The sequence below is a fragment of the Panicum virgatum genome, chromosome 9N, assembly GCF_016808335.1.
Source record: "Panicum virgatum strain AP13 chromosome 9N, P.virgatum_v5, whole genome shotgun sequence".
Taxonomy (NCBI): domain Eukaryota; kingdom Viridiplantae; phylum Streptophyta; class Magnoliopsida; order Poales; family Poaceae; genus Panicum; species Panicum virgatum.
Window position 1 is genome coordinate 55,235,644 of NC_053153.1, and position 70,954 is coordinate 55,306,597.

At 50.8% G+C, this 70,954-nt stretch overlaps 4 protein-coding genes across 5 annotated transcripts; all 4 read right to left on the minus strand.

Annotated features, from left to right (window-relative positions):
* Nucleotides 1–1,531: 1,531 nt before the first annotated feature.
* LOC120687815 (serine/threonine-protein kinase BSK1-2-like) lies at nt 1,532–6,514 on the minus strand. The gene is made up of 9 exons (XM_039969837.1): nt 6,107–6,514; nt 5,888–6,023; nt 5,364–5,497; nt 4,843–4,948; nt 3,531–3,616; nt 3,077–3,265; nt 2,456–2,629; nt 2,263–2,376; nt 1,532–2,139 (listed from the first exon to the last, which is right to left on the minus strand). Exons 1-9 carry the CDS (start codon nt 6,482–6,484, stop codon nt 1,885–1,887), a joined length of 1,572 nt encoding a protein of 523 aa, XP_039825771.1. The 5' UTR covers nt 6,485–6,514; the 3' UTR covers nt 1,532–1,884.
* Nucleotides 6,515–13,108: 6,594 nt separating this feature from the next.
* LOC120687816 (L-type lectin-domain containing receptor kinase SIT2-like) lies at nt 13,109–21,564 on the minus strand. Of its 2 annotated transcripts, none has more exons than XM_039969838.1 (2): nt 18,340–21,564; nt 13,109–17,538 (listed from the first exon to the last, which is right to left on the minus strand). In XM_039969838.1, the coding sequence occupies exon 2, from the start codon at nt 15,344–15,346 to the stop codon at nt 13,307–13,309; it is 2,040 nt and encodes a 679-aa protein (XP_039825772.1). In that variant the 5' UTR covers nt 15,347–17,538; nt 18,340–21,564; the 3' UTR covers nt 13,109–13,306. The 2 variants fall into 2 exon arrangements, with proteins under 2 accessions (XP_039825772.1, XP_039825773.1); XM_039969839.1 differs by having other exon boundaries at nt 18,344–19,166.
* Nucleotides 21,565–40,626: 19,062 nt separating this feature from the next.
* On the minus strand, nt 40,627–41,855 carry LOC120687524. The gene has a single exon (XM_039969539.1). It carries the CDS (start codon nt 41,741–41,743, stop codon nt 40,805–40,807), a length of 939 nt encoding a protein of 312 aa, XP_039825473.1. The 5' UTR covers nt 41,744–41,855; the 3' UTR covers nt 40,627–40,804.
* Nucleotides 41,856–67,489: 25,634 nt separating this feature from the next.
* On the minus strand, nt 67,490–69,283 carry LOC120692614 (expansin-like A2). The gene is made up of 5 exons (XM_039975982.1): nt 68,809–69,283; nt 68,613–68,722; nt 68,336–68,517; nt 67,999–68,131; nt 67,490–67,872 (listed from the first exon to the last, which is right to left on the minus strand). Exons 1-5 carry the CDS (start codon nt 68,939–68,941, stop codon nt 67,624–67,626), a joined length of 807 nt encoding a protein of 268 aa, XP_039831916.1. The 5' UTR covers nt 68,942–69,283; the 3' UTR covers nt 67,490–67,623.
* Nucleotides 69,284–70,954: the final 1,671 nt, after the last annotated feature.

A 70,954-nucleotide genomic window follows, 5' to 3' on the forward strand; every position in this document is an offset into this window, starting at 1 on the left:
GCTTTTCAGTATCTATTCAGGTTGGTGAAACCAACTAGAAAGCTGGTGTACTCTGTGGTTGCACCATATTTATCGCAAGTTTGTATTTAACAAGCAGTCTCCTCCTAGATATCTATGATCATGACTATGCGGCTTAAATTCCTATCGCCTCCGTAGGCAGTTCCACCGAAAAGAACACTTCTATACATCAACAGCTTTCTCTCAACTGCCAATCACGAGCTTTGAAGGAGAATTACCAAAGAGATTTCTCTTATAGAGTCCTTAGCACTGAGATTTAAAACGCACAACCAGACCAGCAGATGCAAAACTACTTTATTAAACCAAACAACCTTACATATGGTTTTTCCTTCCGAACCCCAAACTCTTGAAGAAGGAAAGGAAGATTGTCTTACACTGGATATTTTAGAACGGGCTTGGTGGCTATTTATAGGGATACTACTTAGGATTTTATTGGCATGGTTGCTTTGCAGGTTTCTTCGCTGTGAGCATCCAGCTTCCCTCCGATGCCTTTGTTCTGCGCAGCAACACCTCCTTTTATAGTGTTGCAGAGAACACTCTTGTCTTCATTGTTCTTATCTTCTTCACTGATCTTATCGTTTGAGGTATGGCACAAACTTCCGTTGCATGGGCTTAACTGTTCTTAACTGAAGCTGCTAGTCCGTGTATGGATTCTTTTTGGAACAAGTTCCCGTATGGAGTTTTCTGAACAACATACTGAAGACTTTATTTTATTTTTATTATTTTTTATTTTTGGAACAAGTTCCCTCTCTCTCGGTCAGGGCCGTGGCGATCAGTCAGGACTGCAATGACTTCCGGAGTCGTTAGAATTTTCCGGTGGCGAAGACGACGCGTGGTTTTGAGTACCGCGGCGAGTCGCGCTTTCTCGCCGTCCATCTGGATGGCGGTGTCCCGTTGGGCTGACAACCTTCTGGCTTCTGGGTGGTAGTGACCTCCTCCGTAGACCATCGTAGCCGCAAACATGATCATGCAAGCTTTCTCATTTCTTAGCGCGCGCGACGGCGAGAGATGATCAGATGAACAAAAACCAACCCAGCTCAGACCGACACGTCTGTGCTTGATGAGAATGAGAGGATGGAATGCAACCCAATTCCAAACTATTTTGAGTTCTTGCGCTGTTTACTGAATTCTGAACTTTAGTCTGACACCCAACTGAACTACAACCAATTCCTCGGCTGGTCTCCTTGGACAGTTTGACCTTTTCAGACCAATAACACTGGATTACTGTTGCATATCCTCGCGGCCGCCACACAGTGAAGCACAGGGCTACGACAGGATACCTCCTGGGCAAGTCGGCTCCTGTTCCAGACCAACCACGTAGATGGTCGCTAAGGCAGCTATGCAACATCAGCGCAGCAACTTTGTTCCCCTAAACCATAAGTGGGACATCAGTAATGCACATTTTTGCGCAAAACATGCAAGGGCATCATCCTATTAATGGAATCTGTATTAATGCAAGGGCATCATAGTAACACATCAACTTACTCATATCTGTATTAATGGAATCGTTTCATAGATAAATAGTTTTGCACAAACGAAGGCATGTTTATTAGCTTCGGCTACAGGGGCCCACCTGACAACCAGTACCTATATCAAGTTTCAAACTCAGGCAACAGATCTTATATACATGGGCCCAAAAAAATGCAGAACCTAACACGGAAATGTCGTCAAACCAAATAAGTTATTCTGACCACAAGGCTCTTCTGTAGAGAGCCTCTTCTCTACAGAGGTTTCCTAACATCTAAATTTTAACCATCTAAGATTTAACCACGCAATATGCTAATCACTTTCTACAAGGGAAAGGGTTGGGGAATTTACTACATAGCGTGAATCTATGTTATATACTTATATAAGGGATGCCACTTCTCAAGGACCCTTTGTGCTCTTTTGCCTTTTCTCTTCTAGCTCTGAAGCCTCGTTCAGCATGTCCACAGCATCACTCTGCATGTTCAGCTTGGATAGTGCGACAGACTGCATGTAGAATGCTGTTGGCCAATCAGGGGAGACGATCTGTGCTTGCATGGCATCACGGAGGGCAGCATCAGGTTGGTCACACATAAGGTAGCACAAGCTTCGTCTGGCAAACACAGTTGGTGACACCATTGTCCCCACATCAACAAACTGTGAAACACGGGGGAAGGATGAATCAGCTACATTGGGTTGATATATCAGGACACTGTTTCCAAAAAAATGTATCTGAGGACACTAATAAGGGCTTTCATGAACAATAAGCACATTTCCCACCTGACTATAACAATCGATTGCTGTCTTAAAATCTTTGTCTTTAAAGGCAAAGTCGCCACGTTTCCTTGCATCCAACATATCCCTCATCTGCTGCGTCCATTCTTGAAAAGATAGCTGCAGCATGGAGAATGACAGTGGGTGTCACATATCATACAGAAAAGGACGATTGGCAGAACGCGCTGATTTCTTTTACCTCATTGGACCCTTCATCATCTCTGTAATGTGTCGTGAATAGGATCTGATGGATGGCAGTTAGGTCCATCCTGGAACAGGCTTCTCCCATGGCAGAAAGAGGGTGCTGTGGAGTAGGAGGTGCCTGTGGTTCTTCCACAGGCTTTGGAATTCCAAGCATCACATAGGATGGTACCTGTTCCATATTTTGTAAAGGAACAGCAGCAACCATCAGGCGCTTTAAAATTGTGTGGTAAACCGTACACTTTTGTAAGAGATATAATATACCTAACAACAATAGTAGTAAAACAAATATTTGTGCATTTTGATCTAAATACTTGCAATGTACTATACGAAGGCAAGCTGGTAACATAATCTATCTGTGCAGTGGTGCAGGACAGCATCTACTATACAGAGTCTGGCAAATTGGACATATACTGAAGATTTCTCTGTTCTCTATTTTAACTTTTACTATCGCATCATGCCAAATATTGCTTTTACAGGGCAAAAAAAATAAGGCAACATCACACAGTAGTTCTGGAGCACAGTCATTAGCATAAGATGTGTGATGCTAGGACATTAAATATAATCCTTTCAGAAAGACTTAATCAAACATGAAATACAGAAGAACAAATATGGTTACCTCCAATTTTGTCTGCAAAGGCTCCAGTATGGAAACCAACTTTTTTATGTCAGGACGATCTCTTGGCTCATACTGTAGACATTGAGAAGCAAGGTTCACCAGTGTAGTAGCCACCTCTGTCGAGTAGTTCCCCTCCAAATGTGAATCCATTATTGCTTCGATGTTTCTGCCTCTCATGATATCTAGTGCCTGAGTGCAACGAATGCATATATACATTATTACCAGTGGCACAATTCTACAGTACGTCTTTTTGGTTTATGCTTGGATAAAGAATTATGCAGGATGCAATTTCCACAGTGCAGAAGATGTGTCAGAGATTCAATTTGAGAAACAATTTCAGTGCAATTTGCAAGCATGGGTGTTCACTGGCATCCAACTGGCATGTGTATTTCTGTATTTGCCAAAACGGCCTTGTATTTAAGAAAGCGTAAGACATTTCTTGCAAGAAACTTACATGTGAAGGAGGTATACGTTTTCCACTGAGAAGGTCGAGAAGTACAGTGCCAAAACTGAATATGACACTTTCTGGAGTAACCCTTCCTGAAAGAACATAAGTTGGCTCAAAAAAAAAGCTTCAAAAGTTTCTTGCTGTTTTGTTTTGTCATTACTTAGTTACTTCAGTAATACGAAGAGGAAATAATAGATATGGCCCACTGACCACACCATCTCCTGGCACTTGGTAATTGCCTTACCAAGGGTGCAGTATGCTCAATTTGAATAGCGCTTATGAAATGGATCAGAAAACCATAAACCAAGTCACTAGTCCTTCTAAAAAGTTAAATTCCAGATGTACACTGTATTTTGTCTTTCAAAAGAAAAGGATAAACACTATTTATAGAACTTAACTTCGGGAAATATTGCCAATTTACATCATCAACAATAGGGTTGAAAACAAAAACAAAAATTTTCGATTACCGGGAACCGTTTTCGAGATTTTACCGAGATTCTGGTGTAAATGAAAATGAAAACGGCTACCGAAAATACAAAAATGAAAATGGTATTTTATCCGAAACTGAAAGTGAAAATGATTTTAGCCTCTATCGACCGTTTTCGAAAATTACCGTATTTATTCGGTAATTTACCGCCGGTATTACCATATTTTAGGAATCCTACCGTATTTTAATGATCATGTATAACTATGTCACGTATGTTGTGTGCAACTTTGTGCCATACTATCGTGCATGCTACTATATGTCAGTTATCACGGATTGGTTCGATATTTGGATTAATATCTTAATTGAATCTTCACTACTTGCATATGAGATGTGTCAAGTCATATAGTTAATGTAATGCTCCATTGTTGATATGTTTATCGTTTTTTAAATACCGTTTTGATGGGTTTCGACCGTTATCGATGTGTTCTCGACCGTATATTTCCGTTTTCGAAATTACCGGAATACCGGCGCCGTTTTCGTTTCCGAAAATACCGTACCGCTTTCGTTTCTGATGAAAAAATATGAAAGTAAAAGTGGTGGTCTTTCGCCGACCGTTTCCGACCGTTTTCATCCCTAATCAACAACAACAAAAAGGCTTCTCTGCTGGAATCTATCAGTTCTACTTAGTGTTGAGAAAGCGGAGAAAAAAGTAATTCCCCTTGTAAGTGTAGAAGAAGAATTGCAGTCAGAAAAATAGTACTATAAAAAGAACAAAGTTTCAGATAAACTGCTGAAATACCTAAAACTACATGAAAGATTTCATTACTGAACATGAAACCGAAAAGGCGAAAACTTCTTTCAGGAAAAACATCGAAGTGAAGAGATAGATACCATTTCTGAGATATTCTGGAGGTGTATATGCTAGGTTCGTGCTATAGCTTTTGCCATCCCTGCTGTTTTTCATCAGACCAAAGCATGACAGACGAGGGTCACCATTCTGCAATCAGAAAGTTCATTGTAACTATAAGCTTTTGCTTGAAAATAAGATAATTGGTATAAAACGACATATTCAACTGCTGGATAAGTCAGTAGAGCGGATAAGTCAGTTGGCATTTTTAACTTCTAGCCCATTCTTCCAACAACTGGAGCAAGCAAATGGCTAACAAGATGGCTAGGGGGGCTCAACTTTTAATTTTTGGTTTAGTGAGAGGCAGAGATCAAGATTTGCAAGTCTCCATCCCAGTATATACTAATGATATTGCCAGACACAATGAATGTAACTTGTGAAAATGTAATCGATAAAATTATCAAGGACATATGTCACATGGTCATCAGCACAACACAATAATCAGGCTTTATACACCACTTGCAGTACTCTACGTCCAAACAAACTCCACAGATTGCCCGTTTACCTCATCAAAGAGGACCCTGTATGCATTTAAGTCATGATATAAAGGCCTTCCCTTGATACTACAATATTCCAATGCTTGGGAGATGTAGTATGCAACTCTCAGACGCATAGCCCATTCTATAGTCTGGTTTTCCCCTGCACATGAGGAAAATCACGGTGACGAATGAATCAGAAGAAGTCAACTGTTGCTTCTAATGCCTTGCTTGTTCATATATATGTATCAAATAAAGTCATCTGGTAAATGCAATCAATATCCGTCGCCTTAGTAAAGATAATAAAAACAAGTGATCAAACTCCACATCAACTCCTAAGCTCACGAATTTCAATTTGTTTTCACATTTGAACTGATACAATAATCTGAACCAGAATATCTGGCACAGACAACCGCATCATTAGTACAATCAAAGCATAACAATTCGTGTGCCTTTGGTCGAGTATCCACTTGCTTACCATTTCACCAGAACTGCACAACACTCGTGATCAAATGCTACAGGTAACGGTTTGCAGAGGAAGTGAGGGACTCACAGTGAAACAGGTGCTTGGCGAGGGTGTCGTTGGGCATGAACTCGGCGACGAGCAGGCGCTCGTCGCCGTCGCAGCAGTAGCCGATCAGGTTCGCCATCCTCCGGTGGCGCAGGCCCCCCACCCCCTTGGCCTCCTCCTGCAGCCAAATCAACCGCCCGTCAGAAACCCACGCGTCCCGAAGCCCCCAATTCCGTAGATTAGGCGGCCGTGCTCGCCCACCGCGAACTGCTTGGGGTCGGGCCACGCGAGCTTGGCGAACTTCTTCACGGCAATCGCGCGCGGCGGCGCGCCGCCGCTGCCCTCGAGCTGGCCCCTGTAGACGAGGTTGGGCGCCTTCTCGCCGCTCTCGGAGACGATGTTCTCGGCCGCGAACCCGCCCGTGGCCGCGCGGAGGTCCGCCAGGGAGAACTCCGCGAACGCCGGGACATCCCTGCCGCCGCCGCCGCCGCTCGCGCGGGCCGAGGGCGCGGTCCGGTGCGCGTTCGTGGACGGGCGGTTCGTCGTCGGTGGCGGCGGCGGGCGGTGCCGGGGCGGCTTCCCCGCCGCGTGGGTCCCCGCCCCCGCCCCCGGCCGGAGCGAGGAGCGGCAGCAACCCATCAAGTGTGAAAGGCGTGCGGGCTCGCGGTCCGGGCTTGGTCCCCTCCCTTTCCGCTGCTGGTGTGTGCGCGTGGGGTTGGTTGGTTGGGAAATCCAAACCAGGCTTTCTTTGAGCCTGGTTTGTTCGGTCCGGTCCGGTCCGGGGTTTGGGGATTTCCACGCCGTGCGCGGCTCGTGTTCGTGGACCGACCCGTGCGTGGCACAAGCACGCAGCTTGGATTGGTGAGATTCGTGGCCAATTGGCCATGTGGGAAGGGTGGGTAAGGTTTACTAATCTTCGACCCAGATAGGTTCACACGACAGATAAGAATATAAGATAGGAGCGGTGGAAATGATCGATGCAATCTGTTGCCCTCCCACCGGTGCTTGCTCCTCACTGTATTCAGAATTTTCGTGTCTCGCAATCTACACGCTCAAAGTCAACGCGAAAGCAAAATGGACGGGGAGGCACGTCGCGAACACAGCAGCAGGCCCAAGCCCAATTGCGGGAGACTCGCCGCACGTCACAGTACGAAGACAGAGACCACGAGTGGCGTCCAAGCGAACACGTTTCGTAGGCGACGGCCGACAGGCCGTCTTCTTCTATTCACGGCTCTCGCCTTCTCGGTAGGTGGGTAGCTTGGAACTGAGGCTATCTGCACCGGCATACTGGACCGGTTCCTGCAGGAGGCATATAACGTTTTGGGTGCTGCAGCGGCATCCGCTACGCCTCCTCTAAACCAAGCTGCCGGTCGCGCTCCCTCCAAATTAAGCGCAGTAGCGGGCGGACGCTATCGCCGCGCCGGCCCCACCTTGGCTCCACTCGCGCCGCGCGCAACTGCCTAGCCACGCAGCTGCAGCTCCGCCGCTGCTTGCCGCCGCCGGACCTTGCGCAAACTGAGCCTGCCGCGCCGCCGCAGGCCATGGAGATGGAGGCCGGCGCAGACCGGCGCGGCCATGGCGAGGGAGCAGGGGCCGCTGCCGTTCCGCCCTGGCGCTGCGCGTCGAGGAAGTAGCAGCAGAGTGGGGGGTGAGGATGCTCGGCTCGAGATTGAAGGTGTTGCAGAGGAGGACGTCCGCCTTGGCGAAGCGAGCTCGCCGCCGCCGGCCACCTCCGCTCCACCATGCTCCGCCGAGGAGGCGAGGCCGGCGGAGAGGGGGGCTGCAGGCCGGGAAGGATGACGAGCTCACGGGGGCCCGGCCACCTCCACCCACCCCTGTGCACCGGCCACCAGAGCCGTGCCCGCCCGCCGCAGGGGGTGGCCAGAGCTCAAGGTCCCCACCGCGCCATGGCCGCCGGAGCGCGAGGAAGGGGCGCCGACTAGATCCAAGCCGGAGAGGGAGGTAGGAGGCCGCGGCCGGCGGGGAGGGAGGAGGCCGCGGCCGGCGCGCAGGGGCCGGGGCGGGGAGGGAGGAGCTCGCGGCCGGCCTGCAGAGGAGGGTGGCCTCGCCGCGCATCCGCCTTCGTCGCGCCTCTGACCCCGCCACATGCCGCCTCCACCAAACGCCATGGTCGCCGCGCCGCCGCAAGCCGCCGGGGCCGCTGTTCCGCGCGCGCTCGGCCGCCATCCTGCGCGCGCTCGTGCCGTCCCGCACGAATCCGGCGAGCGGCCCAGGTGCACCGTGGCGCAGAGCGGCCCGCTCCAGGCCGCCACCGACCCAGGCGGCGAAGGACGTCGCCCCGCGGCGTCGGCTCGCCGTGGTGCTGGGGGAACGACGCGTGCGAGGGTCCGTGGCGCGGCGCAGGGGTGAGAGCGGGTTCTGAGAGGGAGGAGGAGGTGGGGCGTCGCCGGGTCGGAACGGAGGGACGAGCGGCGCCGGCGAGGGGGTGGGAGGAGCGGCGCCGGCGACGGGGGTAGGGATGAAAACGGTCGGGAAAACATCTTAACCATTCCCGCAACCACATATTTTGGCCGGGACGGGAATGGAAACGGGCAAGTCGGACGGGAATACGAAACCGATATTACGGTATATCGGAAACAGAATAATTCGATCGGGAACAAGCCGAATACGATCGGGAATCGAAAACTCAAAACGGGAACACCGCCGCGTGTTACCGCTTCAAACATTTAGCTCAACAAAATAGTTACAACTATACATAACTTATACATACACATGCAAAATAAAAGGAAAGAATTGTAAAAAGATAAAAGGAAAATAAAGGGAAGAAAAATGATCAAACCTGCTGCTCTGTGCTCCTTCGTGAATGCTTGGGCCATTGTGGGCCGCGTCCCTGTCCGTTGCGTGGTGGGCAGTAGCAACCCAAGCAGCTAGCAACGCAGCCACGCAGCAGTTGAGCAGCATCACTTTAGTACCACCTCGCCAAACTATGGAAGAGGGTCACTGCTGGTGCCCCATAAAATGGGACAGAGTGGAGGGTGAATTTAGGAATATTGTGAACCATCCCCTTGATGGGCTGGACCAAATTAACATTTAGGTGCTTGCCTGTTGTGCATGAGACAAAACGGGATTCCTGACGGGAACTTCCCGGATCCGTTAAAACGGTCGGGAGAATGGCTCAACTGTTCCTGTTCCCGCTACCAACTGATTTCCTAAAATTTTTTCCTGTTTCTGTTTTTTTCCAAAAATATGGTATGTGGTCGATATATACAGGATATGGTCGGTACGGGATCTTTCTGTTCTTGTTTTCATCCCTAGACTTTCATCCCTAGACGGGGGAGGGAGCTCCGCGGGGGGTGCACCGGGTAGAGCAGAAAGAAAGAGAGGAAGAGGTTTTGGGTGGATGTGACGGTGGGTGGGAGGAAGAGGTTTTGGGTGGATAAAAAAATCTGATTTGTGGGTCCGAGGGTGGGTACTTGGGATAGAGTATGAGATATAGAGGATGGTGAATGCAGCGAAATTGAATATAGAGGAGAAAATCTCGATGACCAGGTAGGAATATTCTCTTTAGAGGATAGATATAGAGGAATACCAGTGTGGACAGCCTGAAGAACCTTTTGGAACTTCCTTGCGTCGATATCGTGCCCAGCAGCCAGTTCAACGGAGTTGCTGCGCTCAGCTGCTGTTATCGCCATAAATTAACAGGATTAATAAATGGGCCGCAAGTGAGTTGGGCTTAATGTAGAAATTAAAGTAGGCTTACGAATCGGCTCCTGCGTGGGCATTCGGGCCATCTGGACCATGTACCTTTAGGTTTAAGTTCAGTTTGAGTTAGAGATAGAGTCCAATATGGACACGTTAGTTTAGATTGTTTTCCAAATCTTTGGACTATAAATATGTACTCTATGATATTTGTAAAGGAAGAACGTCATCACGTCTCGCAACAACAATTCTCGGCGCACTGCCACCCCTAATCCTAAGGTTTCATCCAAGTAAGCGCCATGCTGCCCTGATCACTTCTTGCGATCAGGGCAGCATTGTTCTTACTTTTACCTTGGTATTACTCGTACTGAAGCGTTTTTTATGGCGAGTAGTGATAGTTATTCTGATGTTCGTAGCATGACCTTTAGTAGATCTATCATGCTCTTGTTGTTTATCATCTACGAATATCATGTTATCTCCACGTGATCATGTATTAATCTTACGCTAATTCTCGTTGCATAGGAATTAGTTGCGTTAAGATAACACTCTGCTTCTTTTTTATCTAGTAGATCTAATCTGTTATGGTTTGTTCTTATACTTAAGAATCGGCTTAATATCTGCTAGGTTAGACCTTGCAGACGGGTTAGATGATCCGGCGACGTATTAGATGCTTTGCTTTGATCTTAATAGGGATTGATCCGGGAATCGGCTTTCACTTATTCTTAGGCCTCTTTTCTGGTTAAGGTTTGGTTATCTATTACGCTCGTTAGGCCTAATTACGTGTAGGATGTTCCGATCTAGCAGTGAAGCTTTTATCGTCGTGGATTGGATTAACTACATCTAATTGAAGCAGTTTTTGTAGTTATTTGCTTTATCTGTTAACATCCAGATATGCTGATCTGATCTGACACCGGGACTCGATCGGCTCTTTAAAGCCGATGCAAGAGTCGTCCCGGGGAGCCGACCACGGCTCGGACTAATATTTACATATGTTTGTGCATGCAGGCAAACCATCGAAACCACGTTTGCACCTTGCTGATCGGGTATAGGTCAGGTGGCACGCTCTGCATCTCCGGAAGCATCGGCTTGTGCCAGGATTTGGGCCGCTGACCGAGGGACCGGTGCCAGCCAGCGCCCCGGCAGTCTCCCGGCTCTTCGTGTTGCCTGTCGCTACTCGCCGGTGGGTTTTGACCGACAACAGCTGCAAAGCCTGCAACGGCAGCAGGCGCGCATGCCGTGGCCTTGTTTGGCATTCTACAAAAATAGCGCGCACATTTTTCGAAAAAAAAAATCTTGCATGCATGAAGTACTAAATGAAGTCTTTTTTGTAAAAAAAAATTAGGGATGGGTGTAACTTTTCGTGACGAATCTAATGACGGTAATTAATCGATGATTAGCTACAGTGATGCTGCAGTAACCATCATCTAATCGCGTGGTGAAAGGCATTATTAGTTTTCTTCAAGGTCACTAGTGCGGGGTTCTGAAGTTGGTTTTGTAAACTGGCTTTGTTTGACACTGTAATTAGCAGTCAAAATATTATTATTCATTAGCACACAAAAATCCTAACACGAACCAAACCCACCGACGCCTGGACCATTTCAGCCAAAGGCAGCCTTCCAGCAGCCCGCGTCCAGCAACCGTCCAGCCAGCCGAACGATGCAATTGCGACCGAGATTGATCCATCCGGAGTGGACGGCGTCCCCCAGGCTCACCGCCCTCCGTAGCCGCCGGCGGCGTCCAGATGGCCGCGCTCGCCGGCCCAGGCGGCCACCCCGGGAGCCCGGACGATCCGCGGCAACCTCCGTGAAAAGGACATGCCCTCGCACCCAGATCACAGTTCAACTGGCCGTTGCTCGTACCTCGCACTCGCAGTTTGGCAGCGGAAGCATGGAATCTGTGGCCGGCAATGGGTGATCGCTTGATCTTTATCTGCGAGTCCTAGCCGGTGACACCAAGTTAATTGTGGTTGAGCTCGCGAGATTTATCAGAAAAAGCTATCTGACGTGTTGCGCTAAACTAGCAAGATTTACCTGAAATCTTGATGTAAACCTTGCCTCTGAAATTTGAGCCTCTTCTGAACTATAGATAGAATCCCGGGACACCAAAATGGTAGAACTTATACTAATAAAATATTTTTTAGATAAAGGAATATTGAACAATATACACAAACTTTGAGAGATAAACAGTAAGCAAATTACAAGCCACAAAGTCTATTACTAAACTGCCACCCGTTCCGCACAAAGATGTTCATCGCCGTCACTTCCATGGCACGGCATGCATCTGCAATCACACCTCTGTCCTCCTCCTTTTGCAAAATCGCTCATGTTCTGGTAAGAAAAGTGGCCCTGAAAAGGATCTAGAGAATAATTTGTTTTTTAATATTATGAAAAACTACATCAGAATTCTGGATAACCAAATTGACCAGAGAAGCGCACATAAGCCCGTGAACATAACTTTTTTCTTTTCCCACATAAAACCCTGCAGCCAAGACCCGAATAAATGCACAATATTATTAGATTTTGTAAGACCGAAGGTAATGAAAATTATCCTCCAAAATAACCTAGCCATATCACACCCGAAGAAGAGATGCGCTATTGTTTCGTCATCTATGCAAAAACAACATTGTTTGCTCCCCTTCCAATTGTGCTTGGCTAAATTATCCTTTGTTCGGATAACCCCACGGTGGAGTAGCCAAATAAATATTTTAACTTTCAAAGGAATTTTTAATTTCCATAAAGGCTTATTTATGGGTAGAACTCGAACATCTAATAGAGCTGAGTACATAGAACAAACTGAAAATTGACCACTTTTGTGAAGTTGCCAGATTCCAATATCCTCATTATCTCCCAGTTGGATGTTAGCAATGCGATGTACCAAATCCATCTAGCCTCTCAGTTTAATTCCCATAAGGTGTCTCCTAAACGAGATATTCAAAGAACCTCCATTAAGCACAGTGTGAATTGTAGCATGTTTGCGATGAACCAGATTGAACAAATTCAGATATTGATCTTTAAGGGCCGAGTTTCCCAACCACTTGTCTTTCCAAAATCTGGTTTGTTTCCCATTATATACCTTAAACGTCATCCATTTAAGAAAATCTTGTTTTACTGACATAAGCCCTGATCAAAACTGTGAATCACCATATTTTTTTCTCAACCTGGGTGAGAGTTTTGGATTTAAGGTATTTATTCCTAAGTATCTGTTGCCAAATGCCATCTTCATTAGTAAGTTTAAATAACCATTTACTTAAAAGGCATTTGTTTTGTACTTTTAAATCCATAATTCCCAGTCCGCCTTGTTCTTTTGATCTACATAGTATATCTCATTTGGATAATCTATATTTTCTTTTGTGACCATCCCCTTGCCAGAAGAATCTAGATCTATAAAAATTAAGTTTTTTTAGGACTTCTTTAGGAATTTCAAAGAAAGAAAGCATATATACAGATAGGTTGCTTAAAACTGAGTTTATGAGAGTAAGCCTGCCACCATAGGAGAGCAATTTGCCTTTCCATATACTCAGTTTATGTTCAAACCTGTGTTCTATGATCTTTAAGTTTTTATTATTTATTCTCTTATAGTGTAACAGTATACCCAAATAAAATATGAAACTTGAAGCCCAAAGTATGGTAGAACTTTTAGTTTTAGCTGGCAACTTGTAACCAGTATTATACAGGCAGGAAGTACACGCGTGGTGCGTGGTACACATAACTAACATAACACCAATTTCGTTCAAAAAGCATCAGGGAAACAAAACGGTAGAGGCTCGCGAAGGAGGAGCAGATAACCGTTAACCGAGCATGATCACCGGCCGCCTAGGAGTGATCCCACTGACATTGTATTGCAGGACGACCACGTCAGGGTCGGCAACGACGCGAAGTCGAAGGAGCCGGCGTCCGAGAAGACGACCACGGCCTCCTCCTGCATCTCCGCCTCGCCGTCCAGATACTGGCAGACCTGCCGCATGCTGGGCCTCGCTTCCGGCCGCGACTGGCTGCACATGAGACCCAGCCACAGCACCAGCCTCGCCTCCTCCTCGTCGTAGCGCCCGTCGAGCCTCTCGTCCACGGCGCGCACCAGGTTGCCCCTGGCGCCGTGGTCCCGGACCCACCGCGGTAGGTTGACGCCGGTGACGGGGTCGATCGGCCGACGGCCGCAGGCGACCTCGAGGAGCAGCGCGCCGAACGCGAACACGTCGGTTTCCTTGGTGGCCCTGGCGGTCACGGTGAGCTCCGGTGCCATGTACCCCAGCGTCCCGACGACGCGCGTCGTCGCGGGTGCCGCGCCGTGCTCGTAGAGGCGCGCGAGGCCGAAGTCGCCGAGCCGCGGGGCCATGTCGGCGCCGAGGAGCACGTTGCTGGCCTTGACGTCGCGGTGCACCACCACCTGCTCCCACTCCTCGTGCAGGTACACCAGCCCGGACGCGACGCCCCTGAGGATCATGGCTCGCTGCTCCCACGTCAGCAGCGCCGCCGCCGGTGACGATCCCCGGTGCTTGCCGGCGCCGGTACCGGCGCGGTCGCCGAACAGGTGCGTGTCCAGGCTGCCGTTGGGCATGAACTCGTAGACCAGGAGCAGGTCTTGCCCTCGCTTGCACCACCCGCGCAGATCGACCAGGTTCCGGTGCCGCATGCGCCCGAGGCTCGCGACCTCGGCGACGAATTCGCGCATCCCCTGCGTGCCGTTGCTCGAGATCCGCTTGATGGCTACGACGTCGCCGGAGCGCCGGAGCACGCCTTTGTACACCTGGCCGAAACCACCGGCGCCGAGGAGCCCGCTGTTCTTGAACCCCTTGGTGGCCTTGTAAAGCTCTTTGTACGGCAACCTGTGAGGGTGGTCCAGCTCCCACTCCTCCAGCTTCTCGGCGAGGACGGCCCTCCGCCGCAGCCAAAGTGTGAAAGCAATCGCCAAGAGGATCGTGGTGAGCGTGACCACGGAGGATACAGCCACGATCCTGATGACGGTGGACATGGAAGGTGGGGGAGCTGGAGGCTTTGGAACTTTCGGGAGCCGGGAGAGATCGATGGCTTGGGCCGCAGCTCCTCCGGTACGAAAGCTCCATGCGAGGATGTAATGCGAGCTCGCCAACTTCCCGGTCGCTGCCGAGAATCCGATATACATGTCTTGCTTAAAGATCGGCAGGAGGTCGATGACGCGCGAGATGAGCGGCCGGTGAGGCCGGCTTGCCACGGACACCGGAGCTATGGTCACATTGAGAACCTTGGTGCTGCCGTCGTAGTCGACCCACGCCTGAATTCGCTGGGCGCTCTCGAGCGTCACGGAGATGTTCTTGCCGTCGTCGGTGAAGAACCCGGCCGGCTCCGACACGTTAGACACAAGGCTGTTCAGGTCGACGCCGACGTGGTTGCCGTTCGTCTCGTTCAGCAGCCCGTTTGCCTGCACCGTGTCGAACTCCACGGCGAAGACATGGTTGCTGGAGTTGCCCTGATTGTTCTTGCCGAGGAGGCCAAGGTACTGCTCGGCAGTTGCACCGGGCAGCACCTTGGAAGCCGCAACCACGAAGGCCAGGCCGTGGCCACCGCCCTGGCCGACGGTCACTATGTCAAAAACGAAGGCCGTGCTGAAGGAGACGACGGCGTTGTCGCTGACAGCTTGCACCGGCGAATTGAAGAAGGCGTGGCCCATGAGGTTGTTGCTGTCGTTGGTGAGCTGGAGCGCGCCGCCGCGCAAGATCGACGCCGAGCCGTTTAGGATCAGGTCGGGGGCGTGCTGGAAGCCGTTGTAGAGTAAGTCGACGTCGGCGGTAACAGAATAAAGAAGGGAATTGTGGAGGAGGCCGATCATGGCGAGGTAGCCAATAAGGCAAACGCGAGATGAAGACATGGATGGAACTCGAACGAACTCGGAGATGTGGCTCAGTGGCTGTGGCCTGTGGTCTGTGGACCTTAGGTTCTATGGTGATTGGTGATGGGACTATAAACATCGGGGTTCAGTTGATCTCTGTACTGGCATGTACTTAAAGTTACAAAAACGACATAAGTATAGCTGATAAGCATTGGAGGGGGAGTGTCTAATTCTCAAATCACTTAAATTTTGTTACTTTTCAGTACTCCACACACACAACGACCCAAGTACAGTTTTTAGCTAACGAAAATCAAGCACGTCCAAGGATTGACACCGAGAGAATCCATGACTCGCTTGATATGCAGCTTGATGTGCGAACCAAACTTTAGTTCCTGTAGCCAATAAACTTGTTGCCACAATAATTGGACAAACCAAATATCGACACCTGTATGGGGAAAGATAGAATCTAGTACTAGTAGACTGTGGGGCAAGCAGCAAGACTTGCAATATGATGAGTGAGCACGGATGGATCGATGCCGACAAGGCTGTATTAGATAGATTGGACATCCTTCCCGTTGAACACGGCACTCACCCATCAGCAAATAATGTCCACCTAAACAAGACAAGGTGCTGATTTGTTATGAGAGAAAAATACTGCTAACTGGCTGGTGGCTGGTGTGACAGAACCGTCAAATTAAACGACTTAATTAAGCATAATGGTCATCATTTGAACGCAACATGCGCATTAGCTTAATTAGGTGTAACTTGACAGCCTGTTTCCAACCCTCAGGCCGATCGAAACACACCAGAAGTCTCGCGCGACGGCGAGCACAGACGGTACCAGCATAATATAATTTCACGAAAATAGATAATAACATAAATATTTACAAAACAACTTTAAATTTAGAATTTACATAAAATAAATAACAGCAGCGGAAGAGAATATGACCTGAGAGAAAGAAATTTGATTGAGAACCAATAAAACAAAGCGATAACTATGAACACGTGAGGATGTCACATCGAGCCCACAAATGCGAATCCTGGTTAACTTCTATACCTGAAACAGGGTAAACAACAAACCCTGAGTATACTAATACTCAGCAAGATTTACCCGACTATGGGTATACATAGCCCACTAGCTAGACATGCACGGCTTTCTGGCTGTGGTTATTTTGCGGAAAAGCAGATAAGAGTGAGTCCTTACTTTCAATATTTTAGCTCAAGATTAGGAATGGTTACCTATTTTCTACGGTTTGCATTTCTATACCAACTAGTGTGGAAAAACAATTGATTAGGTACCACTATACTGATCATTTCATTCCCTTCCATATTCTTACTACGATGTGACTCGGAGATCAAGGTGCTCATGTCCGAGAGCGACTGACGGCGAATCGATCCGATTTAACCTTGCAAGGTGAACCTAACCAACACGGCACATATTTGCCCCGTCGGATAATACGAACCAACCATTCCCCTCCCCGCCTCGAACTACAGAACCGCCCCACCTGCATATAGTCAACCGAGCCCTACGAGAGACCACCAAAAGTAAACATATGCATCCCAATTCTCCGCGGCCACTCGACTGCCCTAAGAGGTGGGTAGAAGTTCTGTGCTTTCTAAACAAGGCAGTACTCGGCTTACCGGTTTCGACTACCTCCTACTCCCGGCATGCAGTTAGTACAATTCAAACATGATCAGCAGGGCCAACAACGATACGGTCCTCAATCGACACAGACGGGGCTAAGACACCCAGGAACCCTATCCTGCTGCCATACCTATACATCATCATCATTCCCCGCCCAGTCTCTTATTTCCATGTCAATTTCAACAACTCAGGTACTGTATATAAGTATATAACCTATATCTCGCGAGTAACCGGAAATTACTCGACTTCTAAGTATCCTATATCTCGCGAGTGCAAAAAGTCACTCGTCTTCTATCGAGAAGTATTAAGCATAGCATTTCTATCGTTCTATACATGCTAGTATAATTCAAAGAAATCTAGGGATCATGAAACTAGGGTTCTAATCAACTCCTGAAACGTAATGCATAAGTAATAAATACATATATAGATGTCATAATTTCAAATAATAGGATGTGCACCGGGGCATGCCTTAATTGCAAGTTAAGTTAGTTTGCTTGACGCCGAGCTTGATCCATGGCGATTCCACCTGGGTGAACTCCAGATTGATCAACCGCAACTTCGTGAACGATAAGTGCATATTCTGGCTCTACATGAATGATAAAATGCTATGCATGAGTGCAATGGATGAATGCATGCATTTATGAAATAAACATAAACTACACAGTGAAGTGCGATGACTACTCGATAACCAACGGTTAGGGCAATCAGTTACCGAACCACTAACTATTTACTAAACCACTATAAGAGGCAACACTAGTATATCTACTAACAACAAGAAAACTATTTTAATTAACTATGTCCTAATTAAATTCAACTAGTTTATCAAGCATAAAATAATTATTAGCAACTAACTAAATTATTTTGGCATGAACCCCAAAAATATGTTTTTAATACAAACTACCTAAATTCACCATGAGCAAAATAGATTTACTAAAGTAGATCATGAGTACATTCTAGTGATGAGCAAAATCGAGCATGAAACAGCTACTAATACAGTGTTCTAATTTAAATTAACAAGATTTTTCTTACATATAATTTATTCCTTAATTTATAGATATACTAAGATATGGAGAACCCAATTAACATATCAAACTATGTTTTCTGGACATAAAATTTTTATAGTGGACTACACATGCATAAAAAGAAGTACCGCAAAAATTTCATAATTTTTGGACTAGCAGATTTGCAGAAATTAATTAATTAAGCCTAAACACCATTTAAATTTTTGCAAGGGTAAAAAGATCATTTTGTAAGAGTTAATATTTTTCCCTTATAGATACAGATGTAACCACTCTAACAAAACTAATTTTGTATTTTTACTATTTTTCCTTGATTTATTATGCAGTCTATAATTTTCGTTAAATGAATAAAAGTCAGAAAATCTTACCCACCGGTAAGACAGGTCACGGCCGGACCATGGCCGGCGGCGAGGACGTCCGGCGACGGGGCATGGTGGCGCGGCGGCTAGCACAGTCGGGTGGCGTCGATTGGAGAAGCAAGCAAATAAGGAAATGATTATTCTTGAGCTACTGTTCGGTGAAGGAAAGGTGGCTGCTGCTGTTGCACATCTTGGTGGAGTAAAAGAAATAAGAGATCGAGAGAGGGAGCTCCCCTGGTGCTTGCGGTGGACAAGGAAATCAGACGAGATAGAAAGCAGGGTGCATGTGAGTGGGAGACTGTGTGCATGTGTGCTGGGAGTGAGACGTGTGAGAGTTAATGTTGTGTTGTGTGTGTACGTGAGTGTGCAGGGAGTGAGAGAGAGAAGAGAGAGTGACCGACAGAGAGAGAATATCAGAGAAGGAAGGGTGCGCTTGGCTTGCTGGATTGCTCACGCAGAGGAGGGAAAAGAATGGAGGGAGCTGCCGTTTGCTTGCTGCGGTGGAGTGAGGAACAGAGAAGAGTGCAGCAGGGTGCATGGCACGGGAGAGAGAAAAAATAAATAAATGCTGCTGCTGGCGTCTTAGTAGAGGATAAGGCCGCGAAGAAGGGAGTGAGGCGCCGGGATGAGCACAGCAGAGCGATCAGCAGCGTGGCGATGCTTCGAGGGAGGGGACGAGCTGGCCAGTAGGTTTCCGGGGGGATAGTGAGGAGGATGACAGGTGGGGTCGATGAACAGTGACCGCAAGGAAATATCTACTCCAAACAAGTTACTTCGAATTAAACCAAGACTTCACCATGTCATGATTTAGATGCCTAAACAAAAATTTGAATTTGGTTCTTTTTGGAACTTGTTCAAGGATAATAGATATGTTAATTTGGTATTTAAAATAAATTTTTAACATCAATTTGCTACTTTTCATGTTTATTCATTTTTTAATATTACGTAACTGTGGAATTACATAACTCTTACTAGGAAACATTTTAAAAGAAAATTCACATCACATGTATTAAAATGCTAGAAAAAATTGTTTAATAGCTTTATACATGAACGGTTAGTGCTAATGATCATATTAAGCAGGTGATTAACACCTGGGGTGTTACAATCATACCCCCTTAAAAAAATCTCGTCCCGAGATTTAAATGGGGAACAAGTAATGGAGAACAATCGATAAACTAAAGACAAGGATCGGCCGATGTGGGTGCTAGTCTCTAGACTAATCAATGTAGCTGATTTTAATGGTATAAATATTGCCAGCTGATTTGCTAATTTCTTGCTCGATATGGTTCTGGAAGACATAAGTTTCATAGCAACTCTACTGTCATTATCCAACTGGAGATTAATCGTGCCACTGTTCGAACTAATCAATTGTTTTTCCACACTAAAAAGCCCCAGAGCTTCAGCTTTTGCAGTGAATGACTGTGGATAATATATGTGGATACAATCACCATCAAAGTCGGTTGAAAAGTGCCGGTTGACTATTTTGATGCTAGCACACAGTAGGATTTTACGAAGAAGAGAGGTTCTAAGCTTCTCAACGATCATGAATCAAGGAGGTTTTTGAGAAGACTCGAATTCTCAATTTGGTGAGGAATCTTAGATAGAAAAGACATCCAAGTGAGTTTTAAGGAACTCAGGGAAACTGAAAAAAAGGGCATCAAGGCAAGTTTTTCTCAAGAACATTCTCGCTCGATATTGTTGATTAATGAAGTTGCATGATGTGTAATGCACATTATGCCATGCCAGTTAGTGTACTACTATCCCAGAAACTCAAACCTAAAACTACCCATTTGCATCGTTATTCGTCTAGGGCCTACCCCTTAAAAATGGACAGAGTAGAGAAAAACATTTTAAGAGTTGCATGAAAAGATAGTCGTTGCAAATCATACACACACGCACTTAAGCACCAGCGCGCACCCAGTGGCTCAACGTATGGCTGCAGTCCACACGAGGCCCTATGTCCCGTCGCGACACTATAGTTCGAGGGACAATCACCACCACGTACGGAATCACAGAGAGCAACTCAAATAACACAAGTAATTAGAAAAGATTTACAGATTTTGAGATCAATATAAGTTCTACAATTAGTTAGTCGGCCACCCATATTTCCCATGTTAAACCCATACCTATGCACCGTGGAATTATGCCATGCAACAAATATGCGACCTTATTCATGTTTATTGAGCAAGAATGTAAGCGGATCGGAGTTAGGTGTATGAATCAAGACGATTAGAAATGAACGAATATGAACGCTAGAAGAACAACATGATGCTTTTGATCATCAAGAATAGCCGGAGGTGCGCTGTGGAACAAATGGATCACAACTAGAGTCATTGATGAGCGAAGCGAGACCGTCAGTCTCAGACATGGCAATGAGCTTTTGGTCCTTGACAGCTGGGCCTGAGCCCACGTATCAAGTACAAGTATCTACATAAGCATAAACTACCTACTACATCCCAAGAGATAATAATAATACTAAATACTAGTACTCTACTACTCAGTTATTAGAATTACTAGCTCATTCTTTCGTGTTGACCTTGAGGCTGAGGCCTGACCTACATTCAAATAAATAAAACTAGGGCACCAGAAGTTGGTCGAACATATGGTCCAGAGATGAGGACATACGATTCCCAACTAACATAGACCAAATGTAGAAAACACCAATATTTGAATAAATTGGAAAGGTCATTGAGTCATGGCTAGGAAAAATTTTGCTCGTACGATAGTATATTAAGAAAATCGACTAGGAGATTCTTGTTTGGATAATATCCTCATTTGGGCTTTCAAAGATAATAAGAATGTTAAGAAAGACCTGACCATTACTACTGAGTCGTAACTATAAGCATAGAAGGCACTAGATCAAGGGCCCAAGTTTAGTCTGGAGATCCATATGAACATTTCAAGGTTGTTAAAATTTATATAATATGTAAATCTATAATTTCTCACATCTTTCTCATAATCAAATTTTTCAGAAAAAATTATTTGGATAGCTAGAAGTCGGACCGACAGTAGTGCAGCGCAAAATTTCAAAACAACGATATATGCTCTTAGGGAACGAGTGAGTATTGGAGGCACCACAAAAACCACCCAAAACTCCACACATGATGACATGATGATGCATGCTCGTCTAATTTCGTCCTCTCCAAAATTTGCCAATATAATTATATGGCAATATACGTGAACACTCGGTGGCATATCTACGTACTCTCCCTATTATATATCTAGTCGTTTTGTACTCGTTGTAACTCACGCAATCGTTTGTTAGTGTACCTGCAGAAAATCACATGATATACACATATATATATATATATATATCCACGACTGGACCCTTCGTGTCAGCACACACGAACGGCCCCCATGTGTCTTACGCCACATGGATAACGCATATGCAGTTGCCCACATATTCACACATACATCATCATCCACTATAGAGATGGCGCCCATGCGTTCAACGCTGCATGGACAGCGCTGCATACGCTACCGAGGCAACGTATTCACTTCCCGTACAAATCGCCTTACGGAACTCCCAAGGGTAAACGTGTCGCAAGGTACACGGTCATGGCCAATCGCATGACAAATTTACATCTCGTAACATTGCCTTACGAGATGGCCGTGATTGCAATCACACGGCGGGAAGTCTGCACTCCATATCAGGCGGCAGATAGCGACAGGCTCATTTGAATGGAGCCTTATCACCTCCTCGTATGCTCATCATACGAGACCCGCGCACGTTTGAAACACGTGGGCTATTCTAAAGGACTATCAAGAATGCTTACCTTACTTACCTTATCGTAGATGCGTCGTTACAATATTAAATAAAAGTTATGCAAGAAATTAAGTTTTGACATAAATGTAATGTGCTGTAAGTTAGTTGATATTATATAGAACCACCTGATATAACACAAACTATATATATAGGGCTTACGAACTAATCTCTCTTAATCCCTTAAGCGCACAGAAATGTATTTTTCTAAAACTCATTTCTAATTTTGGAAATACTAAAAATAATCATGCTAGTACCCTCCCGGGTGCATTTCAGCTCTGATACCAGCTGAGACAGAACCGCCAAGTTAAACGGCTTAATTAAGCGTAATGACCATCATTTGAATGCATCAGGCACATTATCTTAATTAAGTGTAACCTGACAGTCTGTTTCCAACCCACAAGCCGATCAAAACACACCAGAAGTCTCGCGCGACGGCGAGCACAGACGATACCAGCATAATATAATTTCACAAAAATAGATAATAACATAAATATTTACAAAATAGCTTTAAATTTAGAATTTACATAAAATAAATGACAGCAGCGGAAGAGAATATGACCTGAGAGAAAGAAATTTGATTGAGAACCAATAAAACAAAGCGATAACTATGAACACGTGAGGACATCACATCGAGTCCACTGATGCGAATCCTGGTTAGCTTCTATACCTGAAACAGGGTAAACAACAAACCCTGAGTATACTAATACTCAGCAAGACTTACCCGACTATGGGTATACATAGCCTACTAGCTAGACATGCACGGCTTTCTGGCTGTGGTTATTTTGCGGAAAAGCATATAAGAGTGAGTCCTTACTTTCAATATTTTAGCTCAAGATTAGGAATGGTTACCTATTTTCTACGATTTGCATTTCTATACCAACCAATGTGGAAAAACAATTGATTAGGTACCACTATACTGATCATTTCATTCCCTTCCATATTCTTACTACGATGTGACTCGGAGATCAAGGTGCTCATGTCCGAGAGCGACTGACGGCGAATCGATCCGATTTAACCTTGCAAGGTGAACCTAACCAACACGGCACATATTTGCCCCGTCGGACAATACGAACCAACCATTCCCCTCCCCGCCTCGAACTACAGAACCGCCCCACCTGCATATAGTCAACCGAGCCCTACGAGAGACCACCAAAAGTAAACATATGCATCCCAATTCTCCGCGGCCACTCGACTGCCCTAAGGGGTGGGTAGAAGTTCTGTACTTTCGAAACAAGGCAGTACTCGGCTTACCGGTTTCGACTACCTCCTACTCCCGGCATGCAGTTAGTACAATTCAAACATGATCAGCAGGGCCAATAACGGTACGGTCCTCAATCGACACAGACGGGGCTAAGACACCCAAGAACCCTGTCCTATTGTCATACCTATATATCATCATCATTCCCCGCCCGGTCTCTTATTTCCATGTCAATTTCAACAACTCAGGTACTGTATATAAGTATATAACCTATATCTCGCGAGTAACCCGAAATTACTCGACTTCTAAGTATCCTATATCTTGCGAGTGCAAAAAGTCACTCGTCTTCTATCGAGAAGTATTAAGCATAGCATTTCTATCGTTCTATACATGCTAGTATTGTCGTGGGCTTTTTGGGGGTACCTACAGCCGGGTGGCGGAACGCACCGGCCTTTTCCCCGTGGGGGAGTACTCGGGGAAGTGCTAAGCTATTAGACTGATCTAGCTTCGGGGCAAGAACGCAAGAGCACACGAATTTAGAGTGGTTCGGGCCGCCGGAGCGTAATACCCTGCATCCACTGTGAGATAAATTGCTCCTAGTATGAATGAGTCTATCCTCTGCTTCCCAGTCCTCCTTTGGACTTGCCCCCTTCACTAACGGGCATCCCCCTTTTATAGAGCAAGGAGAGCGCGTACACAGGCGTTGGACACCGACAAGTGGGCCCAACAAGGATGTATACCTTACTAAAAAGATATTAATGGCACTACAGTGGTGGAGCATCTCTTGCCAGATACACTTCATCGTCCTGTAGACTCCCTGTCCGAGGGGGGTCTCCTCCTGTCTTATCGGCGAGGCACCCGTTGAGGCAGTATAGGTTGCGGCGTAGACTGTTGGGTCTATCGTGTAGGCGTTATGATACTCTGTCGCCGAGTTGTCGTGTCTAACTGGTGTAGCAGACTGACGTGCGTGGCGTGAGCGGCGCCAGCGGCTGTACTGTGCTCCTTGGGTTCTGCTGTGGCAGAGCGCACTCAATACCTCCCGCATTGAATGCGGTAGGTGGGCAAGTCTTCCCGAGGAAGCTTGGCAGCCGCTCGTGTACCTGCGCCCGCGGACACGCGGCGGCTCTGGACCCCCAGGCGGGGTGTCTGTTCCCTCCCTGCCGAGGGGTCCGGATAGTATATGGGGGTTCGGGACCCGTGGGAGGTCCGGGCCCGTTGACTGAGCGCTCCCTTCTCCGGGACACGTGGCATCACCGGACCCTTCCCAAGCGGAGAGCGGGTCCGGGACCGTTTGCCGGGAGAGTAGGGCTCCGGACTACAGGGGTCCGGCTGCTTGGCCGCCAGGGCGTAGTTAAGGACAACTATGAGACCCTTGCCTAGGCATAGCAAGAGGGGGTACCCCAGACCTGGGGTACCGACAATGGCCCCCGGGCCCACCTCAGGAGAGGTACGAACCCGCAGGTGGGGCCATTGTCATGACGCAATCCTGATTGCGTTGGCGTGCCCATGTCGAGAGCGGGTGCTCCGGACCCCTTCAAGGCCGTAGCACTTGTCGCCAGGTTCAGGTACTAGAGTGCTCTCCATAGGGCGGCGAAGGTGCAGGCTTAGGGTACGGAACCGAGCTAAGCGGACCTCGAACTGCCCAAGGAGCAAGCACTACTTCTCCGGACCCGGCTTCAGGCGACCGTGGCGAGCGGTCTCCGCCGAAGCGGGCCACCGGAGTGGACTTGGAGCGACCGTGGCGAGCGGTCTCCACCGGAGCGGGCCACCGGAGTGGACTTGGGTCGACCGTGGCGAGCGGTCTCCGCCGGAGCGGGCCACCGGAGTGGACTTGGGTCGACCGTGGCGAGCGGTCTCCGCCGGAGCGGGCCACCGGAGTGGACTTGGGTCGACCGTGGCGAGCGGTCTCCGCCGGAGCGGGCCACCAGAGTGGACTTGGGGTGTTGCTGATGATCCCATGAGTTACGCCATCGGACCTCGCAGCAAGATGTCGGAAACCAGGCTTTATACTAGAAAGGAGCCCGGGACCTCTAGGGACAGCAGCCTCGGATACTAGGGAACTCGTAACAGGGTAGTGAAGTACGTAGGCTTAGGGTACATTACCAGGCTAAGCTACGCGGAGCTTCTCTACCCTAGGATACGGCACCACTTCTCCTAAGCAGGTCCCTAGGGGTCCGAACTGCGTTCCAGCTAGAAGGGGTGTCCCCACCTGACCACAAGCCAGCAGCTCAATTTGGATCGTTAGCAACAAGGAAAAGACTCCGTACGGAAGAAAGAAACATGCAAGCTAACCGGAGAAGTGCTATTAGGTTAATGTAAAGATAAGATAGTGTCGGTACTCCAGGACTGGGGTACCCCCTCTTGCTGCGTCTAGGCAAGAGCCTTGTAGTTATCCTTAACTACGTCCAGCAGCCGGACCCCTGCGGTCCGGAGCCCTGCTCACCCAACAGCGGTCCCGGACCCGTCCCCTGGTTGGGAAAGGTCCGGGAGCACCACGTGTCCCGGGAAAAGCTGGCGGTCAGCCCGAACGGCTGGAAGTCCGGACCTCCCGAAGAGGACCGGATCCCCAGGGAATCCCGGACCCCCCATAGGGTCCGGGACCCCATGTATAGTAACCGGACCCCTCTCCAAGGAAAGGACTCGTCACCCCGCCTCGGGGTGGTCCGGGGCCACCACGTGTCAATAGGCCCAGACACGTATATAAGGCCGCTTGGTCTCCTTATTAAGGCTCACCTACCGCGGCATTCATTATGCCAGGAGGACGTCCGCATTAATGTAGCAGAAGCCGAGGCGATACTTTGACCAGGGGACACTATTGATCGCATATTACCAAGATAGTGGAGCTGCTGGCGCCGCCCACGCCGCGCCTGCCAGTCTGCCATAACAGATGGATACGACGGCTCGGCTTCACCCATTATGACGCCTACATAATAGCCTCCACAGGCCACGCCGCAAGCTACGCTCCCCCAACGGACACCTTGGTGACGGGACAAGAAAAGACCACCTTTCGTCATAGCGCTAGCAGGGCGTGGGAGCGTATCGGAGGAAAGATTCATAACCACTGTAGCCATCTAAATACTCTGCACAGTATGCTGCGCAGTCACGTTGGGCCCACTTGTCGGGGCCCCAACGTCCTATGTATCCGCCCCCTTGGTCTATAAAAGGGGGCGCCCGCTAGAAGGAAAACTCAGGCTGGGTGAGAGCCAAGGCCCGGCAGAGGATAGATTCATACACAACAGAGATCAAAACTTCTCCCAGTGGATGTAGGGTATTACACTCCGGCGGCCCGAACCACTCTAGATCGTGTGTTCTTGTGTGCTTATCTCAGAGCTAGATCAGCCCAATCGCCTAGTACCTTCCCGAGCACTCCCTCTCTGGGAATAGGCGGGTGCGTTCCGCCACCCGGCTGTGGGTACCCTAGAAATCCCACGACATTTTGGCGCCGTCCGTGGGGAGGATCAGGCGCTGGCTGGATCTTCAGGCTTCTGGGGCCGTGTTCATCCTCTGCAACGACGAATGAGAAGATGAAGAGAGGCATGGTGGCACCTACGCCGCATGTTACTACGCTGTGGCACCAGCGCCCTCGGTGCGACGGTGCACGGCAGCGGCGCCTGCTGTGCGTCGCCACTGCGACGCCTCAGAGCCGGCACGGTGGTGCGCGGAGGCGACGCCTGTTGCGTGCCGCCCCGCGCCATCCCAGTGTCGGCTCAAGGTTTTCTCTCAAGCAACGGCCATGCTTCCTCTCCGGCGGCATGACGTCGGTTCAAGGCTTTCTCTCAACATGGAGCCCGGAGCCGACGGCCATCCCGGAGGAAGTTGGCCGTGTCGTCCTGCCGTCGCCAGCACCGGAGAGCCGCCTCAGCGTAGCTTGGTGCTGCTGCAGACAGGGCCCCGCCGCCAGGCGCGGGGGCCCCTGGCGCTAGCACCAAGGACAAGCCGGCGAACGACCGCACCTCTCCGCGCTTCACGCCGGTCCTTCTGCTGCGCAAGGGCGTCTGGTTTCCATCGACAGACGGCGGCGGCGGCAGGGGGCCTCTCCCACTCAAAACCAAAGAATTTGTCTCATGCTACCTAAGCATATGACAGCTCTTAGGCAAGGAGTGGCCCCCCGAGCTCCCGAGGTGATGCTGGATGATGCAGTTCAGGCACATCCAGGGCGCCTTCACCTCTGACGACCATGAAGAACCCCGGAGTAGTGATACCACTCCCAATCAAGAGAAGAACATGCTGTATAGAATGCAGCCGAAGGTTACTCCTAAAATAGGGCTGGGAAAATTCCTCCTTTGTAATAACGTGGCACCTACGTGTGAGTCCAGAGCGGTCAAGGTCCGAACTTGTAAACCCGACCTCTGGCCCTATCGCACAAACAGGCAAGCTACGGTCCGGAGCGGTAGAGGTCCGACCTCGTAATCCCGACCTCTGATGTATACCGTGACAACCACAATAATAAAGGAGATCTTTCTCAGTTTTATCTAGGCTCCACCTTGATTACATTTATTCGCCTTGGTTTAGCTTCTCTTTCCTCTAAAACGGAATCTTCCTATTATTGCTAACACTCCAAGATAAGTTGCTGGCTTGTGGCCAGGTGGGGACACCCCTTCAAGCTGGAAGGCAGTTCGGACCCCTAAGGACCTGGTCCGGAGAAGTAGTACTCGTATCCTGGGGTAGAGAAGCTCCGCGTAGCTTAGCCTGGTAATGTACCCTAAGTTTACGTACTTCACTACCCTGTTATAAGTACTCTAGTATCCGAGAACTGCTGTCTTTAGAGGTCCCGAGCTCCCTTCTAGTATAAGGCATGGTTTCTCGCACCTAGGTTTCTCGCACCTTACTCTCAGATCCGGTGATATATTTCATCGGATCATCAGCAACGACTCAAGTCCACCCCGGTGGCCTGCTCCGGCGGAGGCCGCTCGCCAAGGTCGACTCAAGTCCACTCCGGTGGCCCACTCCGGCGGAGGCCGCTCGCCACGGTCGACTCAAGTCCACTCCGGTGGCCCGCTCCGGCGGAGGCCGCTCGCCACGGTCGACTCAAGTCCACTCCGGTGGCCTGCTCCGGCGGAGGCCGCTCGCCACGGTCGACTCAAGTCCACTCCGGTGGCCCGCTCCGGCAGAGGCCGCTCGCCACGGTCGACTCAAGTTCACTCCGGTGGCCCGCTCTGGCGGAGGCCGCTCGCCACGGTCGACTCAAGTCCACTCCGGTGGCCCGCTCCGGCGGAGGCCGCTCGCCACGGTCGACTCAAGTCCACTCCGGTGGCCCGCTCCGGCGGAGACCGCTCGCCACGGTCGCCTAGAGCCAGGTCCGGGAGGTGGTGCATGCTCCCTGAGCGATCCGAGGTCTGTGTAGCCGCTTAGCTTGGTTCCGCACCCTAAGCCTACACCTTCGTCGCCCTGTGGAGAGCACTCAAGAGCCTGAACCTGGCAACCGGTGTACCGGCCTCAGGGTCCGGAGCACCCGCTCTTTGTATAAGCATACCGACGCAATCAAGTTTGCGTGGAAACACATCTCGTTAGTGGCCCCACCCGCGGGTTCGTGCCTCTCCCGAGGTGGGCCCGGGGGCCACTATCGGTACTCTAGGACTGGGGTACCCCCTCTTGCTGCGTCTAGGCAAGAGCCTTGTAGTTATCCTTAACTACGTCCAGCAGCCGGACCCCTGCGGTCCGGAGCCCTGCTCACCCAACAGTGGTCCCGGACCCGTCCCCTGGTTGGGAAAGGTCCGGGAGCACCACATGTCCCGGGAAAAGCTAGCGGTCAGCCCGAACGGCTGGAAGCTCCAGACCTCCCGAAGAGGACCGGATCCCCAGGGAATCCCGGACCCCCCATGGGGTCCGGGACCCCATGTATAGTAACCGGACCCCTCTCCAAGGAAAGGACTCGTCACCCCGCCTCGGGGTGGTCCGGGGCCACCACGTGTCAACAGGCCCAGACACGTATATAAGGCCGCTTGGTCTACTTATTAAGGCTCACCTACCGCGGCATTCATTACGCCAGGAGGACGTCCGCATTAATGTAGCAGAAGCCGAGGCGATACTTTGACCAGGGGACACTATTGATCGCATATTGCCAAGATAGTGGAGCTGCTGGCGCCGCCCACGCCGCGCCTGCCAGTCTGCCATAACAGATGGATACGACGGCTCGGCTTCACCCATTATGACGCCTACATAATAGCCTCCACAGGCCACGCCGCAAGCTACGCTCCCCCAACGGACACCTTGGTGACGGGACAAGAGAAGACCACCTTTCGTCATAGCGCTAGCAGGGCGTGGGAGCGTATCGGAGGAAAGATTCATAACCACTGTAGCCATCTAAATACTCTGCGCAGTATGCTGCGCAGTCACGTTGGGCCCACTTGTCGGGGCCCCAACGTCCTATGTATCCGCCCCCTTGGTCTATAAAAGGGGGCGCCCGCTAGAAGGAAAACTCAGGCTGGGTGAGAGCCAAGGCCCGGCAGAGGATAGATTCATACACAACAGAGATCAAAACTTCTCCCAGTGGACGTAGGGTATTACGCTCTGGCGGCCCGAACCACTCTAGATCGTGTGTTCTTGTGTGCTTATCTCAGAGCTAGATCAGCCCAATCGCCTAGTACCTTCCCGAGCACTCCCTCTCTAGGAATAGGCGGGTGCGTTCCGCCACCCGGCTGTGGGTACCCTAGAAATCCCACGACAGATAGAACTGAAAGTAAATCTCATTCATTACTTGATTAGTGGTGTACATCAGAGGCCGGGATTACGAGGGCGGACCTCTACCGCTCTGGACCACTTGCTGGTGTCGCCTGTTTGTGCGATGAAGCCAGAGGTCGGGTTTACAAGGGCGGACCTTTACCGCACTGGACCACACGTAGGCACCATATTATTTTGAAGGAGAAAAACACGCTCAATCCTATCTAGTGATAACCTACAGCTATCGCCCCGTAAGGCATGCATGTTGCTGGCCGTAGTGGAGCCGCCGTCTTGGAGGCTCTCCTGAGTCGTTGGGGCGATGGCGCCCTGGACGTGCTTGTACAGCATCATCCAGCATTACCTCGGGAGCTTACAGGGCTCCTCCCAAAACAAGAACTGTCCTACGCTCAGATAGCATGAGAACAAATTCTTTGGCTTTGAATGGGAGTGGCCCTGCCGTTGCCAGCTGTCGCCGTCTGCCGTCGGAAGCCGGCCCGACGACCGCTCATCACGAGCTGGGTGCTCGTTTGAATGAGCACGGAGCGTGTAGAAGGGCGGTCGTTCGCTGGCTCGACCTTGGTGCTGGCGTTGGGCCCCCGGGCCTGGTGGCGGGGTCCTGTCTACAGCAGCACCGAGAGAGACTCGGCCCTAGGGAGGGAGGAGTCCACGGTCAACTTCCCCCGGGCGACAGTGGTTGGCTCCAGGCTTCGTGTTGAGAGAAAGCCTTGAGCCGACATCATGCCGCCGCCGGGGAACCCTGGCGGTCGCTTGAGAGAAAATCTTGAGCCGACGCAGAGGTGTTGTAGGGTGACGCACAGCGGGTATCTCCGCTGCGCGCCGCCGCGCCGGCCTTGAGGTGTCGCAGTGGCGACGCATAGCAGGCGCCGCTGCCGTGCACCGCCGCACCGAGGGCGCTGGTGCCTCAGCGCAGTGACATGCGGCGTAGGTGCCGCCATGCCTCTCTTCATCTTCTCGCTGCCGTTGCAGAGGATGAGCTCAACCTTAAAAGTTTGGAGATCTAGCCAACGCCTGCATCTCCCTCACGGACGGCGCCAAATGTCGTGGGCTTTTTGGGGGTACCCACAGCCGGGTGGCGGAACGCACCCGCCTTTTCCCCGAGGGGGAGTACTCGGGGAAGTGCTAAGCTATTAGGCTGATCTAGCTTCGAGGCAAGAACGCAAGAGCACACGGATTTAAAGTGGTTCGGGCCGCCGGAGCGTAATACCCTACATCCACTGTGAGATGAATTGCTCTTAGTATGAATGAGTCTATCCTCTGCTTCCCAGTCCTCCTTTGGACTTGCCCCCTTCACTAACGGGCGTCCCCCTTTTATAGAGCAAGGAGAGCGTGTACACAGTCGTTGGACCCCGACAGGTGGGCCCAACAAGGATTTATACCTTACTAAAAAGATATTAATGGCACTACAGTGGTGGAGCATCTCTTGCCAGATACGCTTCATCGTCCTGTAGACTCCCTGTCCGAGGGGGGTCTCCTCCTGTCTTATCGGCGAGGCGCCCGTTGAGGCAGTATAGGTTGCGGCGTAGACTGTTGGGTCTACCGTGTAGGCGTTATGATACTCCGTCGCCGAGTTGTCGTGTCTAACTGGTGTAGCAGACTGACGTGCGTGGCGTGAGCGGCGCCAGCGGCTGTACTGTGCTCCTTGGGTTCTGCTGTGGCAGAGCGCACTCAATACCTCCCGCATTGAATGCGGTAGGTGGGCAAGTCTTCCCGAGGAAGCTTGGCAGCCGCTCGTGTACCTGCGCCCGCGGACATGCGGCGGCTCCGGACCCCCAGGCGGGGTGTCTGTTCCCTCCCTGCCGAGGGGTCCGGATAGTATATGGGGGTTCGGGACCCCGTGGGAGGTCCGGGCCCGTTGACTGAGCGCTCCCTTCTCCGGGACACGTGGCATCATCGGACCCTTCCCAAGCGGAGAGCGGGTCCGGGACCGTTTGCCGGGAGAGTAGGGGTCCGGCTGCTCGGCCGCCATGGCGTAGTTAAGGACAACTACGAGACCCTTGTCTAGGCATAGCAAGAGGGGGTACCCAGACCTGGGGTACCGACAAGTATAATTCAGGGAAACCTAGGGATCATGCAACTAGGGTTTCAATCAACTCCTGAAACGTAATGCATAAGTAATAAATACATATATAGATGTCATAATTTCAAATAATAGAATGTGCACCGGGGCTTGCCTTAATTGCAGGTTAAGTTAGTTTGCTTGACGCCGAGCTTGATCCATGGCGATTCCACCTGGGTGAACTCCAGATTGATCAACCGCAACTTCGTGAACGATAAGTGCATATTCCGGCTCTACATGAATGATAAAATGCTATGCATGAGTGCAATGGATGAATGCATGCATTTATGAAATAAACATAAACTACACAGTGAAGTGCGATGACTACTCGATAACCAACCGTTAGGGCAGTCGGTTACCGAACCACTAACTATTTACTAAACCACTATAAGAGGCAACACTAGTATATCTACTAACAACAAGAAAACTATTTTAATTAACTATGTCCTAATTAAATTCAACTAGTTTATCAAGCATAAAATAATTATTAGCAACTAACTAAATTATTTTGGCATGAACCCCAAAAATATGTTTTTAATACAAACTACCTAAATTCACCATGAGCAAAATAGATTTACTAAAGTAGATCATGAGTACATTCTAGTGATGAGCAAAATCGAGCATGAAACAGCTACTAATACAGTGTTCTAATTTAAATTAACAAGATTTTTCTTACATATAATTTATTCCTTAATTTATAGATATACTAAGATATGGAGAACCCAATTAACATATCAAACTATGTTTTCTGGACATAAAATTTTTATAGTGGACTACACATGCATAAAATGAAGTACCGCAAAAATTTCATAATTTTTGGACTAGCAGATTTGCAGAAATTAATTAATTAAGCCTAAACACCATTTAAATTTTTGCTAGGGTAAAAAGATCATTTTGCAAGAATTAATATTTTTCCCTTATAGATACAGATGTAACCACTCTAACAAAACTAATTTTGTATTTTTACTATTTTTCTTTGATTTATTATGCAGTCTATAATTTTCGTTAAATGAATAAAAGTCAGAAAATCTTACCCACCGGTAAGACAGGTCACGGCCGGACCATGGCCGGCGGCGAGGACGTCCGGCGACGGGGCATGGTGGCGCGGCGGCTAGCACAATCGGGTGGCGTCGATTGGAGAAGCAAGCAAATAAGGAAATGATTATTCTTGAGCTACTGTTCGGTGAAGGAAAGGCGGCTGCTGCTGTTGCACATCTTGGTGGAGTAAAAGAAATAAGAGATCGAGAGTGGGAGCTCCCCTGGTGCTCGCGGTGGACAAGGAAATCAGACGAGATAGAAAGCAGGGTGCATGTGAGTGGGAGACTGTGTGCATGTGTGCTGGGAGTGAGACGTGTGAGAGTTAATGTTGTGTTGTGTGTGTACGTGAGTGTGCAGGGAGTGAGAGAGAGAAGAGAGTGTGACCGATAGAGAGAGAATATCAGAGGAGGAAGGGTGCGCTTGGCTTGCTGGATTGCTCACGCAGAGGAGGGGAAAAGAATGGAGGGAGCTGCCGTTTGCTTGCTGCGGTGGAGGGAGGAACAGAGAAGAGTGGAGCAGGGTGCATGGCACGGGAGAGAGAGAAAATAAATAAATGCTGCTGCTGGCGTCTTAGTAGAGGATAAGGCCGCGCAGAAGGGAGCGAGGCGTCGGGATGAGCACGGCAGAGCGATCAGCAGCGTGGCGATGCTTCGAGGGAGGAGACGTGCTGGCCAGGTAGGTTTCCGGGGGGATAGTGAGGAGGATGACAGGTGGGGTCGATGAACAGTGACCGCAAGGAAATATCTACTCCAAACAACGTTACTTTGAATTAAACCAAGACTTCACCATGTCATGATTTAGATGCCTAAACAAAAATTTGAATTTGGTTCTTTTTGGAACTTGTTCAAGGATAATAGATATGTCAATTTGGTATTCAAAATAAATTTTTAACATCAATTTGCTACTTTTCATGTTTATTCATTTTTTAATATTACGTAACTGTGGAATTACATAACTCTTACTAGGAAACATTTTAAAAGAAAATTCACATCACATGTATTAAAATGCTAGAAAAAATTGTTTAATAGCTTTATACATGAACGGTTAGTGCTAATGATCATGTTAAGCAAGTGATTAACACTTGGGGTGTTACAGCTGGTGCTGATTTGATGTGAGAGAAAAGCACTACTGGTTGGTTGGCTGACAAGGTAGTCCAACAGAGTCATATATGACTTCCGAATTCAGTTGCAGTGTGTCACCTAAACATGTGAAGCCAAATTATATATATGTGTGAAAGTAAAAGGTACAATGACTGCGGTGAACACAAAGGAACCGACACGATCCTCATCTCGAAGAACAAGGGCAATGAAGATGAGGACAACTATCTCTGAATTCAGTTGCAGTGTGTCACCTAAACATGTGAAGCCAAATTATATATATATATATGTGTGTGTGTGACAGTAAAAGGTACCGTGACTGCCGTGAACACAAGGAAACCGGCACGATCCTCATCTCGAAGTACAAGGACAATGAAGATAAGGACAACTATGAAACCAAAATTTGCAGGAGCCCAAAATTGTGGTTTAATTCAAGATCGCACGAATCTGACCACAGGAACGATCTCCGTCGGAAAAATCAATGTTGAAATTAAAAGCTTTTCTTAAACCAAAGGCCTCTTCATAAGAGTTAAAAGGCTTTTACTACCAACCAGACTTGTCAACAGTGACTAGACTTATCAACGATTACTAGACTAGACTCGGTTTGAAACGACGACTGCTTGACTGGTATCTGCTGGGCTGTGTTTCTCGCGATCGGATTGCATGGACTAGAGAAGCTTTAAATCTTGTTCCAATGCAACAGAGAACAACATCACTTTATGGAGCTTTTTTAGGCCCCAGCTTTGTGGCGAATGCTCGAACACTGGTGATAGAAGAGCAGCACTGCTGCCACTACCAGAAAACGATAGTTCGTCGTGTGCCTAGATTTTCGCCATGCGCAAATCCAAGGGCACACGACGAACAGATCCTTTACCGTGCGCCAGGAACACGGCATTGTCGTGTGCTTCAACAAAAGCACATGGCGAAAATAGTTGTTTGCCGTGTGCTAAATGCCGGCACGCGGCGAACAACTGTCACGTGCGCGTCCACCCCCGGACGTTAACGCGGCACAACGCCGTTCAAGATTGCCGTGTCCGTGTGCTGGGGTCGGGCACGCGCCGTGTGCTGGGGTCGGGCACGCGCAGCACACGGCAAATATGGAGTTTTACTGTGTGTCCTCCTTTGGCACACGGCAAAAAATAACTCTTCGCTGTGTACACTGTAGTATGTAGTATGTTACAGGATCGCCGCGGCTATAGATTTTCAAATGGGTCGGGCCCGATGGGCGGCCCGAGGCACGGCCCTAAAAAGCTCGGCCCTAGGCACGGCAGATCGGGCCGTGGGCTGGCCCAGCCCGATGGGCCCCCGGCCCATAGTGCCGGCCCGAAGCACGGCACGATTTTGGGCCGGCACGATGGCGGCCTGGTAAAAACCCATCTAGTATCACCATCTACCAGCCCATGGCCTATTAAAAGAGAAACTCTAACATTATTCTCTCTCAGTTCTCCTCCACTCCCTCTCTCCAGCCGTCCGCCCGCACGCCCCTTCTCCTCAGCTCGCCGACTGCAGCGGCGCAAGCTGCCCCCGGCCCCTGCCCCTCTCTCTCTCAGTCTTGCTCCCTCTCTCTCCACTGCTCGGTGCCAGCCCCCCTCTCCTCCCTCCTCCCTCACCGGGAGGCGCCGCCCCCTCCTCCTCCCTTCTCCCTCGCCGGGAAGACAGCGGCAAATCTAGCGCCCTCGAGGCCCCGACGCAGGTGCGGGCCGGATCCCTGCAGTGGCCAGAATCCATGGCCGAGCTACTGCGGCATCGAGTTCGATGGCCTCGAGCTCCGCCGTGCCAAGCTTGACCGGATCTGCTGCATTGGCTCCTCCGCCCCTCCATCCTCCCTCCTTGCGCGGCGGCGGCGGGGCGGGCCAGCGCGCAGCGGCGAGGCGGAGCTACTCGGCTCTGCCCTGCTCCCTCCGCCGCCCCAAAGCCTTGCCGGCCAAGCACGATGGGCCGGCCATGGCATGATGGGCCGGCCCGGCACGAAAAAGAGGCCTTAGTGCCGGGCCTGGACCGTCAGTAAGGCACGACGCCCGACACGGCCCGGCACGAAGAATTTATCGGGCCTGATAGTGTCAGGCCGCTTCGGGCCGAGCCACATCGGGCTAGGGCCGGGCTAGTCCGGGCGGCCCATTTGGAAATCTATAGCTGTGGCTTCATTTTGACATGACTGGTACCAACCCGCCGGCTGCCATTCGTGTTTCCTGGCTCTTGCCTGTGGGCTTCCTCCATGAAGTACAGATGTTCGATCGTGGGTAGGGATGGCAACGGGGCTATCCCCGCCGGGGATCAGCCGATCGTTCTGCCCCCCGCCTGCTCGAGAATCTCCCATTCCCCGTCCCCGCTACTGCTCACGGGGGCAAAATATCCCCGTCCCCGTCCCCGACGGGGATAGCAGACCCGATGGGGACCCTGTCCCCAAATAATCCCCGGCCGCAGCCGCAAAGAGGTCCTCTGTCGCAGGCCTGCAGTCCTCGCACCCTCTGAGCGCACGCATGGCCGCTGCAGTCCTTGCGCCCGTCGACGGCGCAGCTGCGCCCCACCGACATCGTTGTCCTCGCGTCCGCGGCTGGCGTCACTGCTGCTCCCCCAAAGCAAGCGTGGTCGCGTGCTCGTCGGCTCAGAGCAGCACTGCATTAATGACAGATTTGGCGATGGCATGCGGGCTGCACCGGGCTTCGATGGTGAATCCAGTAGCTGCGGCAGCGACACTCACCGGCGACGGCAGGCGGACTGCGGCCTGCGGCAAATCCACAAGCGCGCTGGCGCCGCGCGCAGAGAGGGCCAGAGGGTGTGGTGCCACCTGGGTGAGGACTGGAGAGGAGGCGCACAACAGCTTCGTGGGTGGAGACGATTGAGAGAGACACTGAGGGAGAGAGACTGAGAGAGAGAGAGAGCTGGACGGCGGCGCCTGCTGGAGATGGGAGAAGAGAGAAATGAGATAGGGTTACAACGCTGGTTTTATACGGTGTTTATGGGCCTGGGCTTTGTTTCAGTGGCCGGTGGGCTTCTTTGGTGTTGCTGCCGGGGTCCCCGACGGGTAACAGGGACGAGGGACACAAGGAACGTTCCTGTCCCTGGTTCACCCGACGGGGATAATATTTGGTCCGTTAAGATCCCCACGGGGACTAAAAATACCCCATTTACATCCCCTAATGGATGAAATCCCCGTCGGGGATCGGGGGCCGTTGCCATCCCTAATCGTGGGCCAGAGAAAGAATCAAACTCTCTCTGTGTTTTCTCCATTATTTGGAGAGCGGAAAGGATCAAAACTCCTGGAGGTGCTCCACTTGATCAAACTGCAGGAGCACATGATAAAATTGCTTGGCGACAGTGAAACTAGTGATTCCATACATGTCACAAGAGACGAGACGATGACGTGCTGAAAGAAAGAGAACATACGGGCATTCTCTGAATCTGCCGCTGATAATAATGGAAGCCAGATCAAGGAGAAGAAACGCGGAGAAGGAAAGTGATGGTGTGCTGGCCGCCGGTAGAGATAACGTGAATGCGCTCCGGATCTGCTTGTTGCCGGCTGCCTGCCTGCCTGCCTGCCTGTGATTTTATAGTTTCATGCATTCAGGGGCTTGGTCTTGCATCTCTCCACTGAAATGATGTCCTCGATCGTACGTTGTGTCGCCGGGTCGCAGAGCCCACCACGGAGGATTGAAAAACGGGGCCCTGGTATGGGAACGAGGCTCCGCTGCAGTTGGCAGCCGTGCAGTTGAGTCATTGCGTGTGGGGCCTGCACGCGTGGGGGTCTACGTGGCAGTGACCCAACTGCAGGGGAGGTAACTGCAGCGGATCCGGTTGCCTGGTATGGCGTCTTGGGCCTGCTGGACAGCGCGCCCCATTTCTTCAGCAGTTTCAGCTTCTCTTCTTTTTTTTTCCGAAGCAGTTTGAGTTTTTCGAGTTTCGACAATGCAGTGCAGCAGGACTACAAACAAAACAAGCAAAGATCAAGGATTCCCTCGATCCCAAAGTGCGTGTCCTTGAGCCATATCCGTTACTGCACTAAGTCAAGTGCATCCACCACATGTACGTGCGGCGCGCAGTGTGCTCCGGAGTCGCCGTCCCCATCCATCGTTGTATCCATGGCCACCCCACGTCCCCACCCCCCAAAGCTCCACTACCAACGTTCATCACGTGCCGAAAATGCCATCGGCTTTGGATCCGCCCCGCGCGGTGCGGATCCAGGTGGGCCGAGCATCAAAGGCCCCCGAAAAAGTTGGAGAGCGACTGGCCCCGTTCCAACCAGGCCCGTCCACTCACGTGGGGGCCCAAAAGCACTACGAAAGCAGAGAAAAAAGAACGGGATCATCCAAGCACAAAGCGCGAGTGGTGACATATTATCTGCTATAAGAAAAAAAATGTTCGGTTCTCTCTTTCACCAGTCACCACTTTTTAATTATTCACTCTTCCTTTTTATCCACATTTATGTCTCGTCAACCTGACAAACTGATTCGCAAGGAACTTGAAAGATCGCTCCTGACCTTCTCCACATTAGGCCCCGTTTAGTTTCCAAACAAATTCTCATAGTACCTGTCACATCGAATTTTCGGACACATACATGAAGTATTAAATACAGTTGAACAAAATAACTAATTACACAGTTTAACTGATTACCCCGAGATGAATTTTTAAAACCTAATTAGCCTATAATTATATATTATTTGTCAAATAACAACGAAATGTGCTACAGTGTCAAAATCTAAACTTTTTCACAACTAAACACACCGTTATTTTATCGCACACTTGTCAGTTTGAAAAGCAAAGGAAATCACCAGCGGGCGATGCGGATGCAATCGAACAGGAATCCACCAGCTCTGTCGTACTCGGCAACCCTCTCTCCGCTGTCCGCGCTCGCCGGGCGCGTCCAGAATCGCAACCGAAGCCCCCCGATTCTCGGCAGCACAGGGAAGCCAGGGGCGGGCCCACTTGGTATGAATGTGTATTCATTGAATACCAATTATTTTTGCTAATCCATAGTATTTAAAGGTATAATCAAATGTATATGTGTGAACAATAGGTATAAAATAGCCATTTTGCTTTTGTGTTTTGAATTTTTTAATACACAGCCTTCAAATCCTGGGCCCGCCACTGAGGGAAGCGAATACAATACCAGCACGGGCGCGCACGAGCTCACGAACGGAGCACGCCATGCTAGCAGTTCCCAACCCACAGGACGCGGGCGTACCCGTACATACGTCCTGGACGGCAGGTCGCCGTCGTCAACAACTCGACACCACAGATGCCCAACCACCGAATGATCGATCGATCGGCATTAGATTCAGTCAGTCAATTCAGTCCAAGACGTACGCGCTCGCTGCTCCTACTCGTACTATTCGTGTACGCTCGTCGTGGTTCGACTCGGCTAGTTGCAAAAAATTTTGGAATTAACTACGTTCAAAAGATTCGTCTCGTAAATTACAAACAAACTGTGTAATTAGTTATTTTGTTTAGATATATTTAATACTTCATGCATGTATTTAAAGATTTGATGTGATGGAAAATTTTGTAAAATTTTGAAATTTTAGATGCAACTAAAATGCCTCGGATCTTCCCCGCGCGAACATGGGAGGTCGACGGATGCATCCAGATCGCCTCTCCCAATTATTTGCCGTCGCGCGATCGCGAGGAGGGGAACCCAATGATTCGATTCCCCGGGGGCCGGGGCCGAGTGCGTGCAAGCGAGCCAACCGCAGCGACCGCGCGCGCGCGCGAGCCGCTGAACTGTACTGCTAGATAATTGGTTTGGGTGGTTCGGTCAGGACTTCCTTTTCTTGTTGGCAATAGTGCTCAAACTGACGAGCCCGGTAACGGGTTGCTTTCGCCTTTTGAGCTTGTCCGGCTATCTCCGTGGCCGGGCCAGCTGATGGTTCAGCCGATCTGCAACTCTCAAACGAGGAGGTACAAGTCTGAATGTCTGATCTGACTGGCTGCTATCAGTACCAGCCCTAGCCTGTACAGTATGTATTCAGAAAACAGCGAGAATTATTGCATTTGCATGGACGAAAAAAGTCCGACAATCCGATATTTGCATGGAGTGAAAGTTACAGGCAGCTAGAGCAGCAGCAGATGTGAATTGTGATCATGCCAAAGTGACGTGCCATGAGACACACAGCCGGCAATCAGTTAGCTCAGGATCGTTCTGGCTTCTGGAGCTCTGGAAGAGTGGGAGCCTGGAACTCGCTGGCATCGGCGAGAGGGTGGGCGGGGTCGCACGGCGCCCGTGCATCTGACTGAGAAAGTGAAACGGCGACGGAGAGATGGCTCGCTCAAAGACAGTAGTAACGGTCGTCTTACGATTGGTTTCGCAGTTTCTCGAGCGTTGGAATGGAACGGCAACCTTGTCTTCACAACCCGGAAATACAATGTCGAGTTGAAGCAATGGTGCATTGCTCGCTTGCAAAAAGAAAAACGAAAATTTCAAACCTGCTTGGGCAATCGTGCAGAACAGCAGAAACAGAGGACGGGGAAATGGGCAAAGCGCAAAAGCCCAGAGTGTGCTTGTTTTCAGCTAACCGGAACTCCTCTCGCTTTACAATCCGGCGTATATTTACATCATTTACACACTGCAAACGAACGATCTAACGAACCAAAATGGAATCCCGGGCATTGATCCCTCGGGAATTTTCACTAGGGATAAGCTACTAGAACGTGGGTGTGAGCAGGTTGAGCAGGGAGACCCTGGCGCTCACGAGCGCGCGGTACAGCTCCTCGCAGGCGGCCTCGGCGGCGTCGACGCACGCCTCGAGCCCGCGCACCCTCCCCATGGCGGCCTTCCGCTCCTCCTCCTCCTCGTTGCACGAGTCCTCGAACGACACGGCCCGCCGCCGCCGGAGCAGGTCGGTCACCAGCCACATCGGGCTGGCGGGCGCGCGGGCCGGGGAGTAGGGCGTCGGCGTCCGCGGGGACGGCGCGGCGCTGGCGGCGGACTCGGCGGACGCGGTCGACACGCCGGCGAAGACCGCGGACGAGGCCGCGGACACGGCGGCCGTCGCAGCCGCGAAGGCGTCGGCGAGCGTGGCCTCGTCGGACTCGTCGTCGGGCGCCGCGCGGTGGGAGAGGTCCCGCGCGGCGGACGCCAGGCGGGACACCTCCCGCGCCGACCGCCGCTGCGCCCGCAGCGCGGCGGCGAGGCGGGTCCCGTCGCGCCGGCGCAGCGCGGCGTGCGTCTCGGCGAGGAGCTGCCTGAGCGCGACGAGCGACTCGCGGAAGCTCCCGTGGAGGTCGGCCAGGAGGAGGAGGTCGTCGAGGAGCTGCTCCGTCCAGGGGTGCCGCCGGAGCGCGTCGCGCGCCTGCGGGTGGTGGAGCAGGTCCGCGAGCCCCGCCAGGACGCGCCCCGCGCGGCCGGCGCCGTCGGCGACCCACGTGGGCCCCGTCCGCGCGGGCGCGTCGGCCCACGCCAGCAGCGCGCGCGCCGCGTCGTGCAGCGCCGCCGCCAGCGGGTGCAGGCGCACGGGGAGGCTGGTGGACCGCACCCGCAAGTACGACAGCTTCTTGGGCCGTGCGCAGTCCAGCAGGAACGACGGCGCCACCGACTTGGGCGACGCCAGCGAGGTGAGCGTCCGGCGGAACCCGACTGCCATCGCGCGCGCCTCTCTGCTCTGCTCCTCCTGCCTCTTGCTCTGCTCTTGGTCGAGAAGAAGAGGACGGCCGCTTGGCTTTGGGTGCGGTGGGGACTTTGGGTGGTGTGGTGGTGAGGTGGGGGGGAGGCGCCCGGTGTTTTATAAGGGGCGTATGGGTATCGTGAGTGTGACATGGGGTGGATACCCTGCGCGCGGGCGCGGTAGACTGGTAGGAGGGAGCGCAGCGGAGCCCGCACGGGTGGGTGTTGGCTGTGCGAGTGGGTGAGTGGAACACGTTTGACCGGGGCTTGCGGCTTGCCTCGGATGGAGTTCGTTGGCTTGAAGCCGAAGAAAGATGCTTGGCAAAGCCAGCTATCTTACTGGACAAGGGCCCTGTTTAGTTGCCTCCAAAATTCCAAAATTTTATAAGATTCTCCGTCACATCGAATTTTTTAACACATGCATGAAGTATTAAATCTACACGAAATAAAAAACTAATTGCATAGTTTGCTTGTAAATCACGAGACGAATCTAATGAGCCTAATTAATCTATAACAGGACAATAATTACCAAATACAAACAAAAATACTACATTGTTTTACACCCTAAAATTTTTGCAACTAAACACGGCGAAGATACCGCTACTCTGTACTCTCCCTACCTGGAGCTTGGAGTCTAGCCTTGGGGAAGTGGCGAAGTGCTGGAGCTGGAAAAGGGCAGCAGTGCTAAACAAGCTAAAATTACTGTTTGTGGTCGGTGAGGGTTGGTTTTCCACTTTGCTGTCGTGGAACACCACTTTTGTGCAGCTGGACGGTGCGATGACTTGTAAACTACCTAGGTAAGAAACAGGGGATCTTTGTCCATGTGCCGAGAGTAGTGTAGTAATGGATTGTTTGTTGGTCGAGTGAAGTCATATGATATTACTCTTTAAATTGTCTTAAATACCAGTCTTAAAATGCATATAGTTTCAAATACTAGCCTCTTTTCAGTGACTATGCTAAGTTTTTTTTTGTTGAAATGGTGACTGTGCTAAGCTTTATTAGTCAAGATCGCATATAAAATCATAGGTACTCCGTGTAAGGGCATAGCAAATGACACACGTGTGGGTGGTGATGGATCATACTGTCTTCACAATTCTAGTTGGTCTTTAATTTTTTTAGCTCAAAATTGAATAAGATTAGAGTCCGATTCTTTTAGGGCCCGGCTCTTAGATTATCTAGGCAAAAAATTAATGCCCTTTACCACCCCTAGGTACAGCCTTGGACATGGACGGGTGGAAATGGGATATATGTTGTGGTTGGGACAAAACGGGGGAAATATCATATAATATCAGTCCTCAAAAAATGCATATGGCATTCATAAATTTTGCAGAATCCAAAGTTGCACCTTTTTAAATATGCTTAAAAGGTTACTGTTTTTGAGGATGTCTTTGACGCAGCTTTTATCTGAGGGTTCTATTTTTGGGTTAGGACGGTACGAGGGCAATTACAAATCAAAACACTACTAGTAGTTTCTATACTTGCCATGTCATATAGACACTACTCATGAAAACTACATCTCCAATGGATAGTTTCTTCAAAATAAATTGCTATCCAATCATATTTCTTCTCTCTTTTCTCCCTCCAATCACCTTTTCTTTTGTCTTGGTTTTGGCACAGACATAGTTTTTGTATGAGACCCGATTTCCTCGTTTTTTTTCTCTCCTCGTTAACTCACCTGCCAACTCAGTTTTTTGCTTATGTGACATCATATTTAATGCTATGAAAACTAGTTGAGTTGGAGGATTGGGACTGCCCCGACGAGTTAAAGTGGTGAGATGCTTTACTCCATTGGTCGGGACAACATATAGGGCCTGTTTGGCTCCAGGACTTTTTCCAAAAGTCCCTATCACATCAAAAGGAATCTTACTATTTTATATTATTAAATAAAATCTGTTTATAAATGTTTTTTGACAGCTGAGTGCTTTTTCGCGAGACGAATCTAATGAGTCTAATTAATTCATAATTTGCTACAGTGATGCTACAGTAACCATTCGCTAATCATAGATTAAGATACATCATTAGATTCGTCTCTCAGTTTAGCCCCAGGGTTCTGCAGTTAGTTTTATAATTAATATTTATTTAATACTTCTAAATACTAAAAAGTCCCTGTGACTTTTTTGAAGTCCCTGTTTCTAAACACCCCCATAGTCATATAGGAGTACAATCATACTGGGCCCTGTGAAGGCACAACAATTGGCGGACGTCAAGATACCCGAGTGCTCCATACGTGCTCCCCAAATCATGAAATCGTAAATGAGCCAGGGCCATGTTTGGTTGAAGTGTGAAAATGTTTTGATGAGAGAGAAATGATGCTTTGACCACTAATTAGGGGTATTAAATAAAGTCTAATTACAAAATTACCTCCAGAACTGTGGTACTGTAGCAGTTGCTCTACCTAATGAGGTATTTGACCGCATGATTAGAAGATGATTGAGCGCGGTCACTGTAGCATCACTGTACCCAATCATGATGAAACTTGGCTCATTAGATTCGTCTCGAAAATTTACACCCATTCCTAAAAAAGTTTTGCAAATAGACTTCATTTAGTACTCCATGCGGATGTTTGTCTTTTTATGCAATTGTGATTTGACATGTAACCAAACATGGCCCAGGTTGGCATCGAACTCAATTTGTTCCCCACACGGCCACACTGCCCACACAGCATTAGTACCCCCATCCCTGCGCGGACACGTGGCTCGGGTGAGGGACGATGCACCGTGCCGCCGGTGCCCTGCGCCGGAGGCCACCTCCGATCACATGGGCGCGTCCGGCCGCCGGGCCCCGCCCCGCCGCGCCCGCCCTCCGCCCGCCCACCCGCCGTGGCCGCTGCCCACCTTCACTAATTGGTGGCGCCCCAGTTCGGTCGAGGCTCCGGACCGAACCCCAGCGATCCATGCATCTCCGATCGGTGACCTAGCTGTGCGTAGGCCTGCGCGCATTGAATCGCGCGGCGCGATGCTCCCCCCGTTCATCAGCTACCATGGATCGCCCTTTTCGGCAGGGTGGGGGCTCCTGTATCTCGTGGAAGATACATAACTCATCTATTTATAAAACTCATTTGGGCCAATTATTCTATATAAATTTCTGTAAATATATTTAACATTTTGATATGATTAATTCAACATTTTATTGAACTGGTTCAACATTTGATAATAAAATGTTGAAATTGTATAGATGAAATGTTGAAATTGAATGCATGAAATGTTGAAGTATTAGATTCGAAATATTGAATGGAGACCGCCCATGTTTCTTCTCCGGCGAGTGATTGGACGCAGCGCAGGCGCCCGCTCGGCGGCGCAGCAGCGTGCAGGCCGCAGCGGCGGCGGGGCAGCAGCGCGGGTGCGGCGGCGGCAGCAACGCAGCAACACGTAAGCGGCGGCGGTGCAGTAGCGCGTGAGCGGCGGCGGCAGCGTAGCCTGCAGCGCGGGCGACGAACTGCAGCGGCGCAGCGCACATGCAAGCAGCGGCAGGCATGCAAGCAGTGCGCATGCAGGCAACGGCAGGCAGGCAGCGCACACCGGCGGGTGTATGCTGCGCGTAGGGGACGTAGGCCGCAGGGGCAGCGGGAGCCACTGACCGTGGGGGTGCGGCGCCGGCGGCCGATGGTTACGGCAGCGGGGAGAGTGAAGGGAGAGAGGTAGGGTTTGAGGTGAATCAACAGTTGTGATTGATTGTACGAATCTCAAACACTGGAATGTGGTGAAGAAAAAATTTTGTGGAAGATAGATATGATTGGCGGGGTGGTGGTGGGCCGCGGCTCGCTCGTCCGGTTCGACGGTGCGCCGCACCCAACAAAACAAATCATTGATCCGCCTCGGATCGATGCATGACGGGATGGGGCCCGCGGGCACTTAAACTCCGGCGGGCGAGCGACGGCGACGCGAGAGGGCGCTTTGCTTAGGCTTGATCCGTCGTTAGGCGCCAGGCCGTCGAGCCGTCACGTGTTTTCGGTGGTGATTAATTATTAGCTCGTCGTGCATCTGATCTGAGGCAGCGGACATCTGGCGGGGCCCCGGACGAGGGCGCCGGTCGTACGGATCCATGCTCGACCCGCTGATCCGGAACTCGGTGGTTGCCCATGGGCCTTATTTGGCAATACTAGAATTCTAGCACGCACATATTCTGAAAAAAAAAATCTCGTATGCATGAAACACTAAATGAAGTCTATTTGTAAAATTTTTTTAGGGATGAGTGTAACTTTTCGCGACGAATCTAATGACGGTAATTAATCGATAATTAGCTATAGTGATGCTATAGTAACCATCCTCTAATCGCGCGGTTAAAGGCCTCATTAGATTCTTCAGGGTCACTAGCGCGGGGTTCTGAAGTTGGTTTTTGTAAACTGACTTTGTTTGACACCAAAATTAATTGTCAAAGTTTGTTACTATTCACTAGCGCTACAATTCTTCCCAAACCAAACAAGGTTGGTTGGTTGGTGCTAGATTTCTAGCGCTAGTGAATAGCAAAAATTTTTGACCGCTAATTACGGTGTCAAACGAAGCCAGTTTACAAAACCAACTTCAGAACTCATGCGCTAGTGACTATAAAGAATCTAACGAGGTCTTTGACTGCGCGATTAGAGGATGGTTACTGTAGCATCACTGTAGTAAATCGTCGATTAATTGACGTCATTAGAATCGTCGCGAAAAGTTACACTCATCTCTAAAAAGATTTTACAAATAGACTTTATTTAGTGCTTCATGCATGCGAGATTCTTTTTTCGAAATGCGTGCGTGCTAGATTTCTAGCTCATCCAAACAAGGTGTTTTTATTAGGCGGGGGCAGGATTGCCGGCCATGTCCTAACGGACTGCGTAGCCGATGGGCCGCGTCGGATGCGTTGCGTTCCGGTGTACGCACATCACGAGGCGCGCATCCACTGACCGAGCGGGCGCGGAGCCAGATCGAACGCGCGCAGGAACCGGTCTCTCTCCTGCGAGACCACGACCACGAGAGTACTGAGCACATACCGTGCATGCGAGACCGGTTCAACCACGGTACTTATGCAGCGGCACCGTGGGTCGCTTTCGCCTAGCCGCCAGCAGAGCGGTGCCGGTGAGCCTCACCGAGACGGCGCAAATTAGACAAATCTCGCGCTGAGTAGCTGGCTGGCAGCTTCGCGTCAGCAGGTACGTAACGCCTGATGGTGGTAATAACTTGACCGGTCGGACCTTTAACTCTCGATCAGCCGCGCACGCAGGTGCGCGCGTCCCGTGCCGTCTCGTCGTTTGCACTGACGACGAGCGAGGGCCGCTCCGGGCGGATTATATCTCCTGTTAAAATGATAATCGACGTAGACATGTGGCGATCAAGAAAGACTTCGAGAGGTAAGAGCTGATGACACATAGTACTAGTAGAATATACTACGAGAAGTTAGGTACTGATCGAGTTCCGAGTTCGGGAATAATTTGGACCAATTAGGATGCAGACATGAAAGCAACAGCTACTGACAGACTGGGCTAGACGTCCGTCCCAGGTAGCCTCGAGTCCAAGCCGGCGAATTCAAACGAACACCGGCATATACATGCTGCACCGATCGATCGCCCAGTCAATACGTACGTTAATTAGTCCACAAATTAAATCACCGGGGGTCTTGAAGCCGGTAAACATGCTGTGACGTCATGGATTAGTTCAGGAGATCGATGTTCCGGACCTCAGACGCCATCGTCCTGATACACTATAGATCGATCATCAGCACGTACGTTATCAGAGCAACTAGCACCTCCGAGACAGAGACAGGCGGCTGATCTCTGAAAAAGCAATAGGTCAAAAGGTCCCAGACGGTCACGGGCGCACTGAGGCGTAGACTCTGGGCCGTTTAGTTCCATACACAAAAATTTTTGGATGTCACGTCGCTAGTTTGACCGGATGTCGGGAGGGTTTTTCGGACACTAATTAAAAAACTAATTTCAGAACTCACTTGGAAACTACGAGACAAATTTTTTGAGGCCTTTGACCGCATCATTAGCACATGTTGGTTACTATAGCACTTATGGCTAATCACGCACTAATTAGACTTAAAAAATTCGTCTCGTCATGTACATCCAAACTGTGTAATTAGTTTTGTTATTTAATTACATTTAACGCTTCATACATGTGCTTCATACACGAGACGAATCTCTTTCTCCTCGATCGTTCAGAAAGATGCTGAGCACTGTTAGCGGGAGTGCGCGCGGGACGTGTCATGTTTGCAGTCAAGTCAGGGTGCCAAGTTGCCCACCGTATTCTTAATTCCAGTAGTAGGCGTGGGAGTCAACGGAGGTCGAAAATCTGCAGACTAAAATTTATGTCGACATATAGTACTACATCAACATACTGGAGAGGGTGTATATTCTACTACTCCATCCGTTCCAAATTATAAGTTATTCAAAGAATCTTGGAGAATCAAAATTTTTGAAGTTTGATCAAATTTATATAACAAGATAATAACATTTATGATACCAGTTAAGTACCATTAGATTCTTTGTTAGCTATATTTTCATAGTATACCAATTTGATGTAAAAATTTTTTATGTTTCTCTCTATAATTTTGGTCAAACTTTGAAATGATTTGACTTTCCAAGATTCTTGAAATGACTTATAATTTGGAATGGATGGAGTACTACAGTACATCCACGGGGAGCAAGCTAGCACGAGAGTAAAAAAAACTGACATTTTAAATTTTAACTATAGTCTGTAGTATATGATATATATAGCATGAACGAGGAGCTCGCACTTGGACCTTGACGCACTGACACATAAATAAATAAATAAATAAATAAACGGTAAATTTTACCTGCACTTACGGACGGACTGAACCCAAGTCCAAATTAAACGGCACGAATCAGCAGGCACGTCGTCGAAAGCAACGGAGGTCGAGGAAACAAGCAGATGCATGAACACACACGTGTTCACGTCGGTCGTCTTCTACAGGCAGGTCACGCGTTGACTCGAGGGCGTCAAGATATGTTGCCGTCCTGTGTGGCTGCTGTAGTGGTGTGTCCATACTCGACTCCAGTACGTGGAAATGTCAACGGGCCCGGGACGACGGCGGCTGCGAACTCGCAGAGGCAGAGCCTTTACGCCGAGCAAGAGGCTCGTGCAGCGCCCAACTTCCACGTATCGGGCAGGCAAGCGCGAGCCATGAAGTCAACTGTCCCCGTCTGTGCTTTCACGAGACCCAGCTCTGGGCTCTTTGCTTACCAGTGGAGACAGCGATGCAAATGGGGCAGTGGGACAGAGATCAGCGTGTCTTCAATGCGAGGCGAGGACAGAGATCAGCGTGTCTTCAAAGCTGCAAAGGCTTCTAGATCAGCAAAGGCTTCTAGATGCTCAATCGAGGTCTGCCATCGCACGGTTGTATCGTACTGACGCTTCGACGCGCAGACTTCGACGCCGAGATGGTTGCCACGTGGATTTCTCCGCTCCAAACCGGGGCCCAAAGCTTTGGGATGGGCTGCATGAGGCACAGCGTAACGGTTCTGTTAGGCCGAAGAAGAACTGAAGATAAACACACAGGCCGCAATTTGTTGGGATCGCAGGCAACGCTGGGCCTGGAAGACAGGATGGGCCGGGGCCTGCCAAAAGGTAACGGCCTTGTTCTCGGAACCTCTCCTGGGCCGCTTCTCAGAACGTCTCCAACTCCTGCATCCTGTCTTCGACCCTGCTCCATCTCTATCATCCGCATCATGTCGCCAGCGAGCGAAATCTAGTACGACGAATAGTTGAGTAATTCTTATCGGTAGTTCCAACAATAGAAATTGGTGACAGCACTGCAGGCCGCTAAGGATGACAAAATCCCGTTCCATCCTGTCCGTATTTCTAAGAAAATTTTTCCGTCCGTTTCCATATTTACAGACAAATACGGAAATGAGAAGCGAAGCAGGAAGAGATGTATCACATCTGTATTTACAAGATCCCATTTTTAATATGGATGATCCCGTATTAATTTCGTATGTATAAAATCCGAAAAAGATTTATTAGACACACCATATATCCAGTCTTGTTCCACAACATCAATCGGTGCACTTCACGTTTAAACATAGGAAACATGAATTCTAAATAATATTTTTTTTGAAAAAAATAGCTTTTGCATAAAAGAGTTTGTAGTGTTATATCCGTATAAGATGAATGGAGATTAAACAATAATGAGTTCTGTTAAATTTTTCGGTTCCCGTCCATTTCTATAACCAGTATATCCTGTTTTCGTTCTGTTCTCGGTTATTCCGCTCCCGCTCCCGCTTCCATTTTCCATAATAAAATACGGAAATGAAAATAGTTGAAGGATTTTTCCGTCCATTTCCTTACGTTTTCATCTCTACAGACCGCGCGATGTCCCGGCGGCACGGTTCAGACGACCCATGCCATCGTCCGCTCGCGGCGAAGAGCGAGGCGCACACCGCCCGCGTTCTGCCCTCGTGTTGTAGCTGCTCTGCTCTGGTATCAAGCATCAACCGTGTTTCTCCGAGCATAACGCTCCAGCACAAAGAACCATAAAAAAGTGCGTCCGGAGTCCGGAGCCTTGTGCCTCATGTGCAAATCACGATGCAACTGAGTTGGCATTGGGTCAACAAGTGACCGACCCAGCCTACCATAAGTATTTATTTTGGGTTTTGGATTATACTAACTCATTATAGCATTTACCCAAGTAACCCAATGGGTCAACCCAAACGCCAGCAGCAAAGCATTGCGATCCAAAAGCTGACACAATTTCCCAATGCTGCTTGTCACTTGCATGAATTTGAAGAACACACAACCTGAGCCAGCAAAAGAAACAACAAGATGGACAGCGCTGCTCAGATCAAAGCGTTCAAGGAACCAGATGCACTATTTTTCTTGAACAAAAGAAACAAGGCATGCTAGAGTCTCACCACCGGAGATAGAAGGAATCAAGGCCTTTCACCATCGGAGATAGAGCTTCACTCTGTTCGCTGGTCTGGAGTTGGAGCTGGGGGCTAGAATGGTGTGAGAGAAAAATACTGTTGCTTGACTGGTGGCTGTAAGCTAGTACTTGAGCGGTGTGAAAGAAAAACACTATTGGACTGGAGGCTGCTGTAGCTGCCGAACATAGTGAAGTAATCGAGGCAAGTATGGATGGATCTCAGGAACCTGCTCTGCTGGATTTCTTCTGCGAGCGTGCGTGCATTTCGATGTGTGTGCAGGGTAGAAACCAACAACAAGCTATGGAAGGGCGTGGCCGCGCGGAGTGCATCCACTGTGGACGGCGGTGCAAAGGTCTTCCTAGAGGGGCGGCGTGGGGTCGGGGGCGGATGCGGCAGGGTCTCCTGGAGGAGCGGCGCGATGTCGGGGGCGGATGCGGCAGGGTCTCCTGGAGCGGCGGCGCTGCATCGCGGAAGGTCGGGGGCGGATGCGGCGGCGCTACATCGCGGAAGGTCGGGGTGGATGCGGCGGCGCAGCATCGCGGAGGATCGGATCGGGTTACCCAATCACCCAGAGTGCAATACATTATTTGACACCAGATTTTTTTTGGCCGGCCCACTGGATTTTTACATCAAATTTTAAGTTTTGGGTATTGGGTCAATGGGTCGATCCAGTGAAATCTGCATCCCTATATGCCAACCACTGAACACCCACCTAATCCGGCCGCATAGTACATGATGCAACGGCAACATTCGAAAAATGAAGGTCACTCTCTTCCGGTTCCAACACCGATCCTGCGTACTCTATTCAACTAGTTTATCAACACTAACCATCAACTATCAGCTAGTTAGCAATATTTTTTATAATAAATACATACCAACCACAACCAGCCGAAATAGGCTCTGCTCAACAACCACACGATCACGATCTCATCACAGATGTCTGCTACACAAAAAAGCCGTTGCTCGGTGTGGAAACCCAAATGGTAAGCGCTGTAGCACGGAGTTCGAGCCGCTCCCGCGGAGCCCTCCAAAGGGACCTAGCTCGATGGAGGTCTGCCATTGCTGGCCTTGTCACGGCTGCGGCTGCCCTTATATGGCCTTGTCATATCGCTTCGTTGCGCGGACGGCTGGCGGCAGGGGCGGAGCCAGGATGGTGATTTTTTCATTGTTAGGGGGGCCAATCATACAAATTTATATAAAAATTTAATTATTTTTGGAGTTTGTAGTGTAAATTTGGGGTTCATAGGGGGTCAGGCCCCTGTCCGCCCCTGGCTGGCGGCATCGGGAGACAGGAGGACACGACGCCGGAAAAAATCAGAATCGTTTCTGCACCACAAGGTGAATTTTCTTTCCAAACAGGGGCCCAAAGCTCTGTTTGTTTCGGTTTCGAGCTTGGGTCTTGAGTTTGCAGTTGAAATGGGCTGCACGACGCATGCTGCAACGATTTTGTTAGGCCGAAGAAGAACTGAAGACAAACAAATAGGCCGCTATATGTTCGGCCCATAGGCGGCGCTGGGCCTGGGCAACAGGAGCTATGTTGTGGTGGGCTAGACGAGTAGGCAGGCGGCGGAATTCGCTTCCATCTTTACGGTAAATTCTAGTTCTCAGATTATTTGAAATTTGTACAACAACCACGACTCTTAAATCCATCTTAAATCCTAGCTTTCTCTCTCTCCCCACCCTTATCTCTACAGGACGCCACCGGCCACCCGCGCCGTCCCCGCGGCCGCGTGCCACCCCCGCCCTACCCCACCCTGCCACTACTCCGCCACACCCTTGCTCCGCCGCGGCTGGTTGCGCGCGCCGTCGCTCGTGCCCCGCGCACCACCTCACCGAAGAAGTTGTCTGGTCGCCGTTCAACATTTCAAATTCAACGTTTTAACATTTCGCTTTTCCAGTTTCAACATTTCGTCTGTACAATTTCAACATTTTAAGCGTCATATGATGAACCTGATTAATAAAAGTATTTAAATATGATTAATAAAAGTATTGAAATAATCATATCAAAATATTGAATATATTTGCAGAAGTTTACACGGAATAATTGAACCAAAATAAATTTTAAAGATGGATGGTTTATCTATCTTCCACTAATAGATAGGAAGCCCTGCGGCAGAAAGGTCCTGCGCCGCTTCACGAAACCTCTCCGGTACCTGCTCCATCCATATCATCTCTGAACTACATCTAGTACGACGAACAGCTGAGTAATTCTTATCGGTAGTACCAACAATGGAAACTCGTGGCAACATTGCATGCAGCCCATGCACCGCGATGTCTCGGCGGTACGATTCAGTCGACACATGCCATCGTGCGCTGAGGAGTGAGGACTCGTTCACGTCCGATGAGGAGCGGCGACGCCCGCCCGCCTCCCTGCCGAACGCTGATGTGCGGCGGCAGCGAGGAAGCGTCAGACGCTGCCCACCGGATCCCGATCGACGCAACCGCGCAGCAGAAACCATCGGCTCAACCGCCGCCGACGGTCGCCGTCTCTGCAGGTGACCTCATTCAGGTAGCGTGGCGCGAATGTTTGAGCATGGCATCGCGCCGCGCGTGAAAAGACCCCGATCAGGTCCGATGAAGGGCGAGGCATGGCACCACGATGACGTGCCGCGGCAGCCATAGGGAGAAGAGTCAAGGCGCCGACGGCAAAAAAAAAAGACGCTGCATAAGCGAAATTCCAATTTCCAAATGCCGGCTACTCTGCTTCGACAAAAAAAAAAGGACTGAACAAGAAGAGCCGATGATGCCACCGGCCCACCACACGGGATCGCAGACCAGTGCTTCTCGAGCCTTTGCTCGGTACCCAGTGCCAAAGACGTCGAAGCGCTGTCGTTGGACCTGCCGAACGTTTCCGTACGGATTACGGAGCAGGCGGCGCATGCGCATGCCATCGTGTGCTCGCGACGAAGAGCGAGGCACACACCACCCGCGCCCTGCCGATGTGTTTGTAGCTGCTCTGCTCTGGTATCAAGCATCAACATTCAGCCGCGTTTCTCCGAGCACAACGCTCCAGCAGAAAGAAACTAAAAAAAAGTGCGTCCGGAGCTTTGTGCCTCATGTGCAAAAATTCTGCATTGTTTGAACTTTGAAACCACCGAACGCCCACCTAATCCGCTCGCCCGTATAGTATACATGCTGCAACGGCAAAGTTCGAGACATGCCGGTCACTCTCTTCCAGTTCGAACGCCGACCATGCGTCATAGTAGACTCGGCCCAACAACCGCACGATCTCACCGGCCGGGCAGCATCACAGATGTCTGCCTACACAAGGGAGCCGTTGCTCGGTGTGGAAACCCCAAAGGTAAGCGCGCGCTGGCCGGGAGCTGGAACCTGCCGAACATTTCGGGCCTGATTGGTTTACGTAGCCAGGCAGCCTGGTTCGCACGACAGGTGCAGGCTCCGGCAGGCCTGGCTCACGGAGTGCTGGTGTATTTTGTCTGGTTTACATCTGCATCCAGCCATGCTTACGAAAGATTCTGTTTGGTTAGGCCGCCCGCACCGGATATGCTATTGCCATCCTCGGCGATGGCGTACCGTTTTGCTGCAGTGGTGCCCTGTACCGCCTCCGTTAAATTAGCGGACGGCCGCTCGCCCACTACCTCTAGCGGAGGTACATGCCGTCCGCTACAGAGTGCCGGTCCCACCGCGCGCGCCATCGCCAACAGCCGCTGGCTCCTTTCTGTCCCTCTCGCCGGCCGCCGCGGCTCCCGCGAGGTCCGCTCCACCGCCGCTCTCGAGGACCCGCACCGAAGCTCGAGGCCCGGCCGCCGCGCGACGCGCCACCTCATCGCCATGGCCGCCGCGCGCCGCCGCAAGCTGCCGAGCCCCGGTCACCCACTCGCGGCCGCACGCGCCACGCCGCGCCGAAGCTCGAGGCCCAGCTCGCCTGCTCGCGGTGGACGGCGGACGCAGCAAGGACGGGCCGCCGTACCGCGTGCGTGCCCCGCCGACGCAGCACCGCTCGCCGGAAGCAGCCGTCGGGGCCCTCTCCGCCCGCCACCACCCGCCCCGCCGCGGACGGCCTGTCGCGGCCGGCGCTCCGCCTCGACGCCGGCGCGAGCGGATGGAGCAGGGGCCGCTTGCTCGACGCCGCCGCCGTCCGCCCACCCTGCCGCGAGCGACCGGAGTAAGGGCGCGGTCGGAGCGCTCAGCCGCCGCCCCGGAGCGCTCAGTTGGCCGACACGCCTGCCTCGCCGCCATGCCGGCCTCGCCACGGCGCGCGGGCCGCCGCCGCGTGCGGCCGGCCGTGCCTGCCTTGCCGCCACCCTGCCACGGCCCCACGCGCGGGCCGCCGCCCCGCCGCTGCTCCGTGCAGGGAGGATCGAGCAGGGGAGGGCGGAGTGCGCGGTGGGGGAGGAGGGGTGAGCGCCGCTGGCCTTGGGAGCTCGCCTGCCCAAGGCGCGCTGCTCACCTGCGCCGGGGATGGCCGAGGGTGGCGGGGCAGGAGAGGAAGAGGGAGGCGGCCGCTGTCCAGCCCGCCGCCAGAGGGACGCCGTCGGAGGGAGCAGGGGAGTGGGGAGAGAGAGGGGAGGGGCTGTGTAAAAGATTAAAAAAATTTGACGTGTGGGTCTATTTGCTGGTAGTTGGTATAGAGTAGACATATAGAGGATGAACAAATGCAGCGAAATTGAATGTAAAGAAGAAAATTTCCATTACCAGACAAAAATATTTATTTTAGAGAATAGATTTACCAATCAGTGCTCAGCCAATTCACTTTTTATCTCAATACACACCCCAATGCGCATCTCTCTGCACCACGCGAGCCTGGCTCGCCGGAAACGCTCGATTTCCCCGCTTCTGCCGAGCCAGGCCCGGAGTGGCCTTTTGCACCGCATGGGACAGGCTCAAAAGCTTATCCTGCTAACCAATCACACCGCTGTTGCATCCCACCGACCAGGCTATGCCGGCGATTTTTTTCTTTTTTATATTAAAAAAAATCAAAATTTCAAAAATATATGTCCGTTTTAAAAAATTTCAAAAATATACTCCGGTCGCCCTATGGGGGCAACAGACCCTAAATGTAATTTTTTTGTTCAAATTTACAACGAGGTCCCTGACCGGGGGCGCGCGGGTGCAAGGGGGTCTGTCGCCCCCCCCCCCCTCGGGCAACCGGGGGGCCCCAACCACAGGCGCGACAGGGGGGCCTGTCGCCCCCCTCGGGCGGCCGGCCATTCCCCTCCTATATAAGCATTCTACCCCCATTCGGACATTCCCTCCTCATTTGAGCCCAAAAATTCCACCAAAAATCCAGAAAAAAAGATAGGGATGAGGAGAAGGGAAGCGGCGAAGACCTACCGAATTGCTCACTTGTGATCTGCAGGTTAGTACATTTAGCTTATGAATGTTTCCATTGGTATTGTAGAGTAATTTAATTTAATTAGTGCTATAGTAGAACCATTTAAGTAGGAGTTTAATGATACTTTAGTTACGTAGTAGTAAATTAGTTTAGAAAATTAGTACTACGCGTTTATTATTACAATTGCAGTACTATTAGAGACGTGTTTATAAATTAATTACGATTTAGAATAGAATTTCGCATATGCAGTATAGAATTTGAGTGTCATCACGTAGTTATGAATACTTATATGTTGTAGTTGAAATCCATACTTAGTTTTTACGGATTATTGAATAAGGTATTGAAGTAAATAGTATAACTCGATAAGTATTCTGTGATATACAGATATGTCGAGCAAGATGCAGTTTCAATTATTTTTTTGGTGACTACAATGTTTTGTATGTGCCAAATAGAGTAGACCTTTCTGCCTTTAAATGCACATCTAGCGCCATAGATAAACCTCTGGAGAGGAGTTTTGGTTCCATATGTAAGTGGCTGCAGCGTGGGTTCCGTGTTGATCCGGAAACACATGTGATGACCGTCCAGTCTCTTGTTAATTAGGAGTTAGAAAGTGATTTATAGGAATTGATGATGATACACAGCACTGATGACTGGCAGAGGTACATGCAAACAGCTCTAGAGCGTGGGTAGCATCTGGCCATTCTTGTTCAAATCCGGGAGAAGACACAAAATGAAATCCAACATGCTGCAGATCAAGCAACTCCGAGTATTCGAAGAGAGACCAACTATGTTGACCAAGATGAGTCAGAAGAGATAGAGAACCAAAACATTGGACCATAGGGCCTTCCTGATGAGGGAGAGAGGATACATAGCATTGTGGACGAGATGGAGGCAGAAGACCAAACCGCAATGGAGATAGAAGAATATGAGGGCTCATCTGATGACGAGCAGTACTCATTGCCAAAAGAGTGGAAGGAGCATGGTTTTGGCAATCATGTCGCAGAAGACATACAAAATCAGGAGTGGGAGTACAGAGGGAATGAGGTAGTGCAAGGTGCAACATATCCAAACATTGAAGCCATAAAAGATGCTGTGAGACTATGGACAATATCATTGAAATGAGAATTTAGAGTCGTAAAGTATGGCAGTAAAGAATATGAGGTGAAGTGTGTGAATGATTGATGTCCATGGCAAGTACATGCATTTAAGGGAAAATGGAAGTCGAACTGCAAATGTTCCATTGTGACAGAGCACACTAGTTTGCTGTCAGAAGTTCTTCCCACGCATCGCAATATATCATGCGACTTTGTTGCAAAGCAAATATATGGGTTGATTATGGACAACTTAAATTATGAGCCAAAAATTATTGTTCGACACATTGAGCAGACTTACCAGTACACCATTAGTTATTTGAAGGCATGACGGGCAAAACAAAGTGTGTTCGAGATGTGGTTCGGCACATGTCGTGGTGTGGCAAACCACAGCCGGGTGGCGGAAGGCACCCGCCTAAGCCCAGAGGGTAATGTCGTGGTATGGCAAACCACAGCCGGGAGGCGGAAGGCACCCGCCTAAGCCCAGAGGGTGTGTACTTGGGGATTAGCTAGTTCTAGTTCTAGTTTGATCTCCGAGGAGCACGTACACTGAGCGGGGCCCCGACATGTGGACCCGGCGATGTATTATAAACTACACTTTGGCCTTCAATGCCCCAGATCTGGAGATCTTGTCGTTGGCTTCCGTGCGTATCTTCTGACCAGGGATGGTCTTGAGCTGTCCTGTCAGAGTAGAGTCTAGCCTCTGCAGCCGCGCGTCGAGGTCATGATGAAGCGCTGAACTACTGACTCAGTCCACTGTAGCAGTGTGCACTATTGGTCCAGTTAGTAGATGGTCATCATGACTCGTCGCCCATGCGCACGGCACTGAGTCTTTAATGCTTGTCTTGGTAAATGACGGGCCGCCTCGGAAACTGGTGATCCATAGTGTGTGGCGATCCATAGTGTGGACTGACAAAAGCTGCCCCGTGCCCAGAGGCAGCAGAGCCCGCCTCAACCACTCGCACTTAATGCGGGTTGGTGAGGGAGCTTCCAGCGGAAGGCTTGCGCCCACGCCCGCGTCTGCGTGACACGTGGCGGCTCCGGACCCCTCCCGAGCAGCTAGCTGAGCCGAGAGCTCACGGGGTCCGGATAGACACGTGGAGGTCCAGGACCTATCTACGGGGGTCCGGATGGCACATGGAGGTCCCGGATCCACCTGCGGGGGTCCGGGGTCCGGATGGCACGTGGAGGTCCCGGACCCACCTGCGGGGGTCCGGGTCCGCGGCCACAGGTACTGAGCATTTCCACCTCTAGGACACGTGGTGACACCGGACCCGTCCCCGAGCGGGAAGCGGGTCCGGGACCGTTGGTCCGGTGAGATGGAGTCGGACCCAGGGGTCCGGCTACTCAGCTCCTTAGGGCGTAGTTACGGATAACTACGCGAGTCTTGGCACAGTAGGAGTGGGTACCCCAGTTGCAGGGTACCGACAGAGGCCCCCGGGCCCACCTCGGGAGAGGCAACGAACCCGCAGGTGGGGCCACTACTGTGAGCAACTTGGCTGCTTCTAGCGCCCAGCCGTGCGCGCCGCAAGGGTCTTGTCCTGCGTCGTCCATCCTTTGGGTCACCTGTTGCATCATCATGTTTGGACCTGCACATGACTCAAGGTAGATGCTTAGTAGCGTGCCCACGGGTCCCAAATCCTGTTGGCTATAATCCTTTGAGATAGACAGCTAGGTTCAGTGAACGGAGCTCAAGGGGGCGGCCTTTAGGTTAAGAGAAAGTCCGGACCTCCAGGTTCCCAGTCCTAGGTACTACGGCACTCATTCACAGGAGGTGGTGCGTGCAGGCTTAGGGTACGGAACCAGGCTAAGCGGCTACACGACTCCGGACCTCCCCGGAGAATGAGTGCGCTTCCCTGAACCTGCAGGTTCCCAGCGGTCTGAACCCCTCTCTTCCATGAGGGGTCTCGAGCTAAGTCACTAACTAGCCAACTCAATTCGGACCACAATCACCGCACAAGAGTAAGAAGCCACGTGGGGGTTAGCGCAAACAGAATGCGTAGATTGAAATTGGAATGTAACATCCTTAGAGGCGAACTGAGAATAAACTTTTCCTTTATAACTAGATGTACATGAGATGTGCTATGTAAGCTAGAACACGGGTTTATGAGGCCGGAGCTATCCGGACCTCCGGGCCCCCAGTCTTAGGTACTACGGTACTCGCCCTAGGGAGGTAGAGCATGCATGCTTAGGGTACAAAACCAGGCTAAGTGGCTACACGGCTCCGGACCTCCCCGGAGGGTGAATACGCTTCCCTGAACCTGGTTCGCAGAGGTCCGGACCCCTCCACGGGGGAGGCTCACCGGACTGGACCACACGGAAGTACTACCTAGTTACAAAGGAAAAGGCTTTATTCCCTGCTGGGCCTCTAGGGTAGGACTTACAGAGATGTAGAGTCGGGGGTGCGACCGGAGTCGGCTTTCCGCCGGAGTGGGCTTGGTGCGACCGGAGTCGGCTTTCCGCCGGAGCGGGCTTGGTGCGACCGGAGTCGGCTTTCCGCCGGAGCGGGCTTGGTGCGACCGGAGTCGGCTTTCCGCCGTAGTGGGCTTCCTCACATGAGTGAGGTATGCTGCGAGCTAGGATTTGTCTCTCTGCCGCTCGCAGCTTGTGAGGGGGCCTTTGATGGGCGCCCTGACTCTTGCCGGCGAGCAGCGCGCGCCACCGCCGACAGTGGCTGCTCCACAGGCACGGTTGCCCTTAGAGCAGGAAGGCGAGAGGCGTGTGGCGCGGATGATGCCATACCCTCTGTCATCTCCACGTCATCCACACGAACCATGGAGACGAGGAAGAGATGAACTGCGACCAGCTAAATGCCCCTACCTGGCGCGCCAAATGTCGTGGTGTGGCAAACCACAGCCGGGTGGCGGAAGGCACCCGCCTAAGCCCAGAGGGTGTGTACTCGGGGGTTAGCTAGTTCTAGTTCTAGTTTGATCTCCGAGGAAGAACACGATGAACACAGCTGGTTTAGAGTGGTTCGGGCCGCCGGAGCGTAATACCCTACGTCCACTGTGTGTTGTATTGCTTGCGCTCTCTAGCTGAGTCTTGAGAGAGTCTGAGGATCTGTGTTCTAGCGGGCGTGCTCTCCCTTTTATATGTCCAAGGGGAGCACGTACACTGAGCGGGGCCCCGACATGTGGACCCGGCGATGTATTATAAACTACACTTTGGCCTTTAATGCCCCAGATCCGGAGATCTTGTCGTTGGCTTCCGTGCGTAGCTTCTGACCAGGGATGGTCTTGAGCTGTCCTGTCAGAGTAGAGTCTAGCCTCTGCAGCCGCGCGTCGAGGTCATGATGAAGCGCCGAACTACTGAATCTGTCCACTGTAGCAGTGTGCGCTGTTGGTCCAGTCAGTAGCTGGTCATCATGACTCGTCGCCCATGCGCACGGCGCTGAGTCTTTAATGCTTGTCTTGGTAAATGACGAGCCACCTCGGTAACTGGCGATCCATAGTGTGTGGCGATCCATAGTGTGGACTGACAAAAGCTGCCCCGTTCCCAGAGGCAGCAGAGCCCGCCTCAACCACTCGCACTTAATGCGGGTGGGTGAGGGAGCTTCCAGCGGAAGGCTTGCGCCCACGCCCGCGTCTGCGTGACACGTGGCGGCTCCGGACCCCTCCCGAGCAGCTAGCTGAGCCGAGAGCTCACGGGGGTCCGGATAGGTACGTGGAGGTCCAGGACCCATATGCGGGAGTCCGGATGACACGTGGAGGTCCCGAACCCACCTGCGGGGGTCCGGGTCCGCGGCCACAGGTACTGAACATTTCCACCTCTAGGACACGTGGTGACACCGGACCCGTCCCCGAGCGGGAAGCGGGTCCGGGACCGTTTGTCCGGTGAGATGGAGGCGGACCCCAGGGGTCCGGCTGCTCAGCTCCTTAGGGCGTCACATACGAGGCATCATATAATAACCTACCTCGTATGTTATCCCAGGTTGCTGCTAGAAATCCTGGAAGATTTTATGACACATACCTCGTACCAGTCGTGACTAGGGGACAAAGCATTCTGCAACAAACCTTCTTTTGCCTAGGTGCCTGTGTTAGGGCATTTCAGTGTTGTTTTCCGGTGATCTGCATTGACGGCACATTTCTGACTGGAAGATATAAAGGTCAGATACTCACCGCAATCGCGGTAGATTGCAAGAACCAAATAGTTCAGCTCGCATTTGCATTTGTTGGGAATGAGAACTTAGACAGTTGGTATTGGTTCCTTGAACGAGTGAAGGTTCATGTTGTTACTGCACGTCCAGATGTGTGCCTTATTAGTGATAGGCATGTAGGTATGCTACAATCAATACTGAAATTGCAACGTGGAACTGCGACAACGCCTCCATTGTGGCCTGATGACCAAAACAGGTGGTGCATTAGGCATATGGGCACAAACTTCTATGACCAGTTCAAGAACAAGGATCTTAAGAACATGTTTAAGAGGTTGTGCACCCAAAATCAACAGAGAAAATTCAATGCATTATGGCAGATGCTTGATCAGTTGACTGCAGAGCTAGTGAAGGTAAAGGCATCAGGAACAAGCACGAGTCAGGCTGCAGAGGCTAGGGATTCAATTGAGAAGCCATTTTCACACTGGATTCGAGGTGCACCTAAGGAGAAATGGTCATTCCTTTATGATACCAACGGAATACGGTATGATATTCGGACAACGAACTATGCAGAGTGTTTCTATATAGTTATGCGTTCTTGTCGTGCTTTTCCTCTTGTGGGAATTGTTGAGTTCATCATGTATGGGTGCGTGAAGTATTTCAGAGAGCGTTACATGGCTGCAAGCATAAACATCAGCAACCCCCAAATTCAATTTTGCACAAGAGTGACACAATATATGCAACAGAAGATTGAAAATGCCAAACTGCACCGCGTCATATCGACAGGTACAATGGAGCATAGATTTGAGGTTCTATGAAAGGATAGAACTGGTCGTGGTATCCGTAGAGATAGGGTGGTACAGGAGAGTTTGATTACAGTAGATGGCAAAGCCTTCTGGTCCTGCATGAAGCCTAAGTTATTGCATTTGCCAAACTTGCATCACATTGCGGCATGTGCAGAGTCTGGGTTGCAGCCAGGAGTATTTGTTTCACCTTACTTCAGCAAGGAAGCAGCTGTATCCACCTGGGGACATGAGGTATACGGGATTGGAATAGTGGGACCTTTCATTCAGGATAATGAGGATAAGATGTTTATTCCTGATCCAGCCACTAAGAAAGGCAAAGGCCGCTGTCAGACACATCGTATTCGGAATGGTATGGACGAGTCCGAAGCAAGCAAAGCACAAAAGCGTTGCAGCTAATGTGGAGCATTGGGTCACAACTACAAGAAGTGTCATCAGAATGCACTTCACGATGCTGCTGACGTCGATCCTTCCGGAAATCCCAGAGATGGAGCACATCCTACGTTCAAACGACCATCGGTGAGAATTGCTCGTGGAAGGCACTCGGTGTCATGATCCACCAGTGTGCAGTTTGTACATATATACTAATCGTGCGTGGAGTTTGTATCGAATATATCTGTAATATATAGTAATCGTGCGTCCAGTTTGTATGGAACATATCTGTAATATATAAATATCATGCGTGGAGTTTGTATCGAACCTATCTGTAATATGTAGTAATCGTGCATGGTGTTTGTATCGAACCTATTTGTAATGTATAAATATCATGTGTTCAGTTTGTATGGAACATATATGTACCTATGTGTACCTATGTGTTCTCATATATTTTTGAATGCAGGTATGGAGATGGATTCCTTGCTAGACCCAGTTATCGACTCGAGCCACATGTCTTTCTTTGCAGCAGTTGAGCACCGAGTCCTAGAAGTGCTACGTCCTCGTCCACCTGGGGAGGCGATCTTTATACACCACGATTGGCTTGACAGGTATGTAATGAAATATTATTATTTATCACTTATATATTCGTCGGTATTCCTTTGTTTTGACAATTTTGTTTATTGTAGGTTACGTGAGTCCGGTCTACTGACTCTGGGCCGCCTTGTCGAGGGTGGGCCTATTCAGCTCGACCGATCCCTCCTAACAGCGCTCGTTGACAGATGGAGGCCGGAGACCCACACGTTCCACCTCACGTGTGGGGGAGATGACTCCTACGCTGAAGGACGTGGCCTACCTCCTCGGCCTCCCTATCGTCGGGGAGGCTGTAGGTCCGCGTGTGGTGGCGGCCTCGTGGAAGGATGACCTGGAGGCCCGTTTTGCCCTGGTTGACCGCGTGGAAGAAGCATGTCCGATCAACCATCACCCGCGAGCAGCAGGTCCTTCGAAGACCTGGTTCCTACACTTTACAGTACGTATTCATTACATATTTAAGTTTAATTGTTAAATTCACATGTTGCATTGTCAGTTGAAACCATTAATCATAATTGTTTATGCAGCCTATCCTGTTGGCTGCGGATGCCAACGAGTACAGTGTGACCAGATCGCTGGAGGCGTACCTACTTTGGTTGTTTGGTTACATCATGTTCAACAACACTCATGGCAACTCGGTGGATAGTATTCTCCTTCCGTATGCACGGGAGATTGCGGATGGGGACGAGGACGTACCGCCCTACAGCTGGCGTGAGACGGTAGTTGCAGCCACTTACCGTGGACTCTGCGACGGCTGCATGAAGACACATGGGAACGCTATCCTGGCGGGGTGCCCACTACTGCTACAACTTTGGTCGTACGAGAGGCTTGCCATTGGTCGGCCCATCGTCAGCCACAAGCCTTACCACGAGGCCATGTACGACGATGAGGAGGACGACAGGCCCACTATGGGAACTCTCTGGATCTGTCGTCAGGTACGTTCGCAACAAATCTAATTTTGTTATTCATTGTTACATGATGCATTAGCGCACTTTTAATTTTACTTATTCGGACTGCAGAGGTCCTGGGCGCATGCGCAGGTTAGACGCGCATATCCTGAGTTTGTTTCGGAGCTCGACATGCTGACGCCCGAGGACGTTGTCTGGGAGCCTTACGGCCCTGAGGCTGTGGCTACCCGTGCACCAGCAGGCCTGTCTTCGCACTGCTCCGCGAATGCAAGCCTATGGTTTACTACAGTCGTCCTGGTTTACGACATCGCGGTTGAGGCATATTGCCCCTAGAGAGTCAGGAGACAGTTTGGGCAGCGCCAGGAGTTTCCGGTGCCCACCGCGTTGGAGCGTGTCAGTCGACAGGACCACAGGTAATTATGAATGAACTTGGCTCATACATTCGTGTCGAATCTAACGATTCTTCGTGGTCCACTTTTGTAGGTTGTCAAGGAGTGGCTTGCCGTGCTCTGATGATTGGCTCACCAAGATGCAGCCGTGGGTGGACCAATGGGAACATACAGACGAGCACTTGGTCCATCCAACAGGACCACACACAGACAGCTCCTTTAGGGCTTACCTCACCTGGTACTTACCCCGGACTCGGGCTCGTCAGGTTTATGTTGACACTCACCCGCAGCCACACCAGGCGAGGCCTCAGGATGGCTATGCCCGACACCACGTGGAGGCACTAGCTGACGCAGTGAGTCTCTTGATCATATTTGCATATATATATATATATATATATATATATATATATATATATATATATATTCATAAGATAATTCATGTGTTGCTAACTGTTCTTTTACTGAATGGATGCAGTTTCGCCTTTGCAACATGATGGAGACGGACTGCTCGGCTTACCTGACGATGGTACGTGCTGGATCCCCAATGACCCAGTTTGAGCAGACAGAGGCATGGTCGAGACAGCGCGACCAGTTGCGTCAGGTAGTGCACAACTTGGGAAGCCGTGTGTAGTATGAAGACAGCCACGGGTCGTCCTAGGCCTCGTCGTCGTTCCCGTGTCCAGCGACCGTGCACAGGCCGACGTCGCAGTACTATACAACTACAGGTAATATAGATATCTCTTTAAAATTAGATCAAGTGTTACTACATATTTACTAATATCACAAACATGATACGATCCAGCTACTGCGTTCGGTCATACTGGAATGTTTAGAGGGGGCACCACCAGTTGGTGGACCGTATCCAGGGATGGTACCGGGGCCACAGATACCGGCCTACACAGGTTAGTTTATGTTTCGTTTTTCGGTTTCTACATGTCATGACGAAAGACACGAGCGTACGCTAACATCCGCATTTTATGCGTAGGATTCTACCACGATGCGGGCGCCGGACCTTCTTCCTCCTTTCAACCTGGTACAAAACACTCTCAATACTCACTAATTTACCACACAACATATGTTGGTTTACGTTTATATGTTACGCAGGGTTTGTTTCAACTACGTTCGTTCCAGATAACGAGGGCGTCATCTTAGAGGAACTCGACAGCTTGACTCCAGACTCACCTGGCGAGCACGGTGACCCCGATGTCTTGGGATATTCACAGCTAGGAGGAGCACCACTTGGGATCTCTCAGCAGCAGACACCGCAGCCCCTTTTGCGTCCTGGGCGACAGATGAGGTCTCCGGATCGTCACACCTACTCCGAGGGTCATGTTCGTGCCCAGCAGAGGGCTAAGAGGGTCCGATGCCCTAGGGGTAGTTAGATATATCCGATGTTTGTATCTCTGATATTTATTTGTAATGAGATAGCTGTGGACCGCTTATTTGTACACTTCAACGTTCGCCTCTGATCACTCTCGTATTTTCCATCACATACGATAGATGGTATGTTTATGCTTCGCTGCTCCATTAGGACTAACTACGATTCAAACTCGACATTATGTACATGTCCAGTGAATGCAAGTTAGGTACGAGACATACATACAAGCATAATACAACATTACCAATATTAAATGCGAATACATCTTGAACCGATGAACATCATATGTTATAGATCATGGCATGAAATCATCTAGGTCGTCATCCCAATTGACAGATGGTGGTGCTGCAGGTAGTGTAGTATGGCTCGACGAACCTCTTGACTTTCCATTTTCCTCTTTTCTAGATCTACGTTCATGTACAGGGGGAGGAACATCATGTCTTGGAGGCCATGGTTTGGGGGGCATAAAGTCATCCATGTCGTCATCCCAGTTAACACAAGTTGGTTCTTGAGGTGCTGCAGCATGACTTGAGGAACCTCCGGTCATTTGTTCTTGTGGAGGCCAAGTACTATCACTCGAAGATCTTCTCCACCTCCTTCGCCTAGTTTGCGGCATAATTTCACCGAAGATACATACCAATTTACGGAAATTTGGTATCGATTTGTTAATCAACTCCGTGTCCTCGGGGTAATCATATCATATAATTAAACAACAATGTTACTGTTTCAAACATATGGATTCCAAATAACGGACGAGATTAGAACTGGATGAGAGTTACCTTAATGTGCATCTCATGCACCTCTGGCCACATCCATATCTTACAAGAACTTTGTAAGAATCCAATGATATTAGGATGATTCGCTAGTTCACACTCATGTATATCTTCCGACGTTCTAGCAGGTGTCCCTTTACATCTTGCGTTGTAATACCTCAAAATAATGTCAAATCTTTAAACTCTACTACTTTGGACAACACCATCTCTATCGTACCATCCGCTGACGGATCCAACTTCTTACTGATAACAAGATGGGTCATGATATCAAGTATTATACTAGATTTTTCTTCGGTCCATGAAAATCCTCCACAATTGGAGGCAGTCATTGCCTTATAGTGCAATATCAATAAGGTACTGTCATAATTCTATTCTAATTCATAATTAATTTAAAAACAAGTCTGTAATAGTACTGAAATTGCAATATTAAACGAGTGTTATAAAGCACCAAATCTAATTCAGCTAATCCGCTAATTAAATTAAATTGTTATACAATATCAATAGATTCATATGGAAGGTACCGGTAGATCACAAGTGCGGAATTCGGCAGAGCTTCGCCGCGTTTCTTCTCTTCACCCCTCTTTTTTTTCTAAATTTTTGGTGCAATTTTTGGGCCCAAATGAGAAGAGAATGGAAGTCAGTTCTTATATAGGGTGGGAGGCCCCTGTCGCCCGTGGGGGGCCGGCGACAGGCCCCCCTCCCCGGGTCTGGGACTTTTTTGCAAATTTAAAAAAAAATTATATTAAAGTCTTGTTGCCCGTTGCTTGGACGACAGGACCCTATCGCCCCTGGGCCGGGCGAACGGGGTATTTTTGAAAATTTTCAAAACCGACATATATTTTTGAAATTTTTATTTCTTTTTAAATATAAAAAAGAAAAAGACGCGCTAAGCCGAATGGAAACCAAACGCACCCTTCCTTCCGGCTCAGCTACGTCCGCGTGACCTCACCTCACCTCCCCTGTCGCGACGGCGGCGTGCGCTCGTGCCCGCTCGGAAACGAGTGGCCCTGAGTGCCGGCAAGTGGAAGCGCTCGTCGTCGACGACCGAAGCCATCATGCGCGCAGCACACTACGCACGCTACACATCGTGCGCTCCAACTCCGCGGCACATCCAAGTGGTGGGGGAACAGGAAGGCCGAACCCAAGTCGCAACGGCACGTTTGACTCTCCGATTCGATTCATCATTCCGTAATTTCATCCATTCATCCGTCCATCCGTCCAAAAACGGACGGTCCAGAAAAAGACAGAAAAAAAGCAAAAAAAAGGGATGTACAGTTTTACAGTCCAGGCTGTGTGCGCGCTCGCGTCACTGCCACTCGCGCGTGTCGCAGGGGTAGCACCCTTCCTGCGCGACGTCCGCGACCTGCACCCCGGTGTCGTAGACGCGGCCGGCCTCCCACCGCCGCCGCAGCGCATCCGACTCCGCCCACACCCACTTGCCGTCGTACCCGCCGGTCACCACCAGCCGGAGCTGCAGCGGCCCCGCCGGCGCCTGCGCCGTGCTCCACGCCGGCCCGTGCTCCCGCGTCATGAACCGCCAGTTGGACGACCCCACCTGCGTGCCAGCAACAAAAAACCACACCGGCAACCACGTCAATCAACCGCCGCCGAATCGGAGCGTTGCTTCGCTGCCCTCAGCTCTCAATCTTTGTCTGGAGCGGCCGGGGGAGTTGCTGCTTACCGTGGCGACGTCGACGGCGACGATGTCGGTCTGGCCGCCCTGGTAGAGGAACCGGATGGACAGCTCGCTCGGCGGCTGGCTCTTCTCCTCCACGCGGATCGACAGGTTGCGGTTCGTGTACTCGCACGGGATCCTGTCCCCACGAAAAACTCAGATCAGATGCTAATTCTTCTCCCCTATGCCCAAAAGAAGAAAAAAAAAACTCGGCTGTCCTCTGCATCCTCGGCACGTGCGAGCGGAGCTGAGGTGACGCACGCACAATACCGACGCCGAGACACGCCGTACTTGCGCACGGCACCGCGGGCGGCGACAAGGGGTTGGGCGGGCGGGCACCTACCTCTTGTACTCGACGTCGACGACGCGCCGCGCCATGAGCCGCGCGGCCCTGCCGGCGCGGGCCATGGCCGCGTACGCCGCGCCGCTGAGCAGCAGGCCGGTGCGGTTCGAGGTCCGCGCCTGGTCCGTCACCACCACCTTGGCGCCGGCGGCACTGCACAGCTCGCTGTCCCCGCACCGCACCTGCAATGGGCGATCCGATCCCCGCCTGGTTATTCCAAATCCGCAGCAAGACGCGGCGGAGCAGGGGGGCTCTGGGAAGGGGAGAAGGAACCTACCTGGAAGCAGGCGCCGCAGCCGACGCCGCCCCGGTAGAGCTCGGGGCCCGCCGCGGCGAGGAGGCCGCCGTTCAAGGACGCGGCCAGGGAGCCGTACCCGCAAGAACCGGCTGCGCAGTTCAGGAAAGAGAAAAACCATCAATTGCAAGCGACGAACAGATGAATCCTCGATCGAGATGCGGAGCCGGCTGATCACCGTTGAGGGCGAGCGAGGAGGCCTGGTAGGTGGCCTTGGAGCGGCGCACGCAGCGGTCGCAGCCGCGAGCCGGGGACGGCACCGCGAGGAGGAGCAGGAGCAAGGCGAGGGACAGGGGCGCGGCGCTACTCATGGCGACGGCCACGGACCGAGCTCGAGGTCGAAGACGAGAAGAATCGAATTGGCTTCACTCGGGAGAAGAGAACAGAACAGAACAATAGAACCGAACAGGGGATCGGAATGCCACGAGCGCCGGCTTTATGCTCGGCGCGGGCGCCGCTCTGGTTTCCGGTCGCGGCGCGGGAGGTAAAGCTGAGCTGGTGCCCGCGAGTGCTTCTCGTAACTGGAAGTAGGGTGGTGGACACTAGTAGACTGATGATACCTGGTGCTGCCCTCCAGCAGGCCACAGAATGTTTTGGACACGCGACGCGGTTGGGGGAGAAGCGCGGCGCCGCGGGACGGATATAGAGGGCGGGCGAGGCCGGGGGGCGGCCACCGACCCCGGGGACACGCGGGGCGCGTCAGCGAGGCGCCGGATGAAAGCCTGGCGCAGACCGTTCCCGGCAGCCTGGCACGTGGACGCCGGTAAGTAACCTGGTGCTGGTGACCAGTAATCCGTTGGCAGCACGCCGAAAGAACACAGCTAATTGCTCGTTCTCATTGATTATCGACGCGATCCTGTTGATTTGCGTTCGACTATTCCACGGTAATTATTTATTTTCTGGCAATGATTGAACACCCTGACAGCCGTATGTATTCCGGCGACGGGAGGAAAAGTTGCTGCTGGAATTAAGGGGTCCGAGGATGAGGACCGGAGGGGCCGAGGACGAGTGGGATTTGATTCGAGGGGAAGGGGATAAGACCGGCGGCGGCCGACGTGGCCGAGGATTACGAGAAGGGGAGCCAGCGGCAAGGGGACAGGGCGTCGAGGCTTATCGCGTGCCACTTTCCGTGTCCGTCCGCTGCTCCCTTCCTTCCCCGTGCAGGCGGAGGAATTCGCAGGTCTTATTTCTCTTGATATTAAATTTGCAAGTCTTTCGAAGTATGACATGGGGTATGCGAATTTTTTCAAAACGGGCGTTTTCCACTCTTTTTCATGATTTCGTGAAAGAATTCATGAAAAAGAATCGAAAATCCCCGTTTCGAAAGAATTCGCATGTCCGATATCATATTTCGAATGACTTGTAAATTTATTGTCAAGAAAGATGAGACCTGCGAATTCGATGTCAAATATTAAAATTCTTCGTGCGGGCGGGGTGCGCGCGCCGGCGCCGCCATTGTTCTCCAGTCTCCCTCAGGGCCCCTGTTCCGGCGGATAAGCGCCTCGTTTATTATTTGCCATGCCAGTAACCAAGCCCACCACGGCCGCCGGCCCTGACTCCTGATCAGGACACGTCGACGCCTCGTCGTCGGCCCGTTCCGGATAACCACCGTCTCTTGCCCGCGGCCGCTAACGGGGGGATTCCTCGCGCGACCGAGCAGAGCAGCGCGCGTTCTGTGAGCTTGAAAGCTAGTACTTGGGAGCCGAGACCGCTACGGCGGTAGGGCGTCGACGGATCATTGCTTTGCCGTTTGCACGTATAGCTCCAACCCATCCGTCCGTCAACTGTGAAAGAGAGCAGAGCACCAGTCCGGCAGGGGCAGACCGTGGAGTGCAATGTGGTGCTGTTCGTCGTGGTGCCCGCGGGCGGGCTAGTGGTGGCCTGCCACAGGCGTGGACGGCATCACAATCTGTGTTCTCCCAATCATGCTTGACCCTAATCATCGTGGTTCGGGCCTTCGGGGTCCCTTTCCGAATCTTATTGCGAGAGTGACAGGATCCGCACCGTAGCCCCGAACCATGATTGGATTCCGGACGTACTGTATAATTGTATGTATCGTCATCTTTTTTGGGTCTCCTTCCGGGCTCAAATCATTCGTCGAAGCTCGTCGTTTTATACGGATCGGAGGCTCGGAGCAAAGATGAGATGATGCGTATTACGAAGAAGGCAACTCCAATGGCAATGCTGTTACCGGTGGAGCGTGATCGTTGGCCTCACTTTAGAGCATCTCCAGCGGAGACCTACAAATTGAGGCTTTAAAATCCCATTTGCATGTTGGCCTGAAAAAAATAAGAGCCCAAATTAGTTCCCAACTCCAGTGGAAG

Excerpts from the sequence above, each read along its gene's own strand:
- LOC120687815 (XM_039969837.1), bottom strand. The coding sequence starts at position 6,484 with ATGGGTTGCTGCCGCTCCTCGCTCCGGCCGGGGGCGGGGGCGGGGACC. Across the intron at positions 3,266-3,530 it reads AACGTATACCTCCTTCACAT|GCACTAGATATCATGAGAGG; the intron begins GTAAGTTTCTTG and ends CGTTGCACTCAG. Across the intron at positions 2,377-2,455 it reads ATGATGAAGGGTCCAATGAG|CTATCTTTTCAAGAATGGAC; the intron begins GTAAAAGAAATC and ends TCCATGCTGCAG.
- LOC120687816 (XM_039969838.1), bottom strand. The coding sequence starts at position 15,346 with ATGTCTTCATCTCGCGTTTGCCTTATTGGCTACCTCGCCATGATCGGC.
- LOC120687524 (XM_039969539.1), bottom strand. The coding sequence starts at position 41,743 with ATGGCAGTCGGGTTCCGCCGGACGCTCACCTCGCTGGCGTCGCCCAAG.
- LOC120692614 (XM_039975982.1), bottom strand. The coding sequence starts at position 68,941 with ATGAGTAGCGCCGCGCCCCTGTCCCTCGCCTTGCTCCTGCTCCTCCTC. Across the intron at positions 68,723-68,808 it reads CTCCTCGCTCGCCCTCAACG|CCGGTTCTTGCGGGTACGGC; the intron begins GTGATCAGCCGG and ends TGAACTGCGCAG. Across the intron at positions 67,873-67,998 it reads TCGCCGTCGACGTCGCCACG|GTGGGGTCGTCCAACTGGCG; the intron begins GTAAGCAGCAAC and ends GCTGGCACGCAG.